This window comes from Mustela putorius, unplaced genomic scaffold (assembly GCF_011764305.1).
Source record: "Mustela putorius furo isolate JIRA1106 unplaced genomic scaffold, ASM1176430v1.1 tig00000407_pilon_pilon_pilon, whole genome shotgun sequence".
Taxonomy (NCBI): domain Eukaryota; kingdom Metazoa; phylum Chordata; class Mammalia; order Carnivora; family Mustelidae; genus Mustela; species Mustela putorius.
In genome coordinates this window covers 22,971,774-23,040,770 of record NW_025421373.1, presented here as the reverse complement: position 1 = coordinate 23,040,770, position 68,997 = coordinate 22,971,774, and the positions used below count along the sequence as shown (strand labels likewise).

General features: G+C 55.2%; 2 protein-coding genes across 3 annotated transcripts in view; both read left to right on the top strand.

The window, feature by feature from the left end:
• ARSI (arylsulfatase family member I) overlaps nucleotides 1-5,428 on the top strand; it is a 6,991-nt gene extending 1,563 nt beyond the window's left edge. The window contains exon 2 of the mRNA XM_004737827.3: nucleotides 3,135-5,428. Coding sequence (XP_004737884.1) covers nucleotides 3,135-4,542 — 1,408 coding nt within the window. The 3' untranslated portion in view covers nucleotides 4,543-5,428. The remainder of the gene's footprint in view (nucleotides 1-3,134) is intronic.
• Nucleotides 5,429-11,866: 6,438 nt separating this feature from the next.
• On the top strand, nucleotides 11,867-68,601 carry CAMK2A (calcium/calmodulin dependent protein kinase II alpha). Of its 2 annotated transcripts, XM_045079564.1 has the most exons (18): nucleotides 11,867-12,106; nucleotides 26,676-26,770; nucleotides 33,556-33,615; nucleotides 38,753-38,807; nucleotides 39,644-39,709; nucleotides 39,813-39,885; nucleotides 42,941-43,043; nucleotides 44,293-44,376; nucleotides 44,507-44,607; nucleotides 45,628-45,744; nucleotides 46,121-46,204; nucleotides 47,601-47,643; nucleotides 50,072-50,112; nucleotides 54,672-54,704; nucleotides 55,686-55,734; nucleotides 62,018-62,093; nucleotides 64,688-64,782; nucleotides 68,369-68,601. In XM_045079564.1, exons 1-18 carry the CDS (start codon nucleotides 12,045-12,047, stop codon nucleotides 68,599-68,601), a joined length of 1,470 nt encoding a protein of 489 aa, XP_044935499.1. In that variant the 5' UTR covers nucleotides 11,867-12,044. The 2 variants fall into 2 exon arrangements, with proteins under 2 accessions (XP_044935499.1, XP_044935500.1); XM_045079565.1 differs by lacking the exon at nucleotides 54,672-54,704 and having other exon boundaries at nucleotides 11,869-12,106.
• Nucleotides 68,602-68,997: the final 396 nt, after the last annotated feature.

The following is a 68,997-nucleotide window of genomic DNA, read 5'->3' as shown; positions in this document are numbered from 1 at the left end:
CTGCTTTCTCCATAAGGAGTTGTCCACAGGCAAGGCGGCTGGATTACAGGATTAAAAGAGCAGGGTAACAGGAGGTGGGGGTGTGGAAGGCAAACTCTGGCCACTTAGGAGAAAATCCTTTGGCAAGACTGAAGCTAATCCTCCTTGGATAGGGTCCAAGTCATGCCTTCTCCAAAGTTCTCCCCAAAAGCCATTAGTGTGATCTCAGGAACCAGAGCCTTGCTCTCCCTGTTTCCCTGGGTGGGAGAAACTGAGGCATGGAGTCGGGGATGGGGGGGCCAACTCATGCCTCTGCCCAACTTCGGGGTCGGTGGGAGAGGGGGCTGAGCGGCCAGGTGGTTGGCAGGGGTCCCAGAGCTGGGAGTCGAATAGGTCCCTTTTCTTCCTCCGCTCCCAGCGCAGCATTCAGCTCCAGGAACAGAGAGGGAGGGAGATAGAACGGGGAAGTGTGGAAGAGGGGCTGGTGTATGTATTATGGGTTGGGGCGTCAGTAGTGTTGGCGAGGGCCAAATGTGGACTAACCTCCAGCAGGGGAAAAAGAACCTGCATCTCCAAGAATTGTGCACAAGCTAGCATTTCTCTCTCGAGAGGTGACTTTCGGTTGAAGCAGGGGAATGAGCAGCCGGCAGGGCTGGGTTCCAACCCCCTGATCTGGGAAGTTAGCTGAGCGTGGCTGGGCAGCGTCTGCCCTCCGCCCCCTGCAGCTGGCTCCATCTGACTGATGCTGACGACTCTCATTAGTGTTTGTTAAGGCATCCAGTCGTGCTCTGCAATGCTGGAGAGAGTCAGTGTTTCTCATGTTACCCCCTTGCAGCCGGGCTTCGGTGACCCATAGCTGGTCCGCCCACTTTACAAACAGGTCCTCCGAGGTACCCAGCCCTGTGATGAGGCCCCACCACCGCTTGGCCCTGGGGTACTTCCCATATTAAATGGAATCATTCATTAGCTTGATTGGGGGCTGCAGAGCCAGCATCACCGAGAGGATTTGAGCACAAGCTGTGTAGACCTGGGTTCCAAGCTCGGAGCCCCTGCTGGCTAGCCGTCTGCAGTTGGGCCCGTGCTGTACTTTTGAGAGCCTTAGTTTCATTAGCTGTGGAATGGGGATAGTAATAGTCTTCCCTGTAGCTTTTAATGAAGTTTAAATGAAATAATATATGTGGTGTAGAGACAAATATAAAAATGGCAACAGTAGCTAGTGATACTAAGGATGAGAGCTCTAAGTTAAGGAAACCAAAAATAGGAGAGCCCCCCCCCCCCCCCCGCCGCCCCAGGCCTGGGTTAAAGGAGTCAGGTTGTCAGGTCTTGGCTTAACTAGGATTCCTCTGGGGTGAGAAAAAGCTGTGGGATTCTAAGACTCTTGTGAAGTTCTAGCCTTCTTATTTACTCTGGGCTTTTAAGACCTGAGTAAAGGCTGGACACCACAAGCAGATCACATGGGGACCTTGACCGCAGAAGGGATTTGAATGAATAGATGAGGAATGCAGGATTCTGCTAACCCATTTGCTCCTGCCTCAGAGCGTCAGCTTGGGTGAGTGACCCAGATCCAGGGGCCACATGAATGTATAGGCAGGCACGTGAGAACTGGTCTCATAAAATTTGGGAACTGGAGGGTTTTCAGAGACCTGCCATCCTACCCAGCTCACCCGTCTATGTGAGCTCACTGAGGCCACCATGGGGGAAGAGACGTGGCAGCTGAGTTTGCTGGAGACAAGTCTGGGTTTGGACTCTGCTTGGACTTATGTTCAAGTCCTGGTTTTGCCCCTGACCCCTGAGTGACCTTGAGCAAGGCCCTTCCCCTCCTCTGGATATGGGGTTTCTGTTTGTTTGTTTGTCTTTTTTTTTTTTTTTTTTTTTTTAAGATTTTATTTATTTATGAGAGAGAGAGAGCGCACGAACTGGCGAGGGCCAGGGCCGGAGGGAGAAGGAGAGGGACTAGCAGACCCCCTGCTGAGTGTGGAGCCTGATGCAAGGCTCCACTCCTCGCTCCATCCCTGGGTCCTGAGATCATGACCTGAGTGAAAGTCAGACGCTTAACCAACTGAGCCACCCAGGTGCTCCTGGACCTGTGTTTTTTTTTTTTTTTTTTTAATTTTTAAAGATTTTATTTATTTATTCGACAGAGAGAGATCACAAGTAGGCAGAGAGGCAGGCAGAGAGAGAGAGAGGAGGAAGCAGGCTCCCTGCGGAGCAGAGAGCCTGATGCGGGACTCGATCCCAGGACCCTGAGATCATGACCTGAGCCGAAGGCAGCAGCTTAACCCACTGAGCCACCCAGGCGCCCTGGACCTGTGTTTTTAAAGACAGAATAAATACACTAGAAATTGACTTCGATCCCTTCTGCCTCTAAAATCCTGAGTGCCTGCCTGCCTTCCTTCCTTCCTTCTTTCCTTCCAGACGTAATTGAGGATTGTTTAAACATCACCTGAATGCCGGGAATACAAAGTTGAGTAAAGGACAGCCCCATTACATACCACTGGACCCACGATCACGTACAACTAAGCAGAACCCAATGGCCACATAGGATGATGATCATGTGTACTAAATGTTAACCCAGAAACAAAAGTGACTCATTCTTTGAAAGAACTTAGGAATTCTGAAGTCTCTGAAGACCCCTGGGATTTAGATCCCCACTCCAGTTACTAATTGTTTGAATCACTTGGCAAATGACTTAACTTACTGAGCCTCAGTTTCCTTATTTGGAAAATGGGAATAATAATGACACGCATACACTCCCTAGGTTAGTGGGGAGTTGGTGAGATGCTTAGTATAAGGGGCTTAGCACAATGCCGAGCACAGAGAGAGGACTTGGTATTAGTTATTATTATTTTTTTTTGTCATGATTAACCTGGGTTCGACTCTTAACTCCCCCACCTTCCTGGCTGCGTGATCCTGGATGAGTGGTTGAACCATTCCAAGCTTCAGGCTCCTCATCTGTCAAACAATAAATAATCAGCTTCTATTGATTTTGAGGATTTTGAGGATTCTGTTGAGACAACGCATTTGGAGTGCTTTTTGCATGCCTATTACTGTGCATTTGCTGGAAGTGCTGGGAGCAGAGCTCCCCTCAGGGAGGGCACTGGAGTGGTGGTTTGTAGCTTCCTTGTGCCTTCCATACGCTGTCCTCTTCCCACCAGGTACCAGATCCACACCGGACTTCAACACTCCATCATCCGCCCTCGGCAGCCTAACTGCCTGCCCCTGGACCAGGTGACGCTGCCCCAGAAGCTGCAGGAGGCAGGCTACTCCACCCACATGGTGGGCAAGTGGCACCTGGGCTTCTACCGGAAGGAGTGCCTGCCCACCCGCCGGGGCTTCGACACCTTCCTGGGCTCGCTCACCGGCAACGTGGACTACTACACCTACGACAACTGTGACGGGCCCGGGGTGTGTGGCTTTGACCTGCACGAGGGCGAGAGCGTTGCCTGGGGGCTCAGCGGCCAGTACTCCACCATGCTCTACGCCCAGCGGGTCAGCCACATCCTCGCTAGCCACAGCCCCCGGCGGCCCCTCTTCCTCTACGTGGCCTTCCAGGCCGTGCACACGCCCTTGCAGTCCCCTCGCGAGTACCTGTACCGCTACCGCGGCATGGGCAATGTGGCCCGGCGCAAGTATGCGGCCATGGTAACCTGCATGGATGAGGCCGTGCGCAACATCACCGGGGCCCTCAAGCGCTACGGTTTCTACAACAACAGCGTCATCATCTTCTCTAGCGACAACGGCGGCCAGACCTTCTCCGGGGGTAGCAACTGGCCGCTGCGAGGACGCAAGGGCACTTACTGGGAAGGGGGTGTGCGTGGCCTTGGCTTCGTCCACAGCCCCCTGCTCAAGCGAAAGCGCCGGACAAGCCGGGCGCTGGTGCACATCACTGACTGGTACCCGACCCTGGTGGGTCTGGCAGGTGGCACTGCCTCGGCGGCGGATGGGCTAGATGGCTATGATGTGTGGCCCACCATCAGTGAGGGCCGGGCCTCGCCGCGCACAGAGATCCTGCACAATATCGACCCCCTCTACAACCATGCCCGGCATGGCTCCCTGGAGGCTGGCTTTGGCATCTGGAACACAGCTGTGCAGGCTGCCATCCGCGTGGGTGAGTGGAAGCTGCTCACAGGGGACCCTGGCTATGGGGATTGGATCCCACCGCAGACGCTGGCCGCCTTTCCCGGCAGCTGGTGGAACCTCGAGCGCATGGCCAGTGCCCGCCAGGCGGTGTGGCTCTTCAACATCAGCGCTGACCCCTACGAACGGGAGGACCTGGCTGGCCAACGGCCCGATGTGGTCCGTGCCCTTCTGGCCCGTCTGGTGGACTATAACCGCACAGCCATCCCTGTGCGCTACCCAGCTGAGAATCCGCGGGCCCATCCCGACTTTAATGGGGGTGCTTGGGGGCCCTGGGCCAGTGATGAGGAAGAAGAGGAAGAGGAGGAGGAGGAAGGCAGGGCTCGAAGCTTCTCCCGAGGGCGCCGCAAGAAAAAATGCAAGATTTGCAAGCTTCGATCCTTTTTTCGTAAACTCAACACCAGGCTGATGTCCCAGCGGATCTGATGGGGGGACGTCATGATCTCTGTCCCCCTAGATGTACTTACCCAATCAGGCCTGGCCCTGCCCCTCCCCACCAAGGGGCCTGAGGTCAAATTCCCACCTGTAGGGAAATGGGGAGCAGAGAGTTCCTCCATTGAAGGGTGGGGAGCTTGGCCTGGGGGAGAATAAACTAGACACGGTTGCCTGGATTCCAGTCCCACCTCTCCATTGACTTGCTCTGTGACCTCAAGTGGCCTGCGTGAGCTCTCAAGGCCTCCGTGTCTTACTAGGTGAAAGAGCTGTAATGACTTGGTGGCTCCGTGGAGTGAACCTGGCGCCTGGGGCCATGATGGAGTTCCCGTTGACCTTGCCACCTCCCAGCTCTTCGATGACCTTGCCCTTGAAGCCTGCACCTCTGGGATACTGCTTGGGTGAGGGGCCACATGGAGGCGTCTCTAGGCCTGGACCCTCGCTGAGGCATGGTGGTCGGGCCAGAGTGCTGAGGGCGGAAGTGGAGGGATAGCGGCTGACTTTCCTGGTCCTCCCATGGTTTGGGCCAATCTCGAGGCCAGACAAGTGCTGGGAGCTATGGGAGAAAGCTCTCCTTCTGGCCCCTAGCACCCAGAGGACAGACTGGGCTGTTAGCTACAGCAGGATCAAGGGTGATGGGAACAGCTGTGAAAAGAGCTCCGAACTAACAATCAGGACACTGGGTGCTGCTTTGACCTTGGACCCAACCCTTCCCCTTTGGGCCTTGATTTCCCCATCTGCAAATGGGGTTGTTAGCCCTAGCTCCGCCTACCTCAAAGGGCTATAGAGATATACTGGCCAAGGTAATGGTTGTGGAGGAGCCCATGAACTTGATTAAAATGCAGTCACATGGACGCCAAGGCCGCAGGGCTGTCTGTGAGCACCGGTGTGGGTGTGTGCTTCCTGAGGGCAAGTAGAAGCTCACCACTGACCGAGTCTGTGGGAGAGGAGGTAGACAGGCTGGTGGGGAAGCAGAATGTACGAGTTTTGGCCCAGCCTTGCCACAGGCCCACCGGGCGACCTCTGGCAAATCCCAGAGCCTCTCTGGGCCTCAGTGTCCCCCTGTGTACAATGGATGATTTAAGAGCTCTTCCGACTTGGTCGTTCCAGGGACCCCTGTACGTGTGTGCTGGGGAGCATGGGCTGAGTGGCGGGAAGAGGGGCCTAGGGGGCTCAGAGCCTGCTTGCTGCAGAGCGTGCCTCTATCCGCACATTGCGTTCTGCATATCTCCCTTCAGGTTCCAGTCGGTGCAGCGTGTGTAGGCGAAAGCCCTGCTGTGAATTTTGAAAATAGTTATTTTTGTCACTGGCAAAGGAGGCCTGTTAGGACTCGTCAGCTTGTGGATGAGCAGGACGGGCGGGGCGGGGTGGGCTGGGTGCGGTGCAGTGGAGGGGGTTTGGGGACGGGTTCCAGAGTGCATCCCCTCTGCAGAGCTAGCTGAGCCCAGCAGCGAGCGTCTAGCCTGGGGCTGCAGGGCCGAGGTGACGGACCATAGCCTGGGCCCCTTCCTCTGCCCCCAGCGGGATCTTTCTCTGTCTCTAGGAGGTTGATGCCTACGCTGTGCAGGACAGAGCACAGGGGCCGGGACTGGCTGAGGCCTCTGGGTTCCGGCCACCGCCAGCGCTTCTGCCTGCTCAGGAGGGAGACTGAAGAAGTCGTCCACTGGGATGGTGTCCTGGGCCCAGCATATCCCACAGATGGGTTGGTCAGAGTCTGCCCGTTCTCCAGGACACACCAGCTCCACTGGGTGCTTCCCCAGCTGTAGGGCTGTGCCCTTCCAGAATGGTGTGGCTCCAGGGCTCTCCTGCAGCTCCCGGCTCCCACCAGTTCGCTGGAGGCCTCTCCTAAGACTACCCTTAGGTGGCCTAACTTTGAGCTGCAGCCCTGCTTCTTTTCCTGGGCCTCCATCCGTTGGGGCCATGAGAGCAGGACCATAAAAAACCCTTTCTGCACCTCCCTGGACACCACAGCCTACCCCCTGTGGCTAACCTGGCCTTCAACAGAGTCCAGCTGGGCCTTGAGGCTGCCCCGGGGAGGAAGCTCTGCAGCATCTCAAACCCAGCCTAGAGCTGGCCTGGCCCAGAGTCCTGCATAACCCAGAACCCAGCAGACAGCCCAGGAGCCCCACTGAAGCTTCAGCCTGCAACCTGGTCCACAGTCCGGCTGTCCCCAAGCCTGCCTACCCAGGGCCGAGATGGGTGGAAGGGACTGGGATAAGGAGCCTCCAGGATTAGGGCCTTGGGAGGAAAGGCTCAGCCTCCTTGTCGTGGTTTCTGTTTTGTCCAGCGGACAGTGTGGCTTTTGGCCCCTGAGATTCTCCTCCAGGCAGAGCACCTGGCTCTGGACTCTGCATCAGGCCCCTGACTGCTACTGCTGAACAGATGCTCATACACCTATGGTAGGGAGGAGTGGGTGGAAGGGTGGACCAGAGGCAGCTCTGGCCCCTTGGGTCACTGATCTGAGAGAATGGAGCCTAGAGATGCCAGACAGACCCTCAGTTTCCCCTAGAGATGCCAGACAGACCCTCGGTTTCCCCCTTGGCTGGATCAGATGGCAGCACATCTCCCAGCAAGCCAGGTTAGAGCCAGGGATGGCCCTATCCTAGCTAGGCCCTGCCTGTGGAGTCTTGAGCAGACGTGACCAGTCCCCTAGGAACCAGGAGGGAGCCCCGGACATGGCTAGACAGCAGGGCTCTGAGATCCACCCTGGACCTTGGCAGTGTTTCTTCCTCTCACTTGGTACCGACTAGCTACCCTGGGCTTCAGGCAAGCAGCCCGGCAGCAGCAGGAAGGGAGTAGGCAGAGCAGGGTAAGGGAAGGAGCACTGTTCCAGGAGTCCGGAATTCTGGATTATGTCCTGACTCCGGTCCTGACTTCTGCTACTGAGGGAGGGCCATTTCCTGTCTCTGGGCCTTGGTCTCCATCTGGGCTCTGTCAGGGCCCCTCCAGTCCTCATGCAGGCCAAAGAACATAGGACGGAGGTGCAAAAGTCACCCAGACCCTACACGGGCAAGTCCTGTCGCATCTCTGCAAAATAGGCGGTGACCGAACCCATCCCACAGATATGTGTTGTGAGGCATAAATTGTACAGTATGCTTAGCACTGGGCCTGGCTCTAAACAGAAATAACTATTTTTCATATTTTTGGAGTCAGCGAGGGAACATCTTGTCCCCATATTTCTTAGGAGGAAATGGAGGCCCCAGTGGGAAAAAGACCTGCCATAAGTATTCCTAACCAACAGTCGGACTTGAACTTGAGTCCTCTAACTGCAGGCTGTGTCTTCTAACTGCCATGGCCCTCTGTCCCCTGGCTCCCTGCTTCCCTCTGCTCTGCAAGCAGTGCCTCCTACGGGGGACCCTGCAGGGGACAGTGCTGGCCCCTGCCCCCCGACTTCTCTCCCAAGTGTAAGCCTGGCTTTACTTGCTGCCATTCATGAACCAAATGGCCCTCCACCTAGACAGACCCCCTGCAGGATCATTTCTCCCTTGGCCCACTTTCCACCGATTCTGCCCCCCACGCTCACTGCCCTTAGTGGGACAGGCCTCGTGGGGACCCTTCCGATGGCATGTTCTCTGTGGTACCCTGCCCAGACCCTGTAGGACCCTGAGGCACTTGGGTGTGTGTGTGCGAGTGTGTACATGTGGGCTGTGCAAGGTGGGATGTGAGTGGGCTGGCACAATGCTTCCCAAGCTCTGATTCCCCCTGTACCCCCCACCGCTGCCATGGCCCAGGAACTTGGTCCTGGCCCTAGTTCTTTTCTTTTCCATCCCATCGATGGGGTATAGCTTGTGTTCCCGTTCCCTCTCTTAGCATGCTGGGGCTGTGCTCAGCGACCTCTGGGGCTCCCGCCCCCAGCCACCAGCCTGTGGCGGGCAGGCCAGCTCTCGAGTACCACAGGCGTGTTGCAGATGGGCACACACGTGCTGGCTCGCATGCCTGCCATGGCCCTGGCAGGAACGGTCCCCCGCCATGCAATCGGCTCATTCTCTCCACATCCCAGAGGCAGGCCTGGCTCCTTACTGCCCGCCACCACCAGGCAGAGCTGCCAGGCTTGTGGGCACAGGGGAGGCAGTGAATTAGCTGTCGTGGGGGGCAACAGTCAAATCCAGGATGGGGCGGGAGGGCCCGTCCAAGGCAGTGCCCATACCCTGAGCTAAGCTCTCCAAGATTCCAAGCGGGTGTGTGCGTAAGAGAGAGTTGCCAAGGAGACCTTTGGGTCTTCTCCCTCCTCTCCAGCCATCTCTCTGGCACCAGGTCCTGCGTGTCGTGCCGTGTCCCACCTTCCTGCACGGGGTCTGGGCTGGGGAGGACAAGAGGAGGCAGGAGGGAGAGAGGGATAAATAAAGGGGCGGGGGAAGGCACTGGAAGGATAGGGAGGATTGAGAAGAAAGCACTTTGGGGAAGGAGGAAAGTGGGGTAAAGGTGGGAAAGAGAAAGGAGAGGAGGAAGAGGAGTGAAAAAGAAGACAGAGGTAGGAAAGGGTGACCAAGAGGGGTGGGGGGCGGGATGGAGTGGTGCAGGGCTAGGTCGCCCTTGCTCTCTGAAGTCACACAGGTCACCTCCATGGTTGCTGTCAGAAACAGGGAGGGAGCTGGCCATGAGCCTCTGACCCTCTTGTCCCCCTAGATCTTCCAGTGACCTGAGGGCAAGACCTCCAGACAGGTGTTCTGCATTCTACCTGCTTCTCTTCACCAGTGGGGGGCTGGGGCTGGGGCCCCGAGCCCAGGAACTGGATGGTCAGGCCAGCTCCCAGCTGAGCAGAACTTTCACCTCCTTTGTCTGGAACTTCAGACTCCCATTCATATAGCCACAGGGACCCGTTTGCCATTTGTTTAATGTATTAACTTCTAAAGCCTCATTAAGTGAGCTGAGAGGTCTCTGAGCCCTCTCATCCCAGCCCCTGTCCTTTGTCCTACAGGCATTGCTTGGACCTGGCTGGGGCCAGGTGATGCTCAAACCAGGAACTCAACTCCAGTGGGACTGCAAAGTGCTAGGAGCAAAGACATGATACGTGCTTCCACGATTCAGACAGAGCAGAGTGAGGAGAGAAGGTTTCTTTCTGAGTCTCTTAATAGTAATAATTTCCCATCTCTGAGCATTTACAGAGTGTCAGCGGCTATGCTCATCTGCTCATCTCCTTCCTCCTTAAACAGCCCGGGAGATAGGGAATATTGCAGATGAGGAAACTGAGGCACAGAGAAGTTAGGCAACTCATCTAAAATCCCACAGCCTATAAATGGTGGAGCCCCTCTCCTCTCCCCTGGACAGTGACCGAGGTGGCCTCAGAGGTCACTAAGGTCTGTTGCAACACCTTCATGAATGGATGCCTCTCCCAGGAAGGGCTAGAGGGTCTGGGCGGGATGGTGGCCGTGCAGCCCTTCCCCCACTTCCCCTGCATCTGCCTCTCACCCCTGGCAGCCTCAGCTTTCCATGCCCAGCCCGCTCCCACCAGCTGTGCGGCCCCGAGCAAAGGCCTCTCTTCTCTGCCTCTGAATTGCAACGTTGGCGGCAGGAGCAGGAAGCATATTGTGCGCAGAAACAAAACGGAGTGGTTTTTCCTTTTTCTGAAGGTGGTAATGGTGCAATTAGTGGCTAAGCCATTACCCCTCCTCCCTAGCTCGCCTCCTCTCCCTCCCCTCGGCCTCCCTCCTGTTTCTCTCCTGGGAAGAAGTGGCTACGTCCTGAGTTGGAGAGCCAATCCCATCATTCTCTCCCACCCCTGATGCCCAGGGAGAGGGGCAGAATTGTGGGAGAGGGTAGCCAGACGTCTCCAGGGGCCCCAGGCCCCAAGGTAGTGAGTCAGGGACCCGCTAGGGTTGGGGATTACCAAGAAGTGGACAATATGTTCAGCAAGTGAGGTGACCAGTAAGGCAATTGGAAGGTTCAGAGGGGTGGGTTAGCAGCTCCGAAGGTTGGGATCTTGGACCCTTTTATCTCACCTGGGCTCCTTGTGGGCAAATGCTGGCATGAGACCTCAGCCTGGTGGGCTGTGAAATGAGCTTGAGTGGAGGAGGTGGGTGTGAAATTCTGAGTCCAAGCGAGAGTGATGGGGGTGGTCATGGTCCCGCTTTAGACCTTCCTTTTCCTCTTCCAGAAACTAAAAAGAGGCCTCATGTTTACATACTTCCCAAAGGCTTCCACAGCCCTTAACCCACTCCCTCTTCACAGCCTTCCTCTGCAGTGGCAACTTTGTTCTGTTTTGCAGAAAAGGATGCCGGAGGATCAGAGAGGGGCAGTGACTTTCCCAGGGTCACACAGCTCACAAACCACAGAACTGGAGTTGAACTCAGATCCTTAAACTCCAACCACTTTCCTTCCAAACCACACCTCCCCCACCCCCAGGCTTGAGTGAGATCTTGGGGCCATGGATCTGGCTGCTGCCCTGAAGAGTTGAACTTGGCAGGGAAAAGGGGGAATGAGAAAGAGAGAATGAGGATTTCAGGGCAGGCCCATGGCCACTCCCCTCCATGCCAGGCCATGTTTCCCTCCGCACTGCCGCCTCCGCCTCTTTCACCTTGACTTGAAGCACAAGCAGAAACTGGGACATGAGCCCCAGGAGACCAGATCTCCATGGTCCCTCTGGGGGCATGGAATGGAGGAGAGGGGTGGGGGTGAGCGGGCCGGCAGGGCCGTTCCCTCCAGAATCCCAATGTCTCCTCTGCACTTGTCCCTCAAGCTAGAGCACCAGTGGGATGGACAAGGTGGCAGAGAACGAGAACACAATAAGGAAGACAGAGACAGAGGCAAAAAACAAAATACAGAGGGGAGCAGAGAGACAGTTACAGACTACAGTGATCCACTGGGAGAGAGATCCCAATGAATTAGCCATCGCTTCCTGTAAACCTTGGAACCCGGCTGTTGCCAGGGCAACGGGGCAATACCTGTCTCTCCAGAGGAGATGAAGTTGCCAGGGTAACTGCATCCTGTCTTTCCTGGGGACCATCCCAGAATGTGGCACCCACTGGACGTTACCATGGCAACTGCCTTTTTGCCCCACTTAATCCCATCCTGTCTGCTACAAGGGACCCACAGTTGGAGGTGGGGGAGGTGGGGAGAGAGACGATCACTTGTGGATTAAGTTTGTTCTTCTCCCCCTCCCCAGGCTCCTTGGTCAGTCCACCACCGTGGGGGTGCCGGGTCCACCCGCCCCTGGGCCCACACAGGCCTGCAGCATTGTGTGCGGCTAGGGCCAGGGCGTCCGGGAGCAGGTTTTGCAGTGGAAGGCAGGCAGGTGTTGGGGAGGCAGTTACCCGGGCAACGGGAACAGGGCGTTTCGGAGGTGGTTGCCATGGGGACCTGGATGCTGACGAAGGCTCGCGAGGCTGTGAGCAGCCACAGTGCCCTGCTCAGAAGCCCGGGGCTCGTCAGTCAAGCTGGTTCTCGGCTCTCACTCGGCAGCACAGGCAGGCGAGTGGCCCTTAGTTCCAGGAGCAGAGCAGCAGAGCCCCAGTCCTGGTCCTCCAGCCCCAAGCCTCGCCTGCCCACCCAGCGCCAGGATGGCCACCATCACCTGCACCCGCTTCACGGAAGAGTACCAGCTCTTCGAGGAACTGGGAAAGTGAGTTGCACCTCAGAGAGTTCTGGAGGGTGCAGGGGGTCAGCGTCACGGGCCGGGAGTGTGCACCTGCATGCTTCCTGTGCACGCACAGGGAGGAAGTCTGCATGTTTGAGGGGACATTTGCCCAGAGCTGGGTGTAGGCATGTTCACGGGTGCAAAGAGGTGCCAAGGCCAACCAGCTGAGTGTGTGTGTAGGGGTGAAGGGCTAGTGGTGCACGCCAGTATGCACGCACGCACACAAGCATACACACACAGACACACGCACCCGAGTGCACACTACTGGGCACACACAGATTTCTAGACACTCAGGGTTAAAAAAGGATCTTCCCAGGCAGCTAAATCCGGGGCCAGAACCCCCTGCTGACTTTCTCGGGAGGTGTTCATCTGGCCTCAACTTGGACACCTCTGATGGGAGAGAGTTCGCCATCTCCCAGGTAGACCCTCCTGACTTCAGGCACCACCAGCAACTGTGCAGAGTGGCCAACTTCTCTGTGAAAACACATCCCCTCCCTCCCTCCTTCCCTCCCTCCTCCCAGCTCCTCTTAGAGGGAGGGCATCAGTATAGCAGGGGTGAATAACTAAGGGCCTGTGGGGCTCCCGGGGTGTGGAGAGGCAGGGAGGGGCACTCGGGCAAGTTGGGGGGAGCACTACCATTTCAGGGGCTAAGTGGTATACCAGCTCCGGTTCCTTGGCAGTGTTGTCCGGCCCCAGAGCTCATTTTATGCCCCCTGATGACTGGTGTGGAGAGAAAGGTGTGAGGATGGGGGAGAGGAGAGCCTCTTGGGGTCGTGGAGTGTCAGAAAAGCATCCTGGACTCTCCCAGATCGGTCCAGGGAGGCCCCAGGGATGGCTCAGGGGAAGGGTACAGCTTGGAAGCAGACTTCGCCCCTTGGGCAAAGCAGCTCCCCTGCCCGGGGTGGTCTTGGCCAGGGCAGCAGGAGCGCTGGGGAAAGGGGCGCCGGGAGCAAATCTGCGCCAGTGTGCAGTCCAGAAGGGCACATACCAGTGTGTCTTTTGATGTGTGCTGTATAAGGACTGACTCTGGGGTACACGTATGTGCTCCAAGAGTGTATGCAAATGTTCACACGGGTGCACCGGCAGGAGGTGCTGGCATGAACCACATGTGGAGGGCCTGCAACTGTGACAGCGTGCAAGGGGCCCATGGGGTACCGTGGACCGGTTCGCACGGGGGTGCGGGCATGAACGTGCGTCACTGTGTGTGCACACGTGTGGCAGGTCAGAGCTGCGTGCACGTCAGCCGGAGACGTGTTTGAGGCCTGGGTCTGTGCAAATATGTGTCTGTGTAAGGATGTGTGTATGGGACTTGGGCAGAGTGGTATCCCTTGGAGGTCCGGACATGCACATTTGTGTGGGGATGGGGGGGCATACACATGGGAAGGTTTATATGCGTGTGTGTGAGGCCTGGGCCAAAGGCTCGGGTGGGAGTGTGGGTGTTGAAGGCATGTGTGAGCTCATGCTGGTGTCTGCATATGTGTGGGAGGTGGGCCTGTGGCTGTGTACAAGTAGGCTGCCTGCACACACACACACACACCACACACACACACACTCTCACACTCACATACCAGGCTATCCTGGCACTCCCAGGTACATACCAGGTCCCTTGTACAGGTACACACCCACGTGCAGGCATGTAGTCATTCTTGCCTGCAGACTCACTGTGCTTCTGAGTGTGTTTCTGTGCTGGGGGCAGGGGCGGGCTGTAGGCACGAGATTCTCTGGAGGTCTGATATTGTCTGCTGTAGGGCGCAGAGCCCCTGCCTGGCGGGGTTCCCGTGCTCCCCCCTCCCGGAACGCCAGGGTTCCCCCATTAGCTGGGAGCTGCCTTTCAGGGAATGACCGAGGCTCGGTGCTGGGAGGGCTGCGTCACATAGTACAGGGAAATGGAGTTGAGATGTGACTCAGGCCCTTCAAGTGAAAATAAAGTGATGTTTTGCCCCAAGAGGAGATGGATATCATGAAGACCGGATGCTTGGTGGAGGGGAGAGGGGGCGACTTGGTGCAGAGAGCCTTTGCGAGTCTTCTCGACCCCACTGCCTGCCAGGACCGGGGCAGGGGCAGAATTCCAGAGGACAGGGAGTCCTGGTGTAGCCATGGCAGGCAAAGCGAGGGTGGCAGGTACGGCTAGTCCGTGATGGATTGATTTCAGACCTCTTCCTTTCGGAACCATAAGGGCTCCTAACCTTTTTTAGGTCGCGTATTCCTCCAGGAATCTGATGAAAGCCCAAGTCTACATTCTCCGGAGAAACACACAGATCTACAAAATGTTGCGGACAATGTCAGGAGCTTGCAGGACCTTAGGAAGACTGGGGATGGGCCTGGGCTGAAGGATGCTTGTAATGGGAGGGAGTGAGGCTTCCCGCCTCTGATGCAGGGGTTAAAAAAGCCAGGGTACCTCAGGGAGCAGCTGGGACTTGTGGTCTGCAAGCCAGGCACCCAGTGGGGCAGGTAGGGGCAGTGCCCAGACCATGACCCAGGCCCTGGAGCTCATCACCCATAGCTCTGTGACACTGGCCACATGACGCACTCTTTTCCCCCTGTATTCTGGAGATAAAAGCATTTGCTGTGAGGATGCAGTAAGATGGCACGCGTGAAGACCTAATGACAAGCCTGACACACAGTGGGCCTTCAGCAGGGACTACTGTCGGGATCACTGTTGTCCAAGGCGAGGCAGGCTGAAGCCCAAGGCTGGGGACTGCCACAGGTTTACCTTTTGTCTGGACTTGGCCCAGCTTGGGGGAAGGGCCTGACCCAGCTCCCCTTCTGTGGGGAGAAGCCAAGAAGATGTCTGCAGGGCCCAGCCTTCCACTGTGGACCCACAATCCCCGGCGGCCTGGACCCTGTGGTCAGCCCCCAGAAGCTGAGTCCCCATTCCAGGAGCCCACTTCAGATCACTGGCAGGGCGACTTGCCAAGGCAGCTGGCACAGTCCTGCAAGGGAGCAGGGAAGGCACTGGAGGTCCTTCTGCAGGGCCCTGAGCTGCCTGGCTGGAGAGGAGCTGCCTGGCTGGAGAGGAGGGCACGTGTCTGGAGGGCTTCGTGGCATCCCACTCAGTGAGCCCTGGCTTGTGACTGCAGGCCTTCTAGGAGTCCAAGGCAGGGCTGGCTATGGATGTAAGAATAGCTGCTGCTTTCCCACCTGATGGGCAGCCAGCTGGGTGGGGAGTGATCCTGAGTCCCAAGGGCCCTCGGCAGTGGCTTCTGAGGCCCCTCGGTGCTCCTGGACAAAGGTCCCACTCTGCATAGGGTGCACATAAGTAGGATCTTGATTCCAGGTCCCCTAGAAGGTTAAGGTGGAATCCAGAGACTGGTTCACTCACTCCTCCCTGACCCCCACCCTTCTTCCTCCCAGAAGATACAAGAAATAAAAGCCCATAGGAGCACCAGAGCTTGTTGGGAAGCCAGCTGTGGTAATGGCAGCTTCGTGGTCAGAGTGGGTCTGGGCAGCCGAGCCAGAGCTCCGGGCAGAACCCAGGATGTGGGAGGAAGGGATCTGGTTCTAGGAGGCAGAGAAGGAGGATGCCTCCTCCAGCCTTTGACATTCTCTGGGCTTTGGATCCCACTTCCAGGAGAGGTGAGGGAGGCAGAGAATTGCTCTGCAGCCTGTGTAATCATGGAGTGGTCCAGAAGGAGGTTTTACTTGAGAGAAGGAGAGCGAGGGAGGGAGACCAGATAGAGGGCAGCCTGCTCTTCTCTAGAAACTGGGATATGAAATCGACTGGAGGGCAGTGTTGGGCTGGGGGAGGGGCAAGCCAGGTGGGCAGAGGGACGGGCAAGAGCTGGTTCTGGAGCTTTCTGCCCCTTTTACCCGAATGGTGTGTGTCAGGAACTGGGCCTGGGCGGGGGGACCTGGGGCCCAGAGGCTGCTTCCCACACTGAGGTACCAGGAACCCGGATGCTGTGGTTGCCTCACGGGAGACAAGCTCTAACATCCACCAAGCAACCCCTCCTTCCCTGGCTGAGCTATCAGGAGGCTCTGTAGGGTAATGCTGGGGAGAGAGAACCCCCAAAGATGGGGGTGTGCTTTCATTTTGCTTCTAATAGCCTCTCACATTCACAGAGCTCTGGGGCCAGTGAGGCAGCTCTCCATCCATTATCTCTGAGGAAGGCAGAGGGCTTCTGCACCGTCAGACAGAGGAACAGCTGAAGCTTGAGGAGGGGGAGGCCCAGTGTGCAAGCGTCCGGCATTTGGGGGGGCAGTTCATGAGAGGGACCCCTCTTGCTGTTGCGTCCAAGGAACACTGTTAGGGCAGAGGGGCCGCCGCTTCTGGGCAAGAGAATTCTGAGCTGAGGCTTATTTTCCAGTCATGACTCTGCCTCGGAGTTACTGGACCACCCCGTGTGGATCCCCTGTCCTTTGTGAACCCCAGCTTTACCATCTGTGAAATGGGATCAGAATAACTCTGCAGATGCTGAAATGCCCCAGTAGAGGTGCTACCCTCTTTAGCTTCCCTCTGTGGAAGGCACACTTGGGAAATTTCCGACTCCCAGAACATCAAACTGGGAGGACCCATACACTGTCTATTTATAGCCTAGATGGTGGAACCAACACCCAGAGAGAAATAGCCCCAGGCCATAGGAAGAGGCTATGCTAAAGTCAAAGTAGGGGACCAGATCCTGTGCAGGGACCGAAGACCAAGGATGGGATGCTGGGTTAGGGGTGAGGGGCAGGGAGGTCCTCAAGGTGGAGGGTGCAGGACCAGGGAAGGGGACAGACTTTCCTTCCTCCCCCTCCAAGCCACCCGAGAGGCAGGCACGCACGCACATGTTCTGGTGCGTGCCGCAGCCCTCCGCCCCCACACAGCCGCCCCCACACAGCCCGAGACACACTGACACTCCACCGAGCCTCCCTCCTGCCCGCCCGCCTCCCCACACAAGCACACAGTGACACCGCTGCCAGCACCCCTGCAGTCTGGGACCCCGGCCTTCCCTGTGTGGGGAAGGCGAGCCTCGGAGCCCAAAGCCTGCCTCCTTGTTGCGCATGCGCGGGTTCCGACAGAGAGTCCGGCACGAGTGTCCCTCCCAGCGCAGGGAGAGCAAGATGATGCTGACTGGGCTTCTGAGTGTCCCTCAGGGTGGGACCAGCACAGGACCTGCTCCCCAACCCTGCCCTCCCCCATTTGTACGCCTCTCCCTGTGCCAGAGTCCACCTTCTTCTGCACGCAGGCTGCCTGTATTGCTTTCTCTTTGGAGCTTCTCTGGGGCACAGTAGGAAGCCTGCCCCTTCCCCGCCCCAGGCCAGGCCAGCGCAGACCCCAGAGTAGGTCCCCACCAGCTGAGGCCTAGCCCAGGCTTTCCAGGATATTACTGCTCCCAAGATGTCTGTGCTGGAGAAAGTAGAGGGCTTTGGGGATCACATAAAAGGAGGAACATGTCTGTGCCTCTTGGATCCATGCAACAAGTGTTTCCTGAGCACAGCCCTGAGCCGAGCCCAGGATGTCCCATAGGCAAGGCTTATGCGGTCCCTGCCCCTTGAGGCTCACAGCCTAGTGGAAAGTGGGCATGAGCTGGGAGGAAGGGTCGGATGCTTAACCGACTAGGTCACCCAGGCGCCCCCAGAAGTTATTACTTAAATGCAACTAGGTAAGGACTACGAGCACAAACACAGAGCTATGAGATGCACAGACCACAGCTAGTTGGGATGGGGAAGGTATCAGGGAAAGCTCCCCCGAGGAGGTGACACTGGGGAGCTGGAGGTTGAATCAGAGTTAGTCAGAAGGAAGAAGATGGAAGAGTGTGCTTCAAAGTGGGAACAGCACAGGCAAAGGCTCTGAGGTGTGTTATTTAGCCCCAGGGAGGTTGGGGATTCTGCTCTTCTTAGGCCTGCTCAGTCTGCCCCCGACTTTTGGGTGCTTAGGGCCCAGAGAAAATTGTAAAAGCCTTTCCTAGATGATCTTAAAGAGGGAGCCTGGCAGGGTGGGGCAGTTCTGGAAGCCAAGCCAAGGGAGGGAAAGCTGAGGAGCCGGAGGACTTGAGCAGGAAGAAAGGACCCCTCTGAGAGGGCTTGAGGGAGCATGTCCTCTCCTCTCCTCTCCTTCCCCCTCTCCCCTCCCGTCCCCTCTCAGCTGGTGTCCTCTCCTGTACAGAGCCAAAGTGGAGAGGAACACAGAGGTGGAGCTCAGCTCAGCATAGGCAGGACTTCTGAATTATGAGACCCGCTCGTCTCCCACCACCACGCCCCAACTCCAGGCCCCCAGATGGACACGGCCTCAGGAGGCAGGGAACACTGTGGCCCCAGACAGGCACACACTCACAGCCCTCCCCACCCCTTGCCTCCATCTTCCTCCTGCCTTCGCTGGTGAGATGGCACAAGCATGCAGTGGGAGATGGTTTAGGGGCCAGAATATCCTCAGGTTCACTCGGAATGGGGAGTGCTCCTTTGTCCTTCGGATCGAGAACTCAGGCCCAGAGAGGGCCAGGGTCCTGCGCAAAGTCACACAAGCCAAAGACATACAAAAGTAGGGCACTCCAACCTCTTTCCAGTCTGGCGCTTGGCCCCCTTAGCCCTTGGAGCCTCTCTCTCTGAACCTCTGGAAGCCTTCAGGGTGTGCAGGTTCATGTAGCCTGGGAAGAAAGCAGACCTTCCGCATCGCCCCCTGCTCTGTCTGCTCTGGTCCTATCTCCAAGGTCTGAGAATATTTTTCAAGTTCCCTTTTTGTAACCCATTCAAGAAAACCCATGCACAGCCAAAACAAGAAATATGTTGGGACTTCTGTTGGTTCAATGTTCCCCTCAGCAAACAGAATCTTCCGGTTCCCAGGCCTTCTGTGTCCCCCACGAGACTTCTGCTGGGTTGGCATGGGGTAGGTCTGTGGGGTAGGGGACAGCTCAAAGACACCGAGTCCCTGCCGCATCTTCTGGAGCCTGGCCGTGGGTGGCTGCAGCCTGGGATGGGAGGAGGGAGACGTGTGGCTTCAGTAATAAGGTCCTAGAATTTTCTGGCTGTAAAATGCTGTCTTTTGTGGAGTTCTGGGCAGAGCTGCTATGGTGAGCTGGGGAGGAGAGAGAGAAAAACCAAACAAATGGGGTCTCCAGCCCCCACAGGCCCTCTCTCCTCTGATCTGTTTGCCATTTGGGGACCTGAATAGCTGTGTTTTGTTTGTTATTTTAAAAGGGCATCACCGCTTGAAAAGAAATAACTAAGGGAGAGTGGGTTTAGAATTGACCCACAGCTGATTTCACAAATAGGCAAACTGAGGCCCAGAAAGGTGAAGGGATTTGCTTAAAGCTCTCAAAGGTAGGTGTTTTGGAAACAGAGTATCCCTTCTGTTTCTCAGCAAACCTAATCCCAGCTTTTTAACTTTTCAGGAAATCTAGGACTCCTCAGAGAATCTCATCTGACCCACAGGCACTTTTCCTAGAAAAATGCACACTCATGACAACCAACAGAATGTGTGTATCATTCCCGCAGATCCCTCTGCCCTAAAGCCCACAGACCCCAGGTGAGGGGCCCCTCTGATCTGAGAGGAGGGGTATTGGAGAGAGCAATGGACGATGAGTTGGGAGTCCTGGGTTCAAGGCCTTGGCCTCAGTTTCCTCATCTGTGAAATGGGGAAAGGGTGGACCTCAATGGGAAGATATCACTGGTCACGGCAGCTCCTCTTGCAGCCACATGTGGCCCACATCCTGGCCCCTTGGTGGAGCTGCTCTGGTGGCCGGCCCCAGCTCTGTCCCTTCCCCCAACATTTTGCCTCCATCTACTCTGGCTTCCACACCCCTAGGCCTTGCTCTCTGCTGAGTGATCAGATCAGCTAACCTGGGCTGTGAGCTACTGACCACCAAGGGGTTCAGGATACTAATCCTCTCATAGATAACAGGTCTGCCTGCATTTAACTGGGAAGTTTCTGGAATCACCCCAGCTCATCTCAGAGAGGGAGAATGCTTAGGTGTCTTAACTGAGAGTGGGGAGACTTTCCTCGGGAGATCAGATTTTGGTTATGAGCTGCCTGTCACGTAGCATCCAGACAAGATGATGAGTGGCTAGAAACTCTGGACTGGAATTCTGGAAAGAGGAGGGGTTGTAGAGACGCAGGTTTCAATTTTGTATGGCAGTCCGTGGCTTGTGCCATTTGCACGGGTGGTGGGATCACAGAAAGCTTTGTGAAGTTGATGAACAGAATAATGCACAGACACAGAACCATTTTATTGACAATATAAGGGTGTTCATGACCACCCAGGGCCTCCCCAGGGATTCCCAGCTAAAGCCCAGGTGGAGGAGATGGAAGGAAGTGATAAGAGGGCAGAGGAGAGAGAACAGAGGGTAGTGATCTTGGGGGAGAAGAGGCGGGGTGCCAGAGAGAGTGCAGCCACCTAGAAATGAAAGGGAAGCTGGGCCTCCAAGCCTGAGGTCAGTGAGGCCAGATGTCGCCTGGTGTGGGGCAGGCAAAGTGGATCAGGTCCATTGGGGCTGCAGGGGCTTGGGGGGGCATTGGGTGGGCGGGCCTGGCACAGCTTCCTTCCAGGGAGCCCGGGGGTGGGCACCAGATTGTGGTGGGTTCATGAAGTGTGGGAGGTGGAAAGAGGAGGCAGCGGATGTCGGACACTTGTTCTGGAAGTTTGGCAGCAAAGAAGGAGGAAGGAAGTGGCCCAAGCTGTTGGGTCGAGAGAAAGGTTCGTGGTTTTTAATTTAAAAACTTTGGGGGAGCAGGATGATGATTTTTCCAGAATAAGGGAGACATGTGTGCGTTTGAGGAAGCAGCCAATGAAGAGAAGACCCAGTAATTATCAGGACCCCTGACAATTCAAGGGTCCGGTGTGGAGGGGAGTTATCTCCAAAAGGCCCCCATAAACAGTCTTCTGCCTGCTGAGACCCAGGGGCCTGCGCTGGGCTCTGGGCAGCTCAGAGTAAAGGTGGGGACATTTACTTTAGAGGAAATTGGCAGGAAGCAGTCTTGGGTAGTAGGAACCTCTTCCCAACCCTGTGTAGGAGAGACTTCTCACAAATGTCCCAGGAAGAAGTGTGGCTGAGGGTCCTCATCCCTATCTTGCAAATGGGGAAACTGAGGCCCAGAGGGTAAACAAGCTGGTAGCCACGCTGGGTGAGGACCCAGCTCTTTCAACTCCCTGTCGATTGTTCCCAGGCTCACCTGGCTTCCACGTCAGCACTTTGGGCTGTTTTAGGCCAGCAAGAGTGGTGAGCCCCCTGTGGGCTGACAGCCAGCAACTCCCAGGACACTGAGCCTGCCAGGCAGCCAGAAAGCAATTTCCCAGTGTGAATCTTGCTTTTCACGGCCCATTAGCACATTCCCTATGTTCTTAGCCTTGCTGGACCCACTCTCAGAGCGCCCTCTCCATCTGTCTGTTGGAGGGCAGGGCGGGGCCTCCCTGCCTGCTTGTATCCACACCCATGGGGCAGGGTGCTCTACCCTGGGTTGCAGCCCCTTTCCCTCCTCACCGTGGCCTCCGCAACCTCCTCTCCTGGATTTCCTCTTCCCCGAGCTTGGCAAACAAGGTCCATTTTGTTTCTGATGATGCCAGCTGTTCTCATCACTTCGTAGATAATGATGCCTATAAAAGGCGTTTCTCGGGCATTTACTAGACTCCAGGGGCTGTGCTAAACCCATCACATACCTTATTGTATCTCACTGAATCCTTGGAACAACTGCACAGGACCAGTACTGTTCTCATGTACATTTTGCAGGGGAGGAAACAGACTTTCGGAGGTTAAGTAGCTTGCAGGTAAGTGGCTACCCCGTGATTTGAACTCTGGTTGGCCCGGCTCAGGAATCCCTGTTCTTATCCCCATAGAACTTCCCTCTTCAACATGGTAGTCACTAGCCACATACATCTGCTCAAATGAAATAAAATTAACAATTCAGTTCTTCATTCCTACTAGCCAGCTTTCAAGTTCTCTATAACCATATGAAGCTAGCGGCTGTCACATTGGACAACACGGAATATTTTCACCGTCACAGGATATTCTGGTAGAGAATATTACAGATGGAAAGGGCTCATTCCCACCCAAACCCCCATGTGGCAGATGAAAGAAAGTGAGGCCCGTGTTGGGGCAGGCCCCTGTCCAGGACCTCCCAGCGGGGCTGAGAGCTGAGATCCTGTCCCTCCTGTGTCTGTCTGTCTCACACACACATGCTTCCCGGCCCACGTTCTGTGCTTGCTGATGTGGATGTATATTTCATACCCAGGGTGAGACACGTGCACTTTGTCACACCCAGAGCCCCATGGAATCTCACACACAGGGCATTGCCCAGGCTGGCCGCCCACAGCTGTGGGCAGACAGGCCCCCTGGACCCCTTGTCACCCAGGAACACCTTCACGGACCCTCCTGGGACCATCTGTGGACGCTCACACTGGGTTCTCACACGCAGGCCTCGTCCCTTCCTCTCAGGACCCCCGGTCCCAGCCTTCCACCCTGAGCTCCCCACCTTGGCCTCCTCCCCTCCCTGCCCTGCGCCCTTTCCAAGTTCCTGCCCCGCCCCCTGCTGCCCACCTGCTCCGCTCAGGGCCTCAGGGCCTCAGGGCCGTGGGAGGACTGGGCTGGCTTTTTTGTTGTTTGTCAAGGCTGCTGGGCTGTGGCCACTTGCTCATGCAGGACGGGAATGCAGAAATAGGCCTTTTTAAAGCAAAAGATACCAGAGAGGAGGTTAGTCTCATTTCTGCTGCAGATTCTCCTCTGCCCCTTGTCTCTTGGCCCCCCAGCACCGTGGTGAGCAGGGTAGATGGAGACCCGAGGCTGCATAGGTCGGGGTGAAGTGCCTAGTTCAATATCCTGTTGAGGATAAGTCTGGGCTCACAGCTTTGTGAGCCCAGAGCCCCTGCTCTAGAGGGTCACAATTTCCTGCCTTTGGTGGAGTCAGAAGAGTAAGTGCAGGTGACCTGGATCCTCTTCACAGATGCACTAGGAATATGCCTGTTCACTCGAGGCCTCAGTTTCCCCATCTGTTAAATGGGGATCCTAATGTCACCTCCACAGTTCTGCTATGGTCTAGAAGGAGCTTAGTGGTGCACGTGCATTTAAAAGGAAGATACCGTCTGGGTGTGTGAGAGGCTGGTACCCTCTGCATCAGTAGCTCTGAACTGGTTTTGATAAGCTCCTCCCTCTGAACAGCTGCTAAAAGCTATGCATCCTTGCCCCAGAAAAAAATGCACATACCTATTCTCAGAGGCACAGGATGTCCTTCTGTGGGTACACGGGCCCTGTGGCTGCCCTCCCCATGTCAGTTCCCCTAACTAGAACCTAGTTAGGACGCCCAGTTAGGGGCGCCTGGGTGGCTCCGTTGGTTAAGCAGCTGCCTTCAGCTCAGGTCATGATCTTGGGGTCCTGGGATCAAATCCCACGCCAGGCTCCCTACTTAGCAGAGTCTGCTTCTCCCTCTTCCTCTGTGCTCTCTCTCTCTCTTGCTCTCTCTCAAGAAAATAAATAAAATCTTAAAAAAAAAAAAAAAAAAGGACCCCTAGTTAGAAGCTGGGATTTACACAAAAGCTTGGCACTGTGTTCTGAGAAGGAAGTTTAGCAAATGTACCTTCTCTTGTCTTACAGATGCAGCTCTTAGGTCCTCAGCTCCTAGGGCAGAGCCTAGGTTCATGGGGCTGCCAAGCTCCCCTGCAGAGAGTTGTATGTGACAGTCCCCATCAGTGCCGGCGTCAGAGCCTCTAGCAGGACACCCCCAGAGGGCAAGCAGGAGACAATCCCCTGGACCAAATGTTAAATGAAAATACAGATTCCTTGTGCCCCCACCTAGAAGCTCTGGTTTGGTTAAGTCTGGATAGGGCCTTGGTATATGTGTTTTTAAAATATCCCCAGGGGATTTCAAAGCAGCCAGTTTGATAAGCATGGGTCTAAGGTCTTTGCTTGGAACAGAATTTTTCATTTCGTTTTGTACTTTTCACTTAGAATTTGTTTCTTTAGTGGAGAAATTCTATCCATCCTGCCTTCCTTGCCTTCCTCCCCCTACTCCTCCCCTCCATCCCTCCAGCCCACATTATTTGAAAGCTCTGGACCAAACACCAGCTAGATGCTGGTGAGTGAGGCAGGACCCAGCCCCTGCACTCAGGAGTTCTCTGCCTGTGCCCCTGCTCTCCCTGGAGCTCTCCAACCTTTCCCGGATGAGGCCACTTTTAACATTCTCACCTGGGGCCTTTGGGGATTGTGATCTCCAGCTGGGCAGGGACCTGAAGGTCTTTGGGTCCATCCCCCTGTCTGGGTAGGGTGGGCACCTTTGAGAGACCAGTCGTGCCCTACCTTCTTCCCATGCCTGTTCCTGTTCCTAACACCCTGACATAATGTCCATTCCCCTGCCTCGGTCAGTCTCTCTCACTGTGAATTCAATCCACTTCTTATTTCTGCAAAGTAACATTTATGGAGGCCCCGTGTGTAGAAGACACGGGATACTAGGGCAGGGGACGTGGGAAAGAAAGTTACAGTCCTGTCTGTCAGGAATTTACCATCAGGTGGGAGGGACAAACAGGACAAACAACAGAGCAACTGTGAACTTGGGCTAGATGGGGAGGGGCGGAGCGCTCTGGGAACACAGATGAGGGCGTCCTTAACTTGGAGGCTTCCCAGAGAAGGAAACTCAGATCTTGCTGCTGTCCTGGGGTGGGAGGAGCAGGGGATTGTGGGGAAGGACAGCAAGGGCGCACCCCCCCACCCCAGGGAGGGTCCACTGTTACATGAGACGAACCACTTGCTGAGGAATTCTAGTGTAAGTGCATAGTTTGGTGCTTTCCAGTGCTTTCTTACAAGGTCACATTTCCTGGTCTCATGCTCATCTGCTGGCTCTTTCTTCCTTATCCCTCTCCAGTTTTCCATTCACTCCATTCATGAGGCTCAGACATGAAACCAGAGACGCTATGCCCAGGGTGTGTGCCGAGATGGCAGGCTTCCTGGGCTTGGACACGCCCTTGTGCGGAGGATAGGGCATCAAAGTCTGGAGGATGTGATGAAGGGTGGCCAGATCAGGAAGCTGGGAGTGGCAGGCTCCCTTGGGCGGAGGGGGGCGGGGGAGGTGGGGATGGTGGCGGGGGGTAGGGGCCAGTGTGTATGCAAATACCCGAGTTCTAGACCTGGCCCTACCGCTAACTATATGAGCCATCTTGACCGAGCTACGCTAGGGCTCAGAGTCTTCAGCTCCACTGCTGACGTCAGGAATCAGCACCTGCATTTTAATAAGACACCTTGGTGACTCATATACACATTAAAATTGAGGAAACCTGCCTATAGACCTGCTTCTTGCCATTAGTCTGTGGTTAGGGAACTAATGGCGGTGACAACCATCACGGTCTGGCTATTTAGGGGCCTCCTCTGTAACACGACAGAATTGCACTAGATGACCTTCATGGTAGGGGGGATGAGGTCGTTCCTAGATGCACCACCTGACCCTCCTTACACTAGGTTTGTTTTTCCAGATACTATGTTTACATTTTTTTTTTTTTTTTAGAATAAGGGGCCAGTATTTAAAAATTGGGAAATTTCACATAAATATCCAGACTGCAGGCTTTTATCAAAATATTGAACAATTTGGGAAACGGGCCACCTTCCACATAATCAGTGTCCCCATGCAAAGCACAGACACAGCCCTCGCTCTAAGTGTTTCCCTACCGCTGGTGATATGAGGATTACAAATCAAACCCAGCGGCTGTTTCCCACCTGTCTCACTAGCAAAGATAAGAAAGTTTGATAACACACTGGGACAAGGGTGGAGGAAAATGGTCCCCTTGCAGACCGGGGAAAGTAAGTCGTTATGATCTCTAAAATGGATAATCTCCTATCATCTACGACAATCACTAATAACACCTACCCTTTGACCAAGTAATACCAGTTCTCGAAGTGGGTCCACAGACACCTGCACATGTGGGAAACATAATTCTAAGGCACATGTAGAAGGTTAGTCATTGTAGGGATGTTTGTAATATGCATGGAACTATGGATTGAACTAACCTAATTGCCCATTGGTAGAGGACTGGCTAGATGAATTATAGGACAGCCATTTGATGAAATAATGAGGAGCTCTGTATGTTCCAGTATGGAAGGAGTGTCTCTGAAATATTTCCTGAAAAAAGAAGGATGCAGAACAGCATGCGGGGTCCAAAGCCCTTTATGTGGTGGAGAGTATTTGCGAAAAGATGCTCAAGGAATGGAACACTGGCTGTCCCTGGAGTCGGGACCTCGGAGACTGCTGTACAGGGGTGGGAGGGAGCCTTCTTACTACCTACATTTTTTTTATCTTTTGAACTTTGAGTCATGTTGATGTGTTCCCTACTCAAAAGCCTGAAAACTAAAATCTTTCGGAGGTAAGATTCTGTGATTCTGACCCTACATGATTCTAATGTTTTACAACCTGGTGGACCCAAGTTCTTACACTTCTGGAAGGCTCATCCTTCACAAGGCTAAGGTCTCATAACCTGCAGGCGGGCGTTCTCCTGGGTCGCCAGCCCTGCCCTGTCCCTGAGTCAGGCTACTCACCCCTGTGAGCTGAGCAGCCCTGCAGGGGGTCTCCTTAGCCAACGAGGTACAGGTGCGTGAACCTTGGCATGTCCTAACGAAGCATGCCTTGGGCCCTTCCTTCCCTCCTTCACCTTCTCTGTCCTCCTAGGGGAGCGTTCTCAGTGGTGCGCAGGTGCGTGAAGGTGCTGGCTGGCCAGGAGTATGCTGCTAAGATCATCAACACCAAGAAGCTCTCGGCCAGAGGTAGGTGGCAGATCCATGCCTTGCTTGCCCCTCTGGGGCTCTTCTCCCCTCCATGCTTTGGGTTAAAAGCAGGACCTGGGTGTGACCCCCTGGGTGATGCTGCAGAGGGAGATTCTTCTTCCTGTGGGTATTATGAGAACAGACCCCTCCATTTTCCTTCCTCATGAGATCTAGACAAGAGGACACAGCCTCTCCGACAGGCCAGGCTCTCTGCCTCCTACCCAGGGTGAAGGCTAAGGTGCCAGGCGGGACTTCCTTTCCCTGCCCTTCTGCCACTTGCTTCTTTTCTCATCTCCAGACCTGTGCACCCACCATTCCCTTATCTGGCTCCTTACAATGCTGACCCTCTTTCAACATTCAGGTTTCAACTCAATGTCACACCCTTTGAGAGAATTCCCAGACCCCTACATCTGAGGCCGTCTCCCCCATCTTATATCGGTTATTACTGTTTACCTTCTTTATGGCTTTCCCCCAGTCCCATTTGCTGGCTTGGTCCCTTACTTAACATGCATCTTGGCTATAAGCTCCAGTGGGTGGGGACGGCTCTCATTCCCTGCTATACCCAGTACCTAGGACAGCAGCCAGCACATCCTAGTGCTCTCCCGGTATCCAGTGAACTCTAGGGGCATCCTGCTTCAACCACACTGGTCCACCCTCTCATCCCTAACTAGTCCCTAGAACAGGGGCTCCCAACCTGTCCTCACCCTGGAACCCCTAGAGAGCTTTAAGAACTCTTGATGCTTTCCTCCCCACCAAGGGGTTGTGACTTCATCCATATGGGGTGTGACCAGGATTTGAAAAAAAAAAAAAAAAATCCCCAGGTAATTCTGGTTTGGAAGTGGTCCTAGACCAGCAGTGTCAGCATTACCAGGAGATTGCTAGAAATGAACATTCTTGTTTCCAGGCTTAAGAAATCAGGATCTGCATTTTAGCAAGTTACATTGGTGGTCCATGTGGATATTGGAACTTGGAAAGCCTGCCCAGGAGCCTGGCTTCTTGCCCTTAGCGTGTGGTTAGAGCAGTAATGGTAACATCCACGGTCAGTGTGTTGGAGAAAGTTATCTTCAAAACTCTAGTGCCTTCTCTGAATGGTGTCTAAGCTGCCTTGGGGACCCTTGGAGGTGGAGGGTGTCCTGCCGGGTGCGGCGGGTACAGGTGCAGCGCGGGAGACGTCATGCGAGGAGCTGGCGTCATGGCCAGGTGTTGATCTGGCATAATGCATCTGTGTGGTGGCTGGTGCCCAGCAGGTGTAAGGTTCACAGAGTCTGGTACAGGATGTTCACACGGCCCCCCGCAGGCCTCCCAGCAGGCCCCATGTTGGACCGCGCATTGCCGTCTTTCATCTCTCTGGCTCAGTGCTGCTGGGAGCCCAGCACTTTCTCCTAGTTACTGAATTCCCCCGTGGGCAGCCAGTGTCCTGTGGGGAGAAGAGGCTGGATGTGTGGAGGGTGGTTCTCTGAGGGTCGGGGGCCGAGATGGCACACATTCGGCATGGAAGCTGGTGTGGACGGACGATACCGGTGGAAAGTCTGGAGCTGGAGCCAGGGGCAGGGAGCCAGGGTGTGTAGGGCGGCTGTGGGAGCGTGGCCTCACGTCCAGATGCTGGGACCTGCCTGGCTTCCTGTGGTGTGAGTGGCAATCTGGCGCCCTTTGTGTGCTTTGGGTCTCTTGTGATCAAAGGAGATGTCCCAATCCCTGAGATACAGGGCGGGGGCGGGGTGGGGGCAAGATTAGTGCCATGGCTTGGGGCGACTGGTTGATGTTACTACAAAATGAGGGAGGGTCAGGGTTCAAGGTCCTCCCTGGGCACTGGACCTCTTAAGCCACTTCACAGTATTCTCAGAGCGACACCTCTCCCTGCCTCCTGGTTCTCAGTCTCTCTCTCTCTCTCTCTCTCTCTCTCACACACACACACACACACACACACACACACACACACACGCTCTGACAGGAAGAGACAGATGTGTATGGGAGGCAGTGGAAGGGGCACTGTCCCTTTTCTGGAAGGTGACTAAGCATTCCTTGGGCAGTGGGGACTCTGGGCAGCGCCAAGGGGAAATCAGCAAGTCCCCTGTCTTTGGCCATTTGTTGGGACTTTGATATCCTTACAGGAAGGCAGCCCAGGCCTAGCTGAGTGTGGAGGGTGCGAGAGGGGAGGTTCTCAGGGGAACCATCTCAGAGAAGTCTGCCAACTGCAAGGCTTCTCTCCCCAGCGGGAGAGGAGGAATAGAGCTGCTTCTAGCAGGTTCCTTTGTTTGCCACTTATGGTGCCTGGGGAGGGGAGAAGTTTGATGCTGAAGATTTGGCAACATACCCTAAGCTTCCCCTGCTGTCGCCCCTGGGGACTTTGGCAGCTCTCTGCAGGGGGGCCCGGCCCACCCGGAGTGTCCGTCCCTCCCTTCACCCCAGGGAGCTGCGGCTTCCCCTTCCCCACCCCAGTCAGCCTCTTGTTCTGTTGAGTGGCTCCCCAACCCAGGAGATTATTTTTTCATACGTATTTTAAAAATACCCTTTTAGATAAAATGCTTGTAGTGTAAACAATTTCAAGAAGTCTTAAGGACATGGAATGGAAAGTGAAAATTTTGCCTGTCTCAGGCCCTGCCAGATCCCCTCAGGAGCCTTCAAAAAAAGTGGCTGCCTTAGTTCCATCCTGGAGGGCTGGAGTCAGTAGGTGAGGCCCAAGCTCCTACAATGAAAAAACCCCGTCCGCAGCGACCATAGCTCGCTCGCTCAATGATAACCCCCTGTCAGGGGGCTCCGTAGGCTTCCCAGCCACAGCCTTAGCCAGTGCAGAGAAGAAACTCATTAATATTTTAGGGGATGCTGGGCACATGGATGTGGCTGGTGCAGCCAGGAGTGACTGGCAGGGGTACAGAGACCTCCATAGTAACCATTGGCCACTTGAGCGCTGAGAGATCACCTCCTTGGCTCCCGGGCACCCAGTCCCAGGACACTGGGCGAGAAGCGTGGCACGAGCTCATTCATGCTGCCTCTCAGCTTCAGGTTCATGCTCTAAGGATCCAAAGACAGATCCTTCTCATCTTCCTCAGCTTACTCCCCACCCCTGCCTGGCAATCTTGGCCCTTGGGATTATTCTTCCAACCTCCCAGGAGCAGAAACCCAGTTGAGGCCCTCTAGAGGGTGGGAGCATTTCCTCTTCCAAGACTTGGAGGTCTATTTTTTCACCCCTGGTTTCTGTTCCTCTGGTCAGAGTCCCACCTGCCCGGTGGAGCGCCCCCTCCCCCACCTCACTCTGCAGGTAGAGCCTTCCAGGCTGCCTGATTGTACTTCTCCTAATGCTCTGCCCTGCTGGCACTATCTGGCCCCAGGAGCTTCACCTTCAACCTTACTTTCACTTACCCTTGCCTGCCAAGTTCTTGGGCAGGGCAGGGCCCCTTAGCCCCAACACCCTGGAGGCCTACCCCTAGGGAGGGAGGAGGAAGGTTCACAAGGTATCATGGTGAGCATTAGGGACAATCCTTCCAGGTACTTGGGCTGGAGGAGTCCCTTGGGAATTTCACCATTGGGAGGCTGTTATCTATCTAGCTGAATAGATTGATTTGTCAATTAATTAATTATGAGAATGGGAGGCAATATGGTACAGTAATTTTGAACATGGGTTGAAATCCCAGTTCTGCCATCTCCTTGGACACGCTGCTTAGTGGCTCTGGGCCCTGGGGCATGGCTGTGACTGACAGACAAGGTTTTGCTTTCATTGCACCTGTTCTCTAGGGAGGAAGACTGTAAAAAACATTAAACATAGAAACAAGTGAGGTAATTTTAGGTAACAACAAGTTATAAAGAAAATGAGACCGGGTAGTGGGGAAGTGATGGGGCAGGAGGGACCCTCAGAAAAGGCAGCCAGGGGAGCTCTTTGAAGAGGTGATATTGTGCTGGACCAGCCTGAGGAGAAGGAGGCAGCCATGAGAAGACCCAGGGGAAAAGCATCCTAGGCAAAAGGTCCAGCAAGTGCAAAGGTCCTGAGGTGGGAAGGGGCTTGGTGTGCCTGAGGCCAGAAAGGTGGTCACTGTGGCTGAAGCTCCAAGGCCAAGATGAGGGAGGATCAGCGGGGTCTGCCTGGCCATGGTGAGGAGTTGGGGTTGCAAGTACAATGGGGAGTCTGAAGGGTTGCTGGAGAGTTTGAAGCCAGGGAGAGATAGAATCTAATTCATATTTTAATAAGAGGTCCTTGGCTACCAAAGACTATTGGCTGGAGTGCGGAGAGCATCCAGGAGTGGTTCCTCAGAGCTGTGGGTTCTAAAGAGGCTTGACCACCTTATTGAGTGACTTTGATAAAGGGACTGCTCCTTATCACTGGGCCTCAGTTTCCTTACCTACAGAACGGGGCAAGGCCTCAGAGGTCAAAAGAAACGCAGTCCCTACTTCCTTTAACGAATGTTAGAAAATAGAAACATGTCAGAGATACAAAAACTGGTGAATAATATATATGTTTACATAAATTCAACAAATTCATGCTAAAAGCCCAGAGAGTGGCAATGTGGCGTAATTGGACAATGCACGAGATGATTGCCAGGTTTATAAAAATAGCTCCTGGCATTTCTGGTAATGAGGGCTGGCTATCAGGCCCAAGTGTGAGGCTGTGTGACCTGTGTGTCCTTTCAGTGCCGCTCCTGGGTAACATGATGTGGTGGTGAAACATCAGAATTCTGTGCTTGGGTCCCTCAGCCCCTGAATGTACAGGCTGGACCAACCTTGTTCCCTGAACCTATAGCCCCCAGCCCCCTCTGATAGGCCCCACTTGACTGGCCTGGTTTCCAGTTCTGCTGGGGATGGGTGGGGTGGGGGAGAGGGTTGTAGGGCTGGTGGTGGGTGGTGTCCAGCTGTCCGCAGTCCGCTGAGGGCCCTCAGCAGCTCAGAAGGGAGAGGCCCCTCCTTTGTGCAGAATCGGTCTCCTACCATCCTGGAGGCTGGGGAAAGAAGCTGGGTGGGGGGGCAGCGGGAGGGAGGGGGGACCAGGGGGAGGTTGCCTCCCCCAGTGTAGGCAGCCTCCCTTCTCCTAGTCCATAGTCCACCTCCAGCTGGGGAGTTGAGCTTACGCTCCACGGAGACAGGCGTGGACTTAATTGCTTTGCTGATGAAAAATCCACATTTCAGTATTGCTCTTGATCTGTGCAGCCCATGGAGGGAGGGCAGGGGTTGCTCTAATGAAGGGACAAGGGAAAGGGGAGCTGCCTGCCTGGGGACAAGGGCTGGGACTTTCTCTGTCCTTACTGCCTTCCTTGGGGGCTGCGTGCTCTGAAGGGGCCAGAGACTGGAGTTCGAATCCGGGCTCTGCCTCTGCGTGTGTGCGTGGGGTCCCTCCTATGCGCCCCAATTTTCCATTCAGAAATTGGGGGCTGGTGGAGGTGGGGGCGATGAGTCAGGGTGCAGAGAGTGCTACAGCACAGTAAAGCACACGCCTGGAGTCTGACTGCCTGGGTACAATGTGTGGCTCCACTGATCACCACGGATCACGTGTGGCTGTGAGCCCGGTACTTCGTTTCTAGGAACCTCTGTTTCCTCCTCTGTAAGGTCGGAGCGTGAAGGCACCTCCCTCGAAGGGTTGTTGTGAGGACTTGAGATGGGCTTGAGGTGCTCTGCACGGTACCTGGCGCGTAGTAAATATTCTACTGGTTCCCTTTGTGTTCTGGTTCTTTAAATTAAGGCATTAACTATGGAATTGTGAAAAAAGCACCAGAAAGGAGATTAAGAAGTGCCTAAAATGGGGACAGTGATGCCCACAGAGTAGGGTCCTTGGGAGGACTGAAGAGAGTCACGGGTAGGATTGTTCCCGGGAGCCCCAGGGTGGGAGACCACGGGACAGATTCTGAACAAGTCCTCTCTCCCTGGGGGTCTGGACAGAAATCCTGGAGAGCAGGTGTGAGAGCTCCAGGTGGTAAAGCCCAGAGGCTGCCACATATGGGCTCTACCCTACAGATTCTCTGGGGTGTCCCTGGCCCAGAGTCCCCTGGAAGGGAGGCAGCCTCTGTGAATTAATATAGCTCTTCTGCTGCACAGAAACACCCCCCCACCAGAAGGTTGATCAGTCCATGGTTTATTCTATAATTCAATGACTTCTTGGGCATCTACTATGTGCCGGGCATTTGAGTAGATGCCAGGGGTACAACAGAGACCAAGCACTTGCCCTTAAGGGTAAAGGTCCCCGTGAGCCAAAGTGAGATGTGCTGTCCTGAGGCCCTGGGAACACAGTGGAGGGGCCCCCTCCTCTTCTGGTAGGACAGGCTGCCAGGAGAGGGCATATTGAAGGACAGGTGGGCATGAAGGAGTGATGGCCAGTGAAGGACAGTGGGAGGTTGAGAGGGAAAAGTTCCAAGCTGAGAGAACCACATGGGTGAAGGCCCCCAAGCCTGAGTGCAAGGACTAAGCAGGGGGGCTCTGGGGAAATGCCATTTAGCAGGGTTGGAGTGCCCTGCGAGGGGCAAGCCTGGAGACGGGGTAGCAGGAGCCTACCTGGGGTGGGGTAGGAGGTGTTCCAGGCTCTGCAGATGGGACTTGGACATGCACCTCATTTGAGAACCCCAGAAACAAAGGCCCAGAGAGAGGAAGGGACTTCCAAGACCCTGCAACCCCGCCCCCTACCACCCTTACTCTGCTGCTTCCCACCGCCTTCCTGGAGAAACCAGAGGCTCTGCCAGAAAGGCAAGCTTATCCAGGCGGGGGTGGGGGGCAGGGGCTGCCTTGGGGGCGCAGACCATAAGAGGCCAAGACAGAGTAGGTGAGGTTTCCTCCCTCACCTGGGACTCAGCTGGGCATCTGTGTTTCAGATCATCAGAAGCTGGAACGCGAAGCCCGCATCTGCCGCCTGCTGAAGCACCCCAACATCGGTGAGCTGGTGAGGGTGTGTGTGAGGGGGATGGGTGGAGCCTGGCCCCGTGCCCCCCCCCCCCCCGGCCAAGCCAGTGGGTCTTCTGGGCAGGGAAGGCAGCTTTTCTCTTCTCTGGGGATGGTGGCAGTAGGGATGGGAAAGGGGGTGCCTTTAATGGTCTCCACGTTTCTCAGAGACCAGCTTGGTTGGGGGGAAGGTGAAGAAGGGGCCCTCCCTCCTTGCCCACGCTGCCGGCAGCCTCCTTCAGAAAAGCTGTTTCAGGAAAACTCCCGAAGCTCCAAAGCTCCGGGAGAGAGACAAAAATAGGCCAGGCGTGGCCTTGACCATAACAGCCCACTCCCCAAACCTACCCCAAGCTGAGTCAGCCTGGCACTGTGGCCTGCCCACCTACCTAGACCAGCAGCCTGCCTGCCCCCCAGAGGCAAGCTCCAAGGTCTTGCCCCAGGGGCAGACTGAGCACAGACTGCAGGGGAGAGGCTGGGCCTAGACCACACTTCACGGCCTGACCTCCCCTCCTCCCCCATGCAGGACTGGAGTTCTGCATCCCTGCCCATCAGTGTTCTGAGTTGGGGTGGCGTGGCCAGGGGAATGGGGAGGGGAGGAAGAGCAGATTCTAGATGTAGTCCTGTCAGGGAATGGCTGTGTGACCTTGGGTGGGAGCCCTGCCCTCTCTGAGCCATTTCCCCCATCTCCGCAAGGAGACACCCTCTGCATCACGTGGGCTTCCTCTTTAAAGGTGGATTCTGGTTCAGTGGCTTTGGGTGGGGCCCGGGATTCTGCATTTCTGTCACGCTCCAAGGCAATGCCAAGGCTGCTGCGTCAGACCACACTTTGAGGAACAAGGCCTAGGTGCTCTCTAAGGAATATTCCCACTCGGGCAGCCACCATGCCTTTGGCCTTGGTAAGGAAGCATAGCTCAGTACCCAGAGCCCCAAGGGTTAACCCTCCTGTCAGAGAGAAGCGTCTCAGTCTGCTATTTATACCCCAAAGGCACCTCCCCTTCCCCGTGCCCAAGGAAGGGGAGCAGAACTGCGCAAACAGCAGCCAGAGGCTCCAGGACCAGAATGAGAGGAGGGCCAGCAAGGCGGCTGGTGGGGGGCAGGCCTGCTTGTACCCCGATCCCTGACCACCGGCTGACAGACTCACTGTGTGGCCTCAGGCAGCTCCTGCCCTGCTCAGGGCCTCCAGCTGCCCAGCAGTATGATGGAGGGGTTGAGAGGGAGCTCTGACTCCAAAGTCCCATGGTTCTTAGAAAAGCGATCAGCACCAGGGGAGGGAGGTGGGGAGTGTGTGTGTGTGTGTGTGTGTATGTGTGTGTGTGTGTGTGTGTGTGTTGCTGCACACTACAACTGGCTCAGGTCAACCCTGCCTCCTCCTCCCTTGCAGCCTCCCCTCCCCCCTCCCCACTGTATATGGGGAGCAGTACCCTATGGGCTCTGGGGCTGACAGTCTGCAGCTCCAATCCTGGGTTTGCAGTTTAATGGCTGTGTGACCCTGGACCCATTGCTGAACCACTCTGAAGCTCGGTTTTCTCATCTGGGAAATGGCAATGATACCCGCCTTGTAGAATTATGATGATTAATTAAAGCATAGCCCCATGACAGTCCCGAGGTAGGGGCTGCTCCCCCTTGTCCTCAGTCTATACCTTCGCACAAGACAAGCTCTCCCGAAACGGTAACCTCCGTGCAATTCTCACTCTCCCGAGCCATCACAATGTTTGGTCACCAGATCAGGGCGCTGTGTTTAACGTGCTGGTTAAGAGAATGCGGTTTGCTCCTGGGGTCCAATCCCAGCTCTGCTGCTCGCTAGGTGTTGGGGCGCACAGGTTCGTGAGGGCAAGCACAGAAGCTGTCTTTTACAATTGCTGGGCAGGTAAAATGAGAAATTGCAAGGAAAGCACTTAGCACAAGGCTGGCCTGTGGCAAAGTCTTAGAAATGGTGCCTCACCATCATCATCATCATCATCATCACTGAGGCCTTTTCTCCTTCCTTCCTCCCCTCCCCTCCCCTTCCCTCCCCCTCCTTCTCCCTTCTACCTACCTTCCTTCCTTCCTTCCTTCCTTCACCTGACGGCAAGGGTATCCAGGACCCCACCACGTGTCAAGGCTAAGGATGGGTGGCAGGAGTGAGGATGGCATTGGGATAGGGGTAGCTAATGCACAGAGACGTGGAGAGCAGAGCTGAGCCCTGGATCAGGAGGATTTGGGGAAGAACCCCGAAACTATCTCAGGGCTGCAAAGGCCCTGCTTCATGAGCCTCCAAGCATCTCACTTCTAAGTAGACTATAATCTCCCAGAAGAAGTGAAGACAGGTGCAGCTGTGGCTGCAGAACCCCAGAGGCAAGCCTGTGGCTGGAGGAGCTGGACTGAGCCCTAGTCAGCCTGCTGGGTGACTCTAGCCACGCTGTAGTCCACGTGGGACTGGTGCCCAGCCCTGGGGGGGACCAGATCAGGGAGGCCCTGGCTCAGCACAGGGGGTCCAGCTGTGCTGCGCACATGGGACAGGAACAATGCCCCACGCTGTACCATCACCACCTGCTGATGGGGCCCACCCTGAGGCCACCCCAGGGAGCAGGGGACACCCTGAGAGTTTAGCAGGGGATTTGGGGGTAGGCAAGAGGAGTGAACTGGTCGGTGAGGTAGACGACAGCGTCCTCATTTGTCAAGTTCTCCTGGTGCCGGGCCCTGAGTTGAGGGCTTTACAAGCATCATCAATTATCCCCCTGCAGCAGGCCAGTGGTGTTAGCACTATGGGTAAGAAAGGAAGCTCAGAGAGGTTACCTAATTTGCCCAAAGTTACACAGCTTACAGGAAGCAGAGCTGGGAGGTGAGCCCAGCAAGAATGACTCCAGAGCCCAGATTCTCACCATTCCATCAAACCTCCCAAGGGGACACCAGGAAGTGTGCGTCAGAGGGCAGAGGCTAGGATAGCAAGCACTGCCCTTCAATTTCCAAGAAAAAAAACCATCCCTGTTGGAAATATGAAAAGAATGTCAGAAATTCGTGAGTCCAGCTATATAAATGAAAACTAGGTTACAGATTTGTTGGATCTATGGAAATATTTTAAAAAGTCAAAAGCTGGCAACATAGCTCAGTGACCACAGACATGTCAATCTCTACCACGTGGTGAGACCCTTTCATACCCCATGGTGGCGCTTGAATCTTCCTTTTCCTCTTTGGCTTTGGACTGTTCTTTCTCAGGGCAGCCTTCCCTGAGGGGAGTGGAGGTTTTATGTGTCCTGTCTCCTGGGTTCTGAGCTGTGCTGGTGCTCCCTCTCAGGGACGAAAGCCTACCCCAGTGCCCTTATGCAGGTGGCGGCTGGAATCCAGCCTGTGCTCCCCTTGCTGGCTGCTTAGATGGGCAGCATTCTTTTCCTTTTTTATAAAGATTTATTTATTTATTTGAGAGAGAGAGATCACAGGCAGGGGGCAGGGGTAGAGGGAGAGGGAGAAGCAAGCTCCCTGTTAAGCAGGGAGCATGATGTGGGACTAGATCCCAGGACCCTGGGATCATGACCGGAGCCAAAAGCAGGTGCTTAACCAACTGAGGCACCCAGGCACCCAGAAAGGGCTTTGTTTTTGTTTTTGTTTTTAACTTTATCTGGCTACACTAATAATGCAAGTTTATGGTAGATCAATGAGAAGACAATTTTTTTTTGAGAAGACAATTTTTAAAGTATATTCTACAGCCTTGGGACTTAGAGGTTATACTGTATGATACATGTTTTCATATGATACATGATGTCTGTACCTTCTCAGATGTTTCTATACGTGTTGTGCTCCCAAGGTGCCTGGTCGGTTCAGTCCTGGTGGAGTATGACTCTGGGTCTCAGGGCTGTGAGTTCTAGCCCTGCATTCCGTGCAGAGATTGCTTAAATAAATAAATCTTTAAAAATATTTGTGTTCCTGTTCTCCTCCATCTCTAGCCACCTTCTCCCCTGCCCCCATAGTAGATGCCTACTCTGATGTATTTGACACCGGCTTCTCCAAACTTTATGTGCAGATAAGAGAGCCATAAGCCATTGGGGGGACTCGATACTGAGTCAGAAACACGCGCATATGGCCAGAATTCGGATGGCACTAGGGCTCGCAGATAAAGCAGAGAATCTCACCCCACCCACCACTCCTGCCCTCCCGATTCCCCTCCCCAAGGTCCCACAATGCCCGCTTTTTTGTATCCTTCCAAAGACACTTATGCCACAAACAGGCCTAAATACATCTTTTTAAGTACCATACACACTGTTTTGCACTTTGCTTTTTTGCCAAACAACATAATTCAGAGATGATTCGGAACCAGGGGAAACGTAACTACCGTATTATCTTAACAGCTGTGTGATCTTCCGTTGGGCGACGTATCCTGATTCTCTGAGCATGTACCCCGCTCTGTGGACGTTTCTAGGCTGTGGCTCAGGGAAAGGATGTGAATCTGTCCTGGGAGAAAATGCAGTTGGCTAGCAGGGTACAGCCCCTGAGTCAGCTCTGGGCCTCGGTCCTTCCTTCCAGAATCTCAGGGGGTAATTTTGGGAGATCTGGGCTCCTGGGAGTCTTGCCCCTGTTCTTGGTAAGTGAGGTATGAAGAGATGACAGTTTCTCAGCAGGCCTACCTCAGGGACCCTCGTCCTCCCACCAAGACCAGCTCTCTTATCTCACATCTGGTTGCCCAGCGTGGATCTTCCCCAGGGTTGGCCCTGGGTGAACACCGCCTGTGTGCCTCATGGAGTTCTCACAACAAGGCTGCAGGTCCAGGAGTTTCATTCTCATTGTTCAGGCAAGAAAAGAGAGGCTCAGAATGGTGTAGCAACTTGCGTAGGGTCACAGAGTGAGCAAGTGGCAGAGATCTGAGCCATTTCCCTGATGCCAGACTATTCAGCCAGGAAGCTAAGGGTTGGAGGAAGGAAGAGACCAGACTTTGACCAAAGCTGGGAAGGGTCTTTCATCTTTAAACCTGGGCCTCTTTTGACGATGCCCGAGGTCAGTCACCATCTCTCACTGGCATTTGTCAAGGCACCTGTTACCTAGCTTGTGCTCAGTGACTGAGAAGTTGGTATGTTGGCCATTGGAGGGGTGAGGTGAGAGGGCGGGAGGAGGTGGAAGCAGTGCTTCCGGGTTAACTGGCTGCTTGGGCCCCTCCCACAGTCCGGCTCCACGACAGCATCTCCGAGGAGGGACACCATTACCTGATCTTCGACCTGTGAGTCTGGGCCCACCCCGGGTCGTGCAGGGGCTCGAGGGGCAGTCTGAGCAGGGAAGACCTAGGTGGGTCCCTTGGCCTGAGTCCCAAATGCTGCCAGGCTGGGCAGAATTCCCTTTTGAGACGGAAGTGATAGGCCTGCCACCCAGACACAGCGGGTGGGTCATCCTGAAACGCCAACGCACACTTGTTACTTCTGCCGTCTTACTGCTTTGTTTCTATTTGTGGCCAGCGGTGCTGGCTTCCCATGTCTAGTGGCAATATAAAGTTTCTTTCTGGAGTAATTCTCAAGTTTTGAAAGCCACTCAATCAAATGACAAACAATAATGAAATGATAGGTTCTTGGGTTGGCAGAGAAACTCAGCGAAGACACTGGCCCCATCTGCTGAAAACAGTTAATCATGGGGAAGGCTCTGCATATGTGGGTACAGGAGAGCTCTCTGGGCCTTCTGCTCAGTTTTGCTGTGTGCCTCACATTACTCTAAAAACTAAAGTTTATGAAACAAACAACAACAACAACAACAAAAACCCCAGCCCCTGGGCTTCCTGATGAACCTGAGTGATCCCCTCTGAGTGTCCCACCCCCTGACCTAACTCCAGCGTGGACCCAGCGGGAAAGAAGGGCAAGTGGGGGAGGGGAGGGCAGTCCACGGAAGGGTGGGATAGGAGCCAGGAAAAGGGCTGCAGCGGGAGGCACCCCAGGGCCCCAGGGACTCCTCCCTTTGGACTGAGATTCTGAGGTCCCTGGGTCACGCACTTAGCTTCCCAGAGACTCTTCCAGAAGAGGCGACCGCGGGGGCCTTCGTGGGAGGGTGACTCTGTGCCTGTCTCCCCAGGGTTACCGGTGGGGAACTGTTTGAGGACATCGTGGCCCGGGAGTATTACAGTGAGGCCGATGCAAGGTGAGCACCAGGTGCCTGGGGGCAGGGCGTCTCCCCCACCTGCTTCCCAGCTCCCCAGGGGATGTCCACTTTCACAGGGGGACTCTGTCCTCTCTCTCCCCAGTCACTGTATCCAGCAGATCCTGGAGGCCGTTCTCCACTGCCATCAGATGGGTGTGGTGCACCGGGACCTGAAGGTGAGTGACGCACCCAAGGGGGCAGCTCCCCTATGAAGCCAGGGGGGTCATCAGAATCCCTTCAATTGCCCTGAGTTGGGCTGGGCTGGGGAATACCTACCCCATGATTCCGATGAGGAAATGGGGTGCAGGGAGGAGTAGCCAAGCTTCGGATCCAGTCTCCTGATGCCCGGGCCCACGTGCTCTGGGCCAGACCAGGTAAGCTGTTGTAAGGTCGCCCCAGTCTGGCTCTGGTGGGGTCCAGGTCCCAGCCAGGCCACTCTCCAGCCACAGGGCCTCAGCTGCCTTGTGGTGGGGTTGCCATGGCAACCTCTGCTGGGGGTTGCTTGTTCTGTCAAAGGAGACAGCACAGTACCCAGTGCGCAGGGACACCGTAGTTCTTGTTTCTGGATCCCTGGCAGGTACAGGCAGAAGAAGCACAGGACTTGGGGCCCCCAGGGTCCTTCCTCTTCCCACTGAAGGAGAAGAAAGGCCTGGGCAGATGTGCAATCTAGGGTTGGCAGTAGCCGCATAGCCTTGCCTGGTCGGCACAGATTCCTCGCTCCCCTCTGCTGAGCCTCAAGTTCCTGCGATTTTCAGAGCAGCAAACAGAGGCCTACAGAGTCTAAGGGACTTGCCCAAAACTCTGCCGTTCAGTTGTGCCTGAGCTAGGATGGAGCCCTGGCCTTCTGACCCCAGCCGCTGGGCCTGCGGGGGTCGGGGCCAAAAAGTCACTCATCGCAGCTCCTGCTCCTGCAATGGTCCCTTCTAGGGGCCTGTGAACCTCTGCTGTTTGGCCTTCAGTGACTCTGAACTCACTTCTTCTTTTTTTTTTAAGATTTTATTTATTTATTTGACAGAGAGAAATCACAAGTAGGCAGAGCAGCAGGCAGAGAGAGAGGAGGGGAAGCCGCTGAGCAGAGAGCCCGATGTGGGGTTCAATCCCAGGACCCTGGGATCATGACCTGAGCCGAAGGCAGAGGCTTACCCCACTGAGCCACCCAGGTGCCCTTCTGAACTCACTTCTTGAGAGGCAGCCCCCTCGAACCACTGAGAAAGTCTCCTTTCATCTTTCCTACTCTGGCCTGTGAGCCCTGGTGCTGCCCTTGGGGGCCACCCAGATCAGGCCTCCAGCTCAGGCCTGAGGTCCGTGGGTGGCTTCATGGTACCTCCTCCCTCTTGTGCAGGCTGTTCTCCCCCATCTCCACCCAGAACAGGACCCCCCAGGTCCTCCTCAGCCTGGACCCCCTCTCTGGACACTCTCCCTGGGTGTCCTCCACCAGGCCTGGGCCCCTCTCTGGGATCCAGCGTTCTGCCCAGAAGCCCTACCCACCCCCGACTCTCACAGTGGAGCTCCATGGGGCTCAGTCTGGACCCACAGGCAAGTGTGCAGTCCAGGAGGGTCCTGGCCAGACGGCAGGGCCATTCTCCCAGAGGGCCTGTTCCTATTATAGCAACAGCCCCTGCATGGGAGGAGAAAGGAGGAGAAGGAGCACAAATTTAGGCCACTCTGGATAGATTAATTAGTGGCATATTCATCAAATCAGGGCAGGACGGCTACCAAGACCCAGGACACATTGGGCGCGCAGTCCCCAAAGGATAAAAGAGGGCTTCATGAGGGGCAGATGGAGCTATATTTGTTTAGGTCCCACCTAGCTTTGGGCAGCAAAAGGTCAGAGGTGGGACCCCGTCAGAAGTCCCAGTGGGGAAGGGGGTCAGGGGAAACCGGCTGTCTCCAGGGACGTGGAGCCCAGGCCCCCACCCCAGCTCCAGCAGCGATTCTGAGTGCTAATGCTCACCGCGCATGTGCCGTGGGCCACTGCCAAGGGCTCTGCGCGGATTATCACGACTAATCTGTACACCAGCCCATGACGTGGGCTCTGTCCATTTTTCTGAGAGGAGACCAAAGCTACAAGAAGTCAAATGGCTTGTCTAAGTTCCATAGCACAGAAGTGGGGGAGCTGGGTCAGAGGCCAGGGCTACCTGACTGCAGAATTCATTTCAGCCCCTCTCTGGCCTGTGGGGGCGGGGGACATTTCCTGTTCTTTACTCCCAGTGGAAGATAGCAGTCTCGGGGCCCCAGAGGCCAGGTGGCATGTACAAGGGCCCACGTCTCTCAGTTCGACGTGTTTGAGAACGTGGCTCTCGAGCCAGACTTTGCCTCAATTCTGATTCTGTGCTTTATCAGCTGTGTGACCTGGGTCACGCCACTTAACTTCTCTGAGCCTTGGTTTCCTCATCTTTATACATATGATAAATATGTATGAAGTACCCACTATGTGCTGCTCTCTGCCTTGGGTGTCGGTGATAGAGTGGTAGACAGACAGACAGGGAACTCACTGTCTGTAGAGGTGACAGATAATGAACAAGCACAGAGACAGATGGGGGGGGTTACAAATTGTGGTATCTGTGACGGTAACGACAAGTTGCTAAGACTGAAGATACCTGGGGGGTCCTCCTTTCGATAGCCATGGAGGGACAACATAAAGGTGAGAGCAGATGAAGAGAAGACACCAGCTTTGTGAAGCTCAGAGAAGGAGCAAATCAGACAGGGAGAACAGGAAGTGCAAAGGCCCTGAGGTGGGACCAAGTGTGATTGTTTCAGAGAACATAGGAAGGCTGCTGTGGAAAAAGGGAATAATAATGCCCACCCCAAAGGTTGTTGAGGTGACAAGTGAGATGATATATGCAAACACTTAGCCTGGTGGCTGGCACATAGTAGGGGCACAATAAATGTCACTCCTTTTTCCTTATTGTGATGGTAGCTGCCCCCCCAACTCCCTGACCCCATGTCAGCCTTAGCCCCAAACCTTGAGGAGAGGCAAAGGAGGGGATGGGTGGTGGAGAAAGGGTCTTCCTGTTGCTGAAGACAGAGGTCTTACCCTAGGGTAGTCCCCTCACTGGAGGCTGGAGCTCAGGGTTCTGTGGCTGGGATTGAAGGTGGGGGCAAGGCGCCTCTAGATTGTCTGGCTACTCCTCCTGTGGGCTCAGGCCACGGGACATGAGGTTCGGAATCAGCTCACTGTCCTCTGGTTCTTTCTTCCCTCATTTCACTCTTCTCTCTGGTCCTGGGAAGCCGGAGAATCTGTTGCTGGCCTCCAAGCTCAAGGGTGCCGCGGTGAAGCTGGCAGACTTCGGCCTGGCCATAGAAGTGGAAGGGGAACAGCAGGCATGGTTCGGTGAGTGGGGACGGGGGTGGCAGGGGTGTGGGGGCCAGGCTTGTGTTGACACATTGGCCCCTAGGAATCCCAGGCCCAAGCAGGGGCAGGTAAGAGATGGCTGGGGAATCAGCCAGAGCTCCCGGAGCAGAGGTCCCACTGCACAGCCTCTGGTCAGTGGGTGTTGCCCATCTTATCTCCACAGGGGTCAGGTTCAGGGACACGGTTATCCTTAAAACAGTACATGGCCTCTCCACATGCACACGCACCACCATGGCTGGCTGGGGGCTTCCGTGGGTTCCCCTAATGGCCTGGGTGCCAGAGCTAATTATCTTGATTTTACAAACGAGGAACGGAGGCTAAGAAACTTGAAAGAGTTCACGGGAGACTAAAAGGGACAGAGCCAGGATTGAAACTCAGATGACTCAGCAGACTCTGAGGTTTTGGCATAATTGAGTCCTTTCAGCTAGCTGGGGGCACTACTGATCAGTGATTAAGAGACAGAGCTCCGGGTTCAAGTTCCGACTCTGCCACTTAGGAGGTGTGTGATCTTCGGCGAATCATTTCACCTTGCTGAGCCTTTGTTTCCTCATCTGTAAAATGGGGGTGATGATAGCATAGACCTCAGGGCTGTGTGAAGAGTAAGTGAGACCAGGCATGAGCACACACACTCAATAAATAGTAACTGTTCTTATGATTCCTTGTTCAAGTTCTTTGGGTGTCTGTTTATTTCAAACGATCCTTCTGACACTGCTGGTTGGTAGTAGAGGGAGGAATCCCTAATCTCTCATTTGGCAGATGAGGGAACTAAGGCCTCGAAGGAAAAGAGACCCACCAGGGGACTTAGGGCAAAACCAGAGTTAGGGACCGGCCTCCTGCTAGCGCAGAACCAGCTCCTAGAAGGGTGGGGAGTGAGCGAGGGTTCAGCTCAGCCTTCGGCTGATGTGGCAAGGACATTTTGCCTAGAATGCCACCAGCACTTGGTAATGGCTGCAGGAAGGCTGTTAGCAGTGTATGACGCTGAGCAGGACCCCATGGGAAGGACTGACTGATGACTGATGACTTCTGGAGTGGGGAGCGGGGGGCAACAGGTACCCTATGCACCTGTCCACCCTGGTCTAGAGGTTTTGCTGCCTTGCTGGGCAAGAACTTTCTGTCCTCGAGCCACTCTTGGGATGGGGAGTGTGTCCGTTCTCTCCAGGGCAACCTCATCCCTCTTACATGCCAACCTCTATGTGTGCGTCTGCTTGTCTGTGTGTCCGCGGAGCAGGGTTTGCAGGAACGCCGGGATACCTCTCCCCAGAAGTGCTGCGGAAGGACCCGTATGGCAAGCCTGTGGACCTGTGGGCCTGTGGTGAGTCCATCCCAAAGCCCTCTCATCCCCCTGGGCTCCTGGCCCTCAGGGGGCCCTCTCCTTCCCTATCCCTCCCATCTTCATCACTTCTCTTCACACGCAGTGAGGTTTCTCCTGGTCCTCTCCCCAGGGGTTATCCTCTACATCCTGCTTGTTGGGTATCCTCCATTCTGGGATGAGGACCAGCACCGCCTCTACCAGCAGATCAAAGCTGGTGCCTATGATGTGAGTGTCCCTCCTCTCTCCAGGCTCCCTGCCATGCCCTGAGTCCCTTCCAGTGAAAGCCAGCACCCAGTGAGGTCAGAGATCTAAGCTGCCTCCTGTCCGCCCTCCCAACCTACTTAGGCCCTCTGCCACTCCCTAGTTGCAGGGGGGTGGAGCTTGCAGGCTGGGTGGCCCCAGCCTCATGGTTGGGCCTCGGCGTGATGGCACTTAGCCTGGGGCCCTGGAGGGCAGGAGTAGCACCGAATTGGGTTAAGAGGTGGAGAGTAGGTCCCAGAAGCCAGACTCTCACCCTCCCTCCCTCTCACAAATGCACACACGAATAATAATATTAGCTAACACGACACTTTTCTTAATGCTTTATAGATTATTAGAGCTCATCCACATACCCATCTATGACATAGGTACAATTATTATGCCCATTTTACAGATAGGGAAGCTGAGGCACAGAGAAGTTAAATAACTGCCCTTACCACATAGCTAAGAAATGGTAGAGCTGGGATTTGAACCCAGGCAATTTGGCTCTAGCATCCATGTTTCTAATGACCAAGCTATACTGCTTTTCAATGAGGCTGATTCTATCAAGCCCTGTAGTATGCGTTTTATATCATAGTTAATCTTCACAGCATCTCTAGGGGCAGCTGGAAGGTCACCCAAAGTCTTGTCTAAAGTCACATGGCCCAGGAGACAGAACCAGGACTTAGACCCAGCCTTCCGATTCTGAAGTCTGGCCCATAACCACTGGCCTCCTGCTCCCCAGATAAGGCACAGCCTCAGAAGAACAAAGGAAGGCCTTCTTTCCCTCTGGCCCCAGCTCTGATTTATCCAGGGGACCAAGGATCCTGCCCCTCCTTGGGTTCCAGAGAGGGTCCCTGCATGGAGGATCCCAGCGACTCCTGGTTGTGGATGCCCAGTGGATGGGCAGTAGGACCCCTGCCTGCTCCCCTGCCAGTCAGGGGCTGGGGGATCGCAGGGGTGGCCTGGGGTAGGCTGGGCAAACCTGGCCCCTCTGCCCCTTCCAGTTCCCAGTCACCAGAATGGGACACGGTCACCCCGGAAGCCAAGGATCTAATCAATAAGATGTTGACCATCAACCCATCCAAACGCATCACGGCCGCCGAGGCCCTCAAGCACCCCTGGATCTCGGTGAGCCCTCACCTGCGGGGTCCTTTCTGGGAGCCCCTCCTGGCATCAGGGTGCAGACCTCCATGGGGTTCTCACCCTGTCCCCGGCCCCTCAGGCCCAGCAGAGGGTCAAGGGGGCTTCACCCAGAAATGCTGCCATGCTGTGGCTCTCAGGGGAAGTGGAAGTGGGAGGCGTTCTGTGTCGGCATCACAATGGTGGGTGCTTCTGGCAGGGATATCGGGTACCAGGGCTGCTAAGCACCTGCGGCGTTTACAACGTCCTCTAGAACAAAGATTTGTGCTCCCCAAATACCAAGCACCTCTCTGTAAGACATCCCACTGAAGGGGCTTTGGGCAGGCCTGCCTCCCACTCACAGACCTTTCCCCACTTCCTCCAGCATCGGTCCACTGTGGCCTCCTGCATGCACAGACAGGAGACCGTGGACTGCCTGAAGAAGTTCAACGCCAGGAGAAAACTGAAGGTAACACGTCCTTGCCCTCCATAGCCCCCGGACATGGAGTAGCTCGGTTGGGTCTCCGCAGAGGCCAAGAGATTCACTCACAAGTTCTTTCCTTCACTGAGTCAACAAACATGTCCTGAGCACCTACTGTCTGGGCTGGGGGTGACCATAGCAGGGCCATGAACTAGGTCTGGAAAGATCAGGGAAGCCTCCCAAGAAGCCCTGCTGGGCAGGTGGCTTATGAGCGGACACCACAAAGGATGAGCAGGTGTTAGTCATGTAGTCAGAGCGGACGGACGTTCCAGACAGAGAGAAAGCGCGTGCCAAAGTCTGGAAGCATGAGCTTGAGCCTGTAGGGAGACTGTAAGAGTTTCAGCGTGGCTGGCGAGAGGGTCTGGGGGCTGAGATGGAACTGGGTAGGAGACCAGGGTGGGTGAGAGACCCTTCTGCAGACCCTGGTGCAGAACACTGGAGAGGACAAGCCAAGAGAAGCGGACAGGGGTCACAGCCCAGAGGAAGCCACAGTGGGACCCAGGCGGGCCAGGAGCTGCCAGCCTTGTGAGCAAGTGGCGTGTGCTCTTAACCTGTGATAGCTCCTGGCCTGGACCTCACCAGGGACTCCATGAACAGGTAGGAAGAGTAACTGAGGAGTCCCCAGCCTGCTGGAACAGAGAAGCCATCAGAACGCTGAGTGACAGATGCCGAGGGCCTAGCGCCTTCGGAAACTCCTCACCAGCTGTTCCCAGGCCTGATGTGATGGCCCAAGAAGGGGGCTTGGGCCAGGCGGGTGGTGGCCAGCATGAAGCCAGAAGAACTAAGTCCCACCCCACCCCCCAGTGGGAGTGGTCACAGAGGAAATCTCAAAATGTCTTAAAATCATGGGCAGTCAGACTCGGAGAGTGTCCAAAACAGATAGCATCAGAAGCAGGAGGGCCATCCCCTAGGCCCTTCATTGGGACAGGAGTGTTTCTCTATGTCCCCCAGGCTGTGAGCAGGGAGCCCCGGGAAAGATGAACTAGTGATGAAACAAGGTACTGAGCACCAAGACGGAGGGTGAAGGGGGCCCAGGAGGGCAGGGGTTATCGTCTTTGGCCTTTAGGAGTCCCCACCAACAGGTGTCTCTGAGCCCTTCCACCACCTCTGGCCAGGACAGCGGAACCTATTAATATCTTCTGCAGGGATGGCCCTGTTCTAGGAGCTGTGCCAGCTAATGCCCAGCTCGCTCCGGCTTCCCCAGGGAGGCAGAGATGGTCTCCGGGCTGTGGGGTGAGGGCAAAGGGAAGGGCAGGACAGAAGGCTCTGGCTCTGTGTCTGAAGGCAGCACCTGCCTCCCCTCCCCCGCTCGTCCCATTTCTCTCTCCTCTCTCCCCCCTCACCTCCAACCTCCTGTCCCCTCCCCCGCTCCTTATCTTTGCAGGGAGCCATCCTCACCACCATGCTGGCCACCAGGAACTTCTCTGGTAGGTGGTGGGACCTCGAAGTCCCGAATATATCCTGCACAGGTCTGTTGGGAGCATTGCCCTGTCGATATCTGTGGGGCCTCAGGCCAGGGGCCTGGGGAGACTGAGGGCTACAGAGGACACTAAGACTGGGGGTTCAGGTCGTCTGCACCCAGAAAGGGCTGAAGCCGATTGGTCAGCAAGCCAAAGGCCTACAAGGAAGGGTTAGAGGTTGAGTCTGGCTCCCTAACCTCGCAGCAGGGCTGGGGTTCTCAGGTTGGGCCAGCCCGAGGGGTTCCTCCCGAATATTGGGGTGTTGGTTCAGGCAGGACAGAAGCAGTCCCAGGGAGTAACAATTTTCCCATTTCCCAGTACGGAGCCCGTGCTAAGCAGTCCCCAAGCTTTTGCTCAGGTGGCCTTGGTGACCATGCAGTGGGGGCCCATGGCTAGGCAGAGAGAGGCAGGGCCTGCTTTTCTTCAGCTTTGAACCACCTCAGAGCAAGTGCCCTTAATCAAGATGGGCCACCAGAGAGCCTGGGTAGCAGCCTTCCGGCTGGGCCGCAGCCGGCTGGTTAAGGCAGGGAGTACCCAGCGACCCGCAGGCCACAGCCCGGAGCCCCACAGAGAAAAGGAAGGGATTAGTGTCAGGGCTTAGCAAGAAGCTCCCCTTGGCACACTGGAGAGCGCCCAGGCCAGTGCCTGCCAGAGGCTTCTCTCTGGGGAGATAGGACAGCTGACGGGGCCACTGAGCAGATATAGCAAAGCTCACCCGAGGGGCCCTCTGATGGGCCAGGCAGGACACGTGGCCGGCTCCACAGCAAGGGGTCGGCTCGGGCAAGTTCTGGTTCTGACTTTGCGGAGGGTCCACATGCCCATTTAACCAGCTGGACGAAGACCCAGAGGTGGGAAAACTCGGGAACTTCCAATGCGGGCTGGCCCCGCCGCACTGAATCGCCTTCCCACTGTCTCCCCAGACTAGGGTCCTGCACTTCCTTAAACTGAAAGACGAGCCGCTGGACAGTCAGAGTCTTTTTTTAACCTCTGAAGCACCCCTTGGAAACTCGAGTCCAGAGCTCACAAAATGGTGCCCATGGGTCAGTTCCCATCTCTTGATGGCCCTGCGGGACCAGTGGTGTTTTAAAATGGTGGAGTTTTTGAAGAGTTCCAGCAATTAAAAATTAGGAGATTTCACAGAAAACCCCAGATTTCTGTCTTTTCTTGAAAATCGGAAAAAAAAAAAAAGAAAATCAGAACATGTGACCTCATGGGACCCCCCACCCCCAGTTCTGTGGTTTCAGGCTGGTGCTGAGAGGCCCCTCTTGAAGCTGGAGGGGGGACTAGTCCCCCTGTCCCACTGTACACCCCAGCCCAGGAAGCTCACAGAGGATGGACAGTCATTCCTCTCAGCTTTGGGATCCAGAGCCATCCACCCCTGCATTTACTTGCCTGGAAGGGGTTGTAGGTGAACTTGTGAGAGGGACGGGGAGGCTGGGCCAGCATGTAGCCCTCTGAACTACAGGGTGTCTGTGTCCCGTGCTGCCCCTCTTCCCAGGCTCGCCATCCCCAGGCCACCGGGAGAAGGACTTCCAGTGGCTACCGTTTACTGAGCACCTACTGTATACAGGTCCCATGCTGTGCTAAGCGCTTTAGAGATCTCCTGTCTCCTTTAACGTAAGGCATTTGTTTGAGGTCTGAAGCAGCCGGAAGCCAAGCTGGGCAGGGCTGGGCATTCATGCCAGTTCCTGGCTGCAGCCCTCACCAAGGGCTCTGGCCAGGAGGCAAGGAGGGAGGGAAAGAGGAATGACAGAGGTGGGGCCTCCCTTAGCAGCCCTTGCTCTGCTTTTCCCAGGCACCATGGACACCGCCAGCCCCAGCATGGGGCTCTGGAGCTGGAGGGTAGGGAGGCCTCGGTAGGGGATGGGCGCTCTGGCAGGGGTGGGCCCCAGAGTGGGGCATCTGCTTCTTCTCACCGGCAAAACAAGGCTCGCAGCTGTCCAGAGTGAGTAGGCAGGCTGACACATGACCTCGGCAGCAGCATGGGCCTAAAATTAGAGTGGGCCGGGGTGGGGAGGGAGCAGCCAGCCCTTGGCCAGGCAGCCAGGCCTCCGGGTTGGCCACCACCAGCACGGGTGGTGACCAGGATCCAGAGGGAATCCCCAGGCTGAAACAGCAACCCCCGGGGCCTGGGACGCATCGGTCACCTCCTGCCACCCATGGGGCCAGAGGGGCATGCTCGAGATTGCTGAGGACAGGGGAGCCCAGGCCCACCTCGTGGGCCACCGGCAGTCCAAGCCCCAAGGAGGAAGGACGAGCAGAAGGAGGAGGTGTCCCTCAGATCGCTGAGCCGGCTCCGTGCCGTCCGCCTGCCCGCAGATGCTGCTGTTCCTCACCCTGTGGGCCTTGGTGCCCTGCCTGGTGTTGGTAACCCTCTACTTTTTCTCCTCCGTAGGAGGGAAGAGTGGAGGAAACAAGAAGAATGATGGTGTGAAGGTAAGCCCCCAGGAGACGGCAGGGCCTGCCTCTGGCAGCCTTTCCGCCGACAGGGCCTAGTTTTCAGGGCCGGGGCGAGACCTAGGCCTTGCTGAGCAGGTGTGGTCACTCGTGCAATCGGGCTGGTCCCAGGATGGGTGGGGGCCGGTGGGGGAGGGGGAGGTCCGAAAGTCGACGGGAGAGGCAGGTGGCCTGGGGTTGGGGCGGGCACAAGGAAAGGGGCAGGTCTGAAGGAGATTTCTGTGGTTCTCTGGGATGGGAGGACTGGGAAGTGAGAGGGTACGAGGAAGAGACAGACCTATCATGAGGGGTGACCTCCTCCTTCCCAAGTGTGGGCTGGCTGGAATGGGCCCCTGACCCAGCGTGCACCCCAGTCCAACCCACAAAGCCCATGGAGGATGGATAGCCACCCCTCGTGGCTTTGGAACCCAGAGGCACTCACCCCTGTCAAGGCCTGCCAGTTGGGTGCCAAGAATCCCCTCCTCCCCTGACCCACCCCTGTCCACACCCCTGATGCCCGAGCTACTTCCTTCCGCACCCTGCTAACCCCTCCTCTCTCTTCTCCCTCTGCTCTCTGGGGCCTGGCCCCCCCTCCCTCTCTGCAGCTCCCTTCTCCCCTGCCACTGGCTTGCCTTGTGGGTTCTCCTCTCTTGAGACCCTGCCTTTTTCTGGGCTCAGAGCCCTGCCTGGCCAGGACCCCAGGGCTGGGCTGTGCCCAGGATGCTGGAAGGTGTGGGATGCTGTCCAAACACAGCCACCCAGGTGGGCTGGTGGCTTCATGCTTCATTGTAGCAGTATTTGTGGTCTCAGGCCACTGGCTTTGGTTTGGGGGTCGTATGGGAGGGATCTGGGCTGGCTGGCTGGCTGAGGCCAGGATTTGGGTCTTCCTGCTGCTTTGAGCCCTCTGGGGGCTTGAGTTTCTTTATAGGTACAATGGATGGAGTGGGAGGAGTGTGGACTCCATGATTTCTAAGATTTAAGCTTTAAAAACAAAAAAGGGAAAGGAAAGGGAAAGAAGAGAAAGGAAAAGAAAAGAAGAAAGCAACTAAACCCTACCAATCACTTTTCCTTCTCTTCTTGGGTACTTGAGGAATACAGAATTACTTGGTTATCAGCCAGCGTCAGTAGATTTCAAACTGAAATTCTTGGAGCTGGAAGGTTTGGGGGAGGCATCGTTAGCAGCGGATGGGGTAGAGTAGGATAATAAGGGGGTGGCTGAGCAGAGAAGATACTGGGCTTCTCACGCCCACTAGAGCCAGAAGAACTCCATGTAACGGACCTCGCAGTGGTTGAACTTAGCAGTTGGAAGCCTTGGCTGGTTATCTGACTCCCTTGAGCCCGTGTTTCCTCATCCGGGCAATGGGGTAAAAGGGTTTCCCACCTCCCAGGACTGCTTGTGAGGATGAAGGAAGATAATGGGTGTTGAAGACTTAGCAGGGGCCCTGGCATGGGGTACGTGCTTTATGTTTTCTAGATTGGACTTTGACATAAGATTTCTCTTGAAAACAAAGTTTGATCAAGGAAGGATTCGGAAACACAGATCTAAAGCCAAACCAACGTATAAAGTTAACACCTGCTTATCCCAAATGCTATGACGGAATCCAGACTTGAGTTCTGGCTTACTTGCAGTTTTGCATTACCCATGAATCAAACTCTCCCCACCTCTAATTGGAAAGGGTAATGGGGGGATGTGCAATTTGGGGGGCCCTGTTTGGAGCAGCCGGGGCCCTCTCGGCCATAGTGTGTAGACACTGGGGGTGCTCAGTTCCCTGGGAAAAGTCATATGTCGGGAATGTAGGGCGGAGGCCACAGGGGCCTGTGAGCTCTGGTCCGGGTCAGCAGAGGAGGCGGGGGCAGATGGAGGGCTACCCCGTCTGCTTGGCTCTTAGGTTGGCCCTGGCAAAGGGCTGACACAGAGCCACGGGTGTGAGGTCAGGTCCTCCCTCAGGCCGGGTCTTGGGACGAAACTCTCTTCCAGCTCCTCTCCAGGCCAGGCCAGGAGACAGAGGCTGTCTGAGGAAGGACATCGCAGAGCGTGGTGGAACTCCGGCTAGTCACTACAGGGCTTACCAGGGGCCACCGCTGAAGGAAAAGCCACTCCTTCCTGTAGCGACTTCTCAGGGTGGCTTGGGTGTGGATGAGAAGACACCCAAAGGCTCTTCCTGGCCAGACTGTCTCTTTGTAGCTCAGCTTCCTGCCCTTTTTGGGGGCTGGAGGAGAGGAAGCCAGCTGGAAGATGAGAGTAACCAGGGACCCGGCTGGGGTTTGGGGAGCCTGGCCTACAACAGGTTGTTCTGGGGGTCCAGTCATGTGCTCCCCTATGAGTCAAGAAGCTGCGGGTTGGCCGGGCCCCATCGTCCCCTCCTTTGGAGACCTGCGTCACCAGTTCTGCTGTCTGTGCAAGGGGGAGGGGCCGGTGTTTGCTGGGCCAACGAGAGGCTCGCACGAGAGTGGGCCTTGGGGAGTTACACCATGAGCTCCTTTAACCAACCCATGCTCGGCCCCTGAGGGGAAGTATGCGTTCTTCTTACAACGTGGTCCCTGGAGAAACCACTGAGGTCATGGAGGTGCAGTGGTTGCCAGAGGGAAGACGGGCTGGTCGGAACGCAGATGATACTAGACTTTATGGGCCCGTAGGGGCTTTTTGAGGCTAATTTTGACCCTACTTTATTTCTACCATCTTTGCAAACCCTAGAACCATGCTTCTACATGTGGTTCTGAGAGATGTGACTCTACTTGTGGTGAAAGACCCCGGTCGGTATGGGGTTATTATTAGCACCATCGTCACTGGTGATCCAGGGAAATCGAATCTTTCTGTTCCCGAGGAGCGCTGACCCCCCACCCCCACCCCTGCCACCTCTAAGCCTCTACTTCCATGAGGAGCAGCCGACTGCTCCCGCCCCTCAGCCCCACTCACTGCCCCTGTTGGTGTCCCATCCGTACCATCGTGACTCCTCTCCCCCATGTCCCATCCTGTCACTGTATGTCCGACTCTGATGCAGTCTCTGCTCTGTGTTCCCTCCTCGTGTCCCGCCTGGAACCCCGGCCCCCGTGTTCCTCAGGTTTCTGCTGACGGCGAGCTGGGAGGGCCTGTCCCCTCCCACGTACACTGTGCCTGGCCAGGCTCCTGCCAGGAGTGAGGCCGACCGTGGGGGCTGGCTGCGGGAGTCTCACTGTCCACCCAGCTGGGGCAGAGGCAGAGGCCGTGACCCCTTACACAGGCCGATGCCCAACGAGCCGCTTCTGCCACGTCTGTGGGGTCCCTGGAAGGAGAACTCAGGATCTTGGGCTCCTGGCGCTCAGACACTCCTGGATCTTGGAGTCAGAAAGCCCAAAATTAGACCCAAGGATCCTCAGAGAATAGCCAGTGCCTCCCCCAGGGCAAAGGCCCACCCTGAGGACATCTTAAGTCCTTCCCTACACACACACACACACACACACACACACACACCCCACTACAGCAAGGATAACAGCCTCCAGGCCTCTCAGAAGGAAGGGCGTCCGTGAAGGACCAGCCGAGGCAGAGAGCAGTCAGACCGCAGTGTCTGGAGACCTGCACAGAGGGGAAAGCCTGCACTTGGGGGTTCCCGCCTCCGCTCTGCTCCCACCCAGCTGAGAGACCTCGGGCAGGTCACCGCCCTTCTCTGTCAGTGTAAGACCCGTAGCCTTCTGCAAATGCCAGTCTTTACGACTCCTAGCTTAGAGTGATAGAACAAGAAGACAACGTGTCCTCTGTCTTTCTCTGCTCCCTTGGTTCCACGGCCAATAACATGAGTGAAGCTGCAAATCCTCCAAACGCTGGACGAGGTGGGATGGCAGGGCTCAGCTGTGTGTCTGGCCGTGCCTCAGTTTCTCTGTCAGCGTAAGGAGCTGAACAGGCCTGTCGCTGGGAAGCTGGGACCAGAGGCAGGATTTCAAAGGCCACTTAGAGGACTGTCCATGCCCAGGGCTGCTTTGACTTCACCTGGGGATACTGTTTAAAAAGCAGATGCCCCACCCCAGACCTAGTTATTGAACTCCTTGAGGGGCCCTGGTTATGTTTCTTTTCTACAGGTTTCCCAAGGAACTCTGACACCCAACCAAACCAGGACTGGGGTTCTTTCAGTAGAGACACAAGGGGAGGCAAGGAGGAGGCATTGGGCCTCTTCTCCAGACCTGAGCCCCTTTGGTCCTACAAGAACTTTGGCTTCCAGAGGCCTCTGGCAACTGGCATCCAAGACCCCGTCAGAACTTGATGTAGAGGGAGCGCTGGTCCAAGGGAGGCTTGGCCGGAGCTTGCTGGTCAGATGGTGAGCCCCAGGCAGCTGTGCATGAAGCCCCCGAGAGCTTCAGGCTGAAAGAGGACTGGCCCTGCTAGGGCAGCTCTTGCTCATGGCCCTGACTTCTTGCCCCACTGCCACGCCGGCAAGGAACCTTAGAGGATGACCGTGAGGCCCATCATCCTTCCAAGCCCGCCCCCCCTACTGTCGTTCGTTTCTTTGCTCCCTGCCGTTTCTCTGCTCCCTGCCGTTTTCACGCTGTGTCTTTTCCTGTCCCATCTCTTCTCCTTGTTTTTCCAGAAAAGAAAGTCCAGTTCCAGCGTTCAGTTAATGGTGAGTGTCTGCCGTCTCCCAAACGCCGGTAAATGCTGGGCCTCGAACCCTCGCTCCTGCCTCCCTCCTGCAGGCTGCACTGGGAACCCGGGGCGGGGAGAGGCTGCTCAGGGCGTGCTTGGTACGTGTGCCTCGTGTGACAGTCTGTGTGTTGCGTGTGCGTGTTGTTTGCGTGTTTCTGTTGACACCTCCAACTCCATGGCCCAGACCAGCAGCCTGGCCGTAGACCTGAGGACCTCCTCAGGTATGAAGGTTGATTTGAACCCCATCCCACGTCCAGCCCTTGGCTTCTTGCTTCTCCCCGCCCTCTGCTCTGGAACTCATCTCAGGGCTTGGTTTGTGCCAGGTGCGGCGCGGGGGGGCTTGGTTTGGCCAAAGGAATGGGCGCCCGAGAGGCCCTTCTTGAGCTTCTCGACGCTCCCCAGGGCCCGCCGGTGGCAGCGGAGCCACCAGCCCCTGCCTTCTGTCCAGGGGTCCCAGTGGTGGCATGGCGGCCCACATCCCTCTTCTTCTGATTCCGTGGCTGTCTCCCCCAGCTGTGCGGTTTTTCTGCCCTCGAAAAGCCCAGCCTCTCTCACACTGGGCCTCCCCTCCTCTCTCTCTTCCTCTCCTGCTGGTGTGTGTATCCCTTCCCCATTCTGTGGCCACCATGAGCCTCTCTGCTCTCCCACACCCCGTCTTGGCTCCCTCAAGCAGACAGGGCCGGGGAGCCCTCCCAGCCCTTCCAGAAAGGCCAGGGATCTCCTCGCACCCGTCCCTTCACCCATGCCCCCTGCCACCTGCCACCTGCTTAGCTGGGCCCTCCCCCTCCTTAGGCTCAAGAGTCTGGCAGGGTCTTCAGGGCAGCGTCTGGATGGCAGAGCCGGTGAGGCTGACAGAAGCCGGGCCGCCGCATCAGGCAGCCAGGGGGCAGCCCCCGACGGGCCGAGCCTCTTCTGCTCGCCAGCAGGCGCTCACCACCTCCCGTGTTCTCTTTGGCAGGAATCTTCCGAGAGTACCAACACCACCATCGAGGATGAAGACACCAAAGGTAGGGGGGGCCTCGCCTTCAACGTCTGGGCCCCCCGGGGCCTCCCGGCAGGCCCCCTTCCCTGACAGCCCCGGCCTCCAAGGGCCCCAGGGCCGAGCTTGTGTCCTGCTCCTCCACAGAGACCCTGGCTGTCGCCCCCTGCAGACTGGGCAGTGCCACCGCAGGACACTGCTTCCCGCGTGAGGTACTCGGGCTAGGGGCACAGGCGGACTTTGCTTCCTGCAGGGGTGGTGTGCTTAAGTTTAGGATGTTTTAGGGGGCAGAACATTAACCTATTCAGGTCACAAATGTATCATGGTGGCAGACATTTTCTTTTTGAATTTTTTTAAAAAATGAGTTGATTTTAGGGGGCACCTGACTGGCTCCACGGGTGGAGCGTGCGACTCTTGATTTCGGGGTCATGAGTTCAAGCCCCACGTGGGGCGTAGAGCTTACTTTAAAAATAAATAAACAAAAAAATAAATAATAAATATGAGTTGATTCTAAGAACGTGAAGCGAAAAGAAGAAGGGAAGGGAACGCAAAAATTCAGAAAATTCAGTTGAACTGGAGCGTTGCCTAAGACCAACCCCCAGTGGCTGACAGTCCCCACAAGCCTTCAGATGGAGGGGGAAGCGAAATCCTGAAGTACTGTGACCGGCATAGTAAGAGGGAAGCTAATAAGGACACTACCAGGAATCGTGGACACCCTTTGCAGGGTACTTGCTATGGGCTAGACCGGGTCCAAGTGCTTTCTATCTACCTGAGCTGTGAGGTAGGTACTGTGATCGAGCCCATTCTACAGCCTGGGAAACAGAGGTTGAGTAAATTGGCCCTAGCTCCTAAGGCTGGAATTAGGATTTGAACCCGGGCAGCGTGGCTCCAGGACTCCACGCCTGGTAGCCGTGGCTCACAGGTTGGGTGCATGGCAAACATGCTTGGAGTTGGAGGAGGAAGGCTGAGGGTCACCTTCTGCTCAGGGGACCCCAAATCGTTGGACGAGTTAGCGATGTCCTGCCGTCCTGTCCACACCAGCCATCCTTGGCCCATGGAACAGGGAGACTAGCCGGGGTGGGGGTTCTCACACTCGGCACATGTCAGAGACCCCTGGGGAGTCTTTGCAACTTAGAAGAACACCACTGACCTGGAGAGATGGCAGCCGTACCAGGGTAGCCATTTTTCCATTTGGATATCGACCCCTAGAAGAGCACAATGAAGGGGCATTTTGTTACGTAACAAATATTTCTGCACAATTGCACAGTCCGCCTCTTAAGACAGTTTGGCACACTGAACACCATGACTCCCTCCACACATTGCCCGGGGGCCGCGGAAGGTCAGCTCCACACTGTGTGTGTCCCTGTGCAGTCATTCCCCACCGGGCCGTGGGGCCAGTCACTCCATCACCACAGCCCAACACTAGAACACATCAGTTTTCCACGACAGAACTAGGCACGACCTTTTAAAAACTGACAATCTTATAGAAAAACTCCCCACTGGGGTCAGGTGTGCATTCTAAGTCCCTCAGGTGTGGTTTTCCAGCCACATCCCTAGCCCTGCCCCTGTGGACTCTGTGGTGAGCCAAGACATGGCATTTCCAAGACTGTCCCCACATTTAAGGCTCACTGTTCTAACGATAAAAGGCACTGGGATTTTGAAAAGACCTGTTAAGGCCTTGTGATGCTGGGCTCAGAGCAGACAGGGGTCATAGAGGTGAACTGGCTCTATGCTTCTTCATGGCAATCCATTTGCTGGGTGACTTTGGACAACTTACTCAACCTCTCTGAGCCTGTTTTCCTTCGGTAAAGAGGGGATGATAATGGTAACAATCTCAGAGGACTGCTGTGCGGATGAGATGAGAGGCTGCGTATACAGTGGTTTCACAGTTTTGGGCACTGATCACAGTTTAATAAATTTCAATTTCTTTTTTTCAAACCGGAACTTACGGCTGAATGACAGGAAGCCACATGGAGTTGTCTTGGAGCATCAGTTTTACTCAAAGATTATTTTAAGACAGATATTTATATGTTAGAAATATTTGGAAAGAAATGTGAAATTTGTATGTGTTATAAATGTGAACGTGACCCATCAAAGACATTCTCCCCCTAGGGTAATGGCTCTGGGTGGCATCCTGAGGCCTCACACTTGCTGTCATTGGACTCCGCTCTGGAGAGATCAGGATGGGAAAATTTGTGGAGTCTTAGATTTTAGTTCACCTGTACCCCTGTTACAGAGGAGCATCTCAGGCCCAGAGAAAAAGGGCAAGTCCAGGTTATCGATGGCAGAACTGGGGCCCTATTCCCTTCTTCAGTTTTCCCCATGTAAAAGGCCATGTCCGATAGCAGAGACACTGGCTCAGCCAAGAGCTTCTCCCTGTGTTTGGCAGGAAAGAGGAGCCCCGTGCCTCCCCTAGCTTCTTCAGGCCTCAGAGAAAGTTTCAGAAAAAAAAACATTTTCTGGTGTTAATTTGTTAAGTCTTCTCCCTAAGTGAGAATAGCAGCTGGTGGGATAGATTCTGACCTAACATTAAAGTTAATTAGAAATGTCATCCTCCAGGGAACAATTTCCCCTGAGCAAAGAAAGAGACATTAATATTTCAGGGCACCTCAGGCTTAATGCACAGGCCTCTGGCCCTCTGAGCTGTGTGGACGGGGCTCTGCCAGGCTTCCTTCCCACTTCCCTAACTCCTACTGGTCAGTGCCATGAAAAATTAATTTCTTCCCCAACCCAAAAAGCTCTCTCAGAATCTAGGCAGAGACCTTCTGGGAAATACTGGCCAGGAATGCTGATTCCATTTTAGCCTCAGCATGCTGTGAGACCTTCAGAGAGTATCTTAACCTCTCTGGGGTCTCAGCTTTCCCACCTGTATAGGAGCACTCCTAGACTGCATGGGTGAACACCTGGCAGATGAGAAATGCCGGAGGTTGCTGCTGAGAAGCCGCTGAATGAATCTCTCACATAGAACAGGACTGCTGAGGACAGGGAAGGGAATCAAAACCAGAGTGAATTTCTCCAGCTCTAGGGAGCACCAGACTCTCAGATCTTCTGTCCCAGAGATGAAGCTACTAGGGAGATTTCTGCCCACTAGACTTCCACTGTTGTTAAACTTGATGTTCTGAGTGGCTAGAAGCACACCAAGTTAGGCATTGTCTCTGGATGCGTTAATAGAAGTATAGTGTCCAGATTTGAGGAGCGGATAGAGAGTGCTACCCCAGACCTGATATTCTGCAATATTCAAGCCACATTGAGGATTGTGTGCTGACACTCAGAGAGGCATTTAAACAGCTCAAGGACCCCAAAGAGTGGATGGCCAGCTTAAATCAGATCCTACAAACCCTATCCTGGAGGCTTTTAGCCTTAGAAAGAGAAGACTAGTAGAGGGGAGAGGGCATAGGGTCTGAGGAAGCGGGTGCATACTCTGGGGTCCCAGAAGGCAGAAAGGGGAAGAGAACCATAACAAGGGGCTTTCAGAGGGGAGGGTCTGACTTAACAGAAGAAGAAGCTGGGTGCAGAGAGAGAGAGGCCTGATAGTGTGTCAGGCCCCCTGGCAGGCTACAACCCCCAAAGTTTCAAGCAAAAACAGAACCATCATGTCTCAGGCTGCTGGGAAGCATCCTTGCCCTGGCTAGAGACCAGAGGCTGTCCTCAGGGAGAATTTCCAATTCGGAGATTTCCAGATGATAACAATCATCGCTCTTATTCACGGACTGCCAGGCACGGCTCTAAATGCTTTATATTGCACACCATTATTGACATAAATGAGTTGATAGAAAGGGCTCGGAGGTTCTTAATGAGAAGCATACATGTGTTTGTTATTTCTACTGATGCATCCTTGACTCGGTTCTCAGAACCACCTTGTGAGGTAAGTACTATGAGAAGCTCCATTACACATATGGGAAAACTGAGGCACGGGGAAGTATAAGCAGCAGAGTTGGGTTCCAAACCTAAGGAGTCTGACTCCAGAATCCAGGCCCCTGACTGCTCTCCTAGCGTCTCCGGGGTGGCAGTGAGATGGAACCCACAGGAGTTAGGGAATGTCACGGACTCATGGGATGTCAGGCTGGAAGGAGCCTTAAAGTCTGTGCAGAGAAAGCCAGGAGGTGGCCCAGGTCCCATGGCTTGCCAGGAGCGTGTGGACCTCCCTGGATCACCACCCTGCTTCTGCATGGGAGTGGAATGCTGTGTCACCTGGCAGAGATGGGTGTCTTCCTGCCCTCAGTCTCCATGAAGGAAGGCAAAGTTGGGCAGCAGGCCAGGCTTTTGGGCTCCAAGGGACAGAGACCACCTGGCCACTTGGTAGATTCCAGCACACAGGGCAAAGACAGCAGCCCTGGGCCCGTTTCTGTCCATTCACTGATTGGCTCACCCCTGCCTCCTCTGCCCCCACCCCAGGAGAGGCCCCCCCGGTGTGAGCCGGCAGAGCTCACGGTCCAACACAGGCTCATTCCCAGCCCTGGTAAATCTGAGCAGAGCCAGGAGATCAAGAATTAGCCCCTCACTGTGCTACTGACATTGAAGATGGTGACTGTTACGTCTATGGGACACCCACCATGTGCCAACAGGCATGCTGGGCACAGGGCCCCTGCCTTGAGGAGAGTGTGATGGGCTTTGGAGCTGCAGACTCTGGTGGGAGCGGTCAGCCCGCTGCAGCAGACAGTCACCCTCTCTCACCTGTGCTTTGCTCATCTCTGATGTGGCAGTGAGAGCCACATGAAGTCATGCCGTGAGGCTTCCAGATGCTTCAGGCTGAGCAGTACAAAGGCTGGTGTGCTCGTTCGTGCGGTGGTAACGCCTGTGGACCCAGGTCTGTTCCAGGCCCGGGCGTCCAGTGCAACAAAGGCAGCCACAGCCTAGCTTCCACGGAGCACGTATCTAAGTTGGGAGATAGACAAGCATACGGGCCTAACTTGGCAGGGAGCATGGGGTGGGGGGCGTGGGGGTCCTGGGGAAAAGGCCCTGGGCTGGAAACCAAGCCCTACACCAAGGTGTTCTATGTCCTTGGGCAAGTCAGCCCCTTCCTGGGCCTCCATTTCCCCCATCATCTGAAAAAAAAATGGTCATCCATTTCCATCATCATCTGGAGGCTGAGGCTCTGGTCCCCAAGGTTTCTTTCAGCTGGGATGTTGTAGGATTCTGTGTCCCCTGGGCCTGAGGTGAGCTTCCCGGCATCAGGGGTGGGGTGGCAAAGGCGGTGATGAGGAAAGAGGCAGAGACAGGTCCTCAGCCTCCAGATGATGTTCCCCTCCCTCCGTCCCAGACTGAGACACGGCCACGTAGCTCAGCAGAGGCTGCTCCGTAGGCCAGCCAGCTGACTGGGTTGGAAGTGAAGCATGGGCCCGTGTGAAGACAGCCTGCCCCAGGGAACCATGCCAGGCTTCTGGTGGGACAATCCCGCTGGGAGCCAGGACACTGGGCTCCAAATTCCTCCGTCTGCGAGGCTCAGACTCCACGTGTATCATATCGGGGGTGCTGGCCTTGCTGACCTCCTGGGGTGTCTGGGAGAAGAGGGTGAAGTCTATCTGGTACTCCCGTCTGGGTTCGGCACTGAAGGGATGAGAGGTGGTGCTGTTTCCATTTCACAGCTGGGAAAACTGGGGCTCAGAACAGAGCCCTTGTCATGAGAAAGCTGATGGCCTAAGCCTCTACCAGAAAGAGCCATTCGTTGTGTTCTGGGGGTGGACAGCGGAGGCCAGGTCTCAGCAATTGGGATTCATGATGCCTAGAAAGTTCTGAATCCCTCCATGCCTGATTCCTACATGGAATCAGGAATTTTGCTCCACGTGGAGCAAAAGGCTCACCCAGACCTAAGGGAGCAGTAAGCCCTAAGACCTTCCTTAAAGCCTCCAGTTTGGGCCCAGGCGGGGAGCCCTGGTTCTTGGCTGCTAGCGACAACCACCACTGTTTTGATTCAGGTGGCAAAGCAAGGGGATGGAGTAGTGTATTTTGGAGTCAGCCTGGCTTCCCATGAGGCCTAATGTCAGAATGTCCACCATGCATGATTCACTGAGGCCAAGGCTGCCAACCGGGATGCTGACTCTGCCCTTTGCAGCTGAGGGAAATTTCCCACTCTTCTCCACCTTTCTGGGCCTCAGTTTCTGCTTCTGTGAAATGGAAGTAATGGTACCTGCTTCTGTGAAATGGAAGTAATGGTACCTGCTTCCCAGGGATAATGTGAGGCTAACCGAGACCGTCTGTACAAGGCCCTCAGGTCCCCACACAGGGTCTGGCACATGACAGGGACTCAGAAAATGGTAGCTGGTGCTTCGTTATATTACTATCATTTCTCTGTGTCTCCTCCTGCCTTGCAGTGCGGAAACAGGAGATTATTAAAGTGACAGAGCAGCTGATTGAAGCCATAAGCAATGGAGATTTTGAGTCCTACACGTGAGTCGGCTGGGTCCACTCTGCATGTCCTGCCTGGATTGTGGCTCAGGGGGCGCTAGTGGCTAACTTTGGGGGTTCTCGTCTCCAGTCCTCATTTACTCCTTCTGCATGTGCCATGAACCAGACTGAACTTTTTGCGTTTGGACTTTCTGCTTTAATGAAGCTTTCTGTTCACAATATTCTGTATCTCGGTCCTCCCTCATCTCCTCCTCCTCACGTCCTCCTCCTCATCTCTTGTTCCCCAGAAGGAACTCCAACAAAACTCCTTTGCTTCCCCCACCACAGCATGGGCCTCCTCAGGAGATGAGCGGGGGAAGGAGGGGAGGGAGGCGGGCCTCTCCTCAGACCTGCTGTGTGGGCCTGTTCCTCAGCCTGGACCTCCTCAGGCCTCTGACCTCAGGTGGGCAGAAGCAGGCAGGAATCCACAGGGTGCGTCCTCCAGTGAGCAGGGGTGAGGAAACGAACCTCGAAACAGAACCTTAAGTCCTCTGGGGAATAAGGCCAAGTGTCCAAAAATAACATAAAATGAAACAGATGGTATGAGATGTCCCCTACCCATCTGGACCAGCCTTTCAAGAGGCGGCTGTGTGCGAAGGCTGGGCTGGAGCGCCCCCTAGTGTCCACCCAGAGCCTGCATGGTTGGGCCCAGAAGCCGGCCCACCCCAGGGAGAGGGAGGATTCTGGGCTGAGCTCTCAACCTCTCAGCTAGATGCTGACAAGACCCCACATATGATTTTTGGTGGATAAAAGCTGCCACCTAAGGTAGAATGACCCTGCCTTGGGTTCGGGTGAGGTGGGAATAATTTAACTGGGATCTGGGTCTTGGGCAGCTGGTTCCTGGTTTCCTCGGTGTCCAGGACCTTAAGTTTGTCTCCCAAAGGCTTGGCAGGCCAGGTGCATTTTAATTGTGGGAAGGTTTCAGCAGCAGCAGGTGGCAAAGCCCCAGCAACCCACTGCTTCTGTTGGAGGAACAAGGACTCTGGAAGGTACAGGTGTGGGACGGAAGCTGCATGGACGCGTGTGTGCACGCACCTGTCCACATGTGCACATTTGTGACTGTGTGCATAAGGGGTGTGGCTAGGCATGTGTGCACACGTGCACCCAGGTAAAGCCTAAAAGTACAGAAACATAGCACTAAACAGGTCCTGCTGGCAGCCCTTCCCAAGATAACTAAATCAGACCCGGGAAGAGCCCAAAACTATCTCTGGAAGGATACAGCCAGAGAGGGAGAGAAAGAGAGGTGGTTTCTATGGACCCCAAACCCCTCCCTGCAGTGCCATTTCTGGGGACCCCCCCCACCTCTGTGATGTCATTCTCCTGTCATGTGCAGCCTACCCTAGGTTCTGACCCCGTGCCATCACCTCTGGAGCCACTGGTGTCCTGAGTCTGGCCCTGAGTAACCCGTGCTTACTGAGCCTCAGTGTCCCTAGATGTGTAATGGAGTTGGAACAGGGGGTCTCTGAGTCACTTCAGAGTCAGAGACCCCAGAGACTTCCTGGAGAAGGGCTTCTCCCATGAGGGGCTCAGTCTCCCCAACACTTAGGGCTCAGACCCCCAGACTTGAAGACTTCTGGAACTGAAGGGTCCTGAGTATCTTATATGGTTTGAGCTGGGCCCCCACCCCCCACTAATCCATTTGGAGAATTTGGGGTGCTGAGCCGAGAAGCGAGTTGTTTGGGGTCACACGGACAGGGACAGTCAAGGAAGAACAAGGTTAGAGTGGCCTACACTTCCCACAGTGCCCAGATCAGACAATGCCGGGCCCCATACCTGTCCTCCCGTTGTCTCCTGTTCCTCCCCGGCTTGGGATCTTTGCATGTCCGGAGGTACTTCCTGTCCCCGGCTGCACTGCCACTGTAACAGGGGTCTGTGTTGTGCCACAGGTCCCAGAGGCCTGGGGGTGGGGGAGACAGTTTTTCCTTCCTCAACCTGACTGTTAGGGTTCCCCAGAAGGCTGAGACCTGGAAGGGAGCTCTGAGCCGTAAATACATGCCTTCCTCCCAGGCATGACTTCATGGAGGGCTACTTTCCTCACATTACAGAAGAGGAAACCAAGGCTCACGCTGAGGGCAAAAGGGGCACCTTTAAAGAAGCAAAACGCACCCCCTCCAGGGACATAACCTGCTCTGGGAGCAGAGGTCACTTTCATGTGAAGGAAAAAGTCCTCCCCTGCGCCCTCCCCCACCCCAACAGGAGAGCAGATTGGCCTGGCTGCCCTGGGCAGGAAGATGCGATGTAGAGACAAGCCTGCAGGCTGAGTGACCCCCAGCCGGCGCCCGAGGGCTACCCACGACGATTTGCAGCCCCTTGCAGCGCTCTCGCTTGGTGCTGGGGGTCTTAAAACCAGTGAGTGGCAGGAGCTGGACCTGCACCCAGGCTTCCCAGGTCTATGTGGCTCCCCTAGTGGGCAGTGGGTGCCTTATGGTGCAGTTGGCAAGCCTGTTCCTCCCCGCACTGACCGCACGGAGCCTGTGAGTCGGGCTGGATCACTTCAATGTCACAGGCCCGCCCTCCTCCGGTCCAGGCCCCTGGAATGAGAAGGTGGCCCCAGGAGGCCACCCCAAGCCCTCTTTTCTCTGACTTCCTCCCCCTAGGAAGATGTGTGACCCTGGGATGACGGCCTTCGAACCCGAGGCCCTGGGGAACCTGGTCGAGGGCCTGGACTTCCATCGATTCTATTTTGAAAACCGTGAGCAATCCCTTCTCTCTGGGGTGCCTGTTGTCTGCTCTCGTTCCATGTCCTGCCGGATGGCACAGCAGGGTGACGGGCAGGGCCCCCGGGGCAGCTCAGGAGCCCGCGAAGAGGAAGATCCCGTGTGGACAGGGGTTGGTACCATCTTGGTTCCCTCTCATAACCCCGGGCCCGTCCGACTGCCAGTTGTCCCTCCTGTGGCTGAGGATGGGGACCTGGGACAAGGGTGACAAGCCCTCCCAGCCCTCTCCTGTCCCTGCCCCGGCCCCTGCCCCTGGGAGGGTATGGGGATGGCCTTTATTCTCAGTTTCCAGATGAGAGAGCTTTCCTGCCTGGACATATACCCATGTCACAGCCATCTAGATGTCTGGGGCCACCCCAGCTCTTCCAACTGGTCACAAGCAGGCTGGTGGGCTGTTATGCCTGTGGGTGGGCAGTCTGGGGAAGAGGAGGGGACCCGAGCTCACACTGCTGTGCCCCTGCCTGTGTGTCTAGGTCTCTGTCCGCATGTCTGTCCTTCCTGGGCCTCTCCTCTGCAGGAGAGACCCTGGCAGCTTTGCAACTAGGGGCTGTCAGGGGGCTGAGGCTGGGCCTGACCTAGGGCGCTTTCTGCCTGTGTCCATGTCTCTCCTTGGCCAGGGGTCAGACAGGGACGAACCAAAGCACGTTCAGGGTAGACTCCTCTAGCTCAGGACCTACAGGAAGGCCCTGAGTGGCATATCAAGGTATCCCAAGGGGAAGGCATATACCCCTAAGGCTATGCAAGATGGTTTCTGGAGCACGTGGGCACCGCTTGAAATAGCACTGTTCGCACAGTGAGAAAGCTGGTACCTTGCTCAATTCTCTTTCAATATGTGCAACTTCATCAGGGGGGCAAGGCTCAGCTGGGCACTAAATCAGACTGTACCTTACAGACCAGAGGAGCCAAGAGCCCCCTCAACGAGCTGAGAAGGAAGTTACCTTTTCCCTTGATTAATCAAACTCTGATGCTCCAAGGATAGCAGGGGAAGTTAAATTTTCATGTGAAGATGGGTGGCTGGACCCTAAGTTTTCTCCATTACCCTGGAGTTCCCTGGCTCCTCTCTATATGGGTCTGTCTTCTGGAGGTGCTGGTTTCCCAGTGTCAACTCCCCAATCCCCAATGAGCAGAGCAGAAACCAGGCTGAGCTGTCTCTAAAGGCTCCAAGATGGGAACACAAAGAGAAGGCTGAACTAGCTCTTGGCCTGGGTCCACACCAAGGGCCTCATCACAACACTGGCCCCTTGGACTCTAGGTTTGAACGCCAGCCGGCCCATGAGTGCAAGACCCAGAGTGACTTCTTGGCCCAGGCCAAGTCCCAGCATCCTGCCTGTGTTTCTCTGCTGGAGGACCTGGCCCTTTCTCCCATGCTGCCTATAAGGGTGGGCGTTAGAAGGCCACGGTCTCTTCAGAGATACCACATTAGGATGATCCTTTTTTATAAACGTCCCCCAGAACTCCAGCCCCTGCCAACAACAGCGAGGCCCCCTCAACAATGCTGAGCTTGTTCATCTCTTCTGAGATTGTTCTAGATTGTCCTAATTCAGTCCCATCTGGAGACTGACTTCTTTTAGGTTCTATTGCATTTTTTTCGGGAAGTGGCCCAGCTTGAGACAAGTCAGATTGCTTTTCTGGACCTCAGTTTCCAGATGTGTTTAATGGAGGCATTGACCTAGATGGTCTTGGGTGCCTCCAGCCCTGGTTGTTGTCGAGGATGCTTATGGAGGCCTCCTTGCATTTTGTAGGAGGGCCACTGAGTGACCTCTGGTTTCTGAGGTCACTCCCAAGCCTATAATGCAAAAGCTCTACCTTCACTGAGAGCCCACAGTCTGTTAGTCTGCATATGTAAGACTCAGTGATTTGGTGTTCCGCAGACAAAGCCTGGATATAGTGTGATTATAATATTAGGGATGCTTTTGGCAGTTCAGGGAAAAAAAAAAAAAAGACATTTTACATTTCTTAGGAAACCAATGGCTCACAAACTTGGCTGGGCATCAGAATCAGAGGGTGCGGAAGGGGAAGGAGGTTTTCGAATAATATAGATTTTTGAATTGTCATCTTCAAGAGAGGAGATGGGCAGTGTATTTTTTAAACTGGTCCTCTGTGGGATTTGAACCTGCCTTTGGGCTACACAAAGAGAAGGCATGAGGGTTCCTCTGAAGCCTGGGCCCCTCATGACCCCAGTCCAGCCCTTCCCTGGGTCATTGTCTTTCTATGCTTTTGTTTTCTATCTTGCTGAAAATATGGAGAGTTCCTAGAACTAAAATAATTAATAATAATAATAATAATAAATAATAATTGTAATAATAATAGTGGCTCACATGCTTCATAGAGAAAGCTGGCTTCAGGTACCTTTCTCAGTTCTGTCATGATTACAAGAGTTATGCCTTTCTGCTTGACTGTGGAAATCTCCATGACCTCACCCCATGACCACCAATTCTATCCTCACAATTCCAAGATCCTAGGATTCCTCAATTTTAATATGAACCAGGTTTCCATAATGCCATACGTCAGGAGTAGGGGTTGCAGATCAGGGGTCCATAGGCCATATCTAAATGACATATATGCTTCGCGTGGTCTACATGAGGTTTTAAATTTGAATTAGTGGCCAATAATAAAAATGAGGCATTTCACATAAAAATTCAGATTTCTAGATTCTCCTCAAAAATCAGGTGTGGCAATGTGGGTTCCCTTAAAGCTGATGCTTGAACAACACGGGTTGGACCTGTGTGGGTCCACTTCTACACACATCTTCCCCAGACCGGCCCTGTAAATGCATTTCCTTTTCCTTGTGATTTTCTTAATAACAGTTTCTTTCCTCTAGCTTACTGTATTTTAAGAACATAGCACAAAATACAAATAACATACAAAATGTGGGTTAATCGACAGTTGATGTTATCGGTAAGACTTCCAGTCAACAGAAGGTTGTTAGCAGTTAAGTTTTGGGGAAGTCAAAAGTTATATGTGGATTTTCAAGTGTGCAGCGGGGTGGGGGTGGGGTGCGGTGCGGCTAACTTCCCTCCCCATCATTGTTCAAGGGTCAGGTTCTCACAGAGGGCCCCCAGGGAAGCTGTGGACAGGGCGCCCTCTGCAGGTGGGACAAGGTGTACTATTCACCACAGTCTCCACTGCTCCCTATAGGTCACTCCCTGACCCAGAGGCAAAGGGTCTCTTGCTATTTAGCATCTTATACCCTGCTCGCCCTCCTCCTTTATGTACTTGTCTGGCCTCTGTAGGGAACCTGGTTTTGAGACTCTGGTCTAAGTTCATCTGAGTCTACAGTCATAGCCCTATACTTCCATGCGTCTGAGATCCTGTGAATCTAAAATCCCATTCCCCTGTGTTTAAAGAATTGGCATGTCTGAAGTTCATTGTCTCTAAGCTGGGATCTGCTCTAGCCATCTGGAAGTTCTGCCTGGACTCCTAGCTGAACCCCTCCTGTGGAAATGAGGCAGGCGGGGGGTGCCTCTGCTGAGAGGGTCGCTGGGAGACGGGGAAGTGAAGGAAGGGACGCAGGAGGCCCCCCGTTGCATCTCCTCTGCCCCCTCCCATCCCCACCTCCAGTGTGGTCTCGGAACAGCAAGCCCGTGCACACCACCATCCTGAACCCCCATATCCATCTGATGGGCGACGAGTCGGCCTGCATCGCCTACATCCGCATCACACAGTACCTGGATGCAGGCGGCATCCCCCGCACGGCCCAGTCGGAGGAGACCCGTGTCTGGCACCGCCGGGACGGCAAATGGCAGATCGTCCACTTCCACAGATCTGGGGCGCCCTCCGTCCTGCCCCAGTAAGAGCTCCTCCTTCCTGCCATCTGTCATGTGGGACAGTCTGAAAGAATGGGGGGACGGTGTCAGTCTGGAGGGGGCCATGTTGGGGAACTTGGGTGCTGGAAGGCCATGGGGTGGGGGCTGGAGACCACGGGGAGGAGAACAGACCTGCAGGTTCCCGGGGTGGGGTGAGGGGCTGAGCGGGACCCACCAGAAGCAGCTTCAACCCCGTCTAAGGATGGGGAAGGGGCTGCCCTCAGAAACACTTGCATTACCCCCAACACATACAATTTCTTACAGCTGAAGGACCAGGCCGGGGGCCCTGGACCGCAGAGATTTACTCTTCGTTCATGGAATGTGGCTGCTGGTTCTCCCACTCGGATTTTGCTGGAATTCCCCCAATCACGTCACCTCACTACC

Coding starts and splice junctions, on each gene's coding strand:
- CAMK2A (XM_045079564.1), top strand. CDS start 12,045: ATGGCCACCATCACCTGCACCCGCTTCACGGAAGAGTACCAGCTCTTC. Junction 38,808..39,643: donor CATTACCTGATCTTCGACCT/GTGAGTCTGGGC, acceptor CTGTCTCCCCAG/GGTTACCGGTGGGGAACTGT. Junction 55,735..62,017: donor CGAGGATGAAGACACCAAAG/GTAGGGGGGGCC, acceptor CCTGCCTTGCAG/TGCGGAAACAGGAGATTATT.